The sequence below is a fragment of the Nicotiana tabacum genome, chromosome 2 (genome assembly GCF_000715075.1).
Source record: "Nicotiana tabacum cultivar K326 chromosome 2, ASM71507v2, whole genome shotgun sequence".
NCBI lineage: Eukaryota > Viridiplantae > Streptophyta > Magnoliopsida > Solanales > Solanaceae > Nicotiana > Nicotiana tabacum.
Genome location: NC_134081.1, coordinates 77,822,498 through 77,894,586, shown reverse-complemented (window position 1 = coordinate 77,894,586; position 72,089 = coordinate 77,822,498). Strand labels below are relative to the sequence as shown.

General features: G+C 38.9%; 2 protein-coding genes across 4 annotated transcripts; both read left to right on the top strand.

Annotated features, from left to right (window-relative positions):
- The first annotated feature begins 34,963 nt into the window (after positions 1 to 34,963).
- On the top strand, positions 34,964 to 42,323 carry LOC107795796 (uncharacterized). 3 transcript variants are annotated; one of them, XM_075234818.1, is made up of 7 exons: positions 34,964 to 35,577; positions 37,655 to 37,766; positions 37,870 to 38,041; positions 38,135 to 38,322; positions 39,214 to 39,292; positions 40,392 to 40,507; positions 41,714 to 42,323. In XM_075234818.1, exons 1-6 carry the CDS (start codon positions 35,105 to 35,107, stop codon positions 40,433 to 40,435), a joined length of 1,068 nt encoding a protein of 355 aa, XP_075090919.1. In that variant the 5' UTR covers positions 34,964 to 35,104; the 3' UTR covers positions 40,436 to 40,507; positions 41,714 to 42,323. The 3 variants fall into 3 exon arrangements, with proteins under 3 accessions (XP_075090919.1, XP_075090915.1, XP_016473973.1); XM_075234814.1 differs by having other exon boundaries at positions 39,214 to 39,365; XM_016618487.2 differs by having other exon boundaries at positions 34,983 to 35,577; positions 39,214 to 39,365; positions 40,392 to 42,323.
- Positions 41,875 to 42,180, top strand: LOC107795797 (putative lipid-transfer protein DIR1). The gene has a single exon (XM_016618488.2). It carries the CDS (start codon positions 41,875 to 41,877, stop codon positions 42,178 to 42,180), a length of 306 nt encoding a protein of 101 aa, XP_016473974.1.
- Positions 42,324 to 72,089: the final 29,766 nt, after the last annotated feature.

Here is a 72,089-nt window from a genome sequence, read left to right as displayed (position 1 = left end):
CACTGGGAGGTCAGGGGTTTGACAAGAGGCCTCATCATTCTGGTGAGTTCAGCGGTGCCTCATCTAGAGGCATGGGTACTTTTGGTAGGGGCCATCCTCCCAGGCCATTTCATTCAGCGCTTCAAGCATCCCAAAGTGCTTCAGGGAGTCGTGGTCCTTATGTGCCTCATTCTAGACAGCCAGCCCATAGTGCACCCTTAGCTCTTATCAATGCACCTCCTATTCAGAGTTATTACCGTGGTCATCCGGCCCGTCCAGTTCAGTCTCAGTTTCCACCGCCACGGTACCAAGATGGATGTTTCGAGTGTGGTGGTTATGGGCATATCAGGAGGACCAGCCCGAGATTATTGGGCGTCCCGCCACAACATCAAGGTTCTCGTGCCATGGTTCCAGTACCAGTTGCTGCACCACCTACTTAGCCAGCCAGAGGCAGGGGTCAGGCAGCCAAAGGTAGAGGCCAAATTGTTAGAGGTAAAGGTCAGGCCATTAGAGGTGGAAGTCATCCAGCTAGAGGTCGTCCCAGGGACGTAGTTTAGGGTGGTGGGGCCCAGCCCTGGTGTTATGCTTTTCCAGCTAGGCCTGAGGCTCAGTCATCTGATGCTGTTATTACAGGTACTGTTTCAGTTTGTAGTAGAGATGCTTCAGTTCTATTTGATTCGGGATCTACTTACTCCTATGTGTCATCCTATTTTGCTTCATATTTGGTTGTGCCTCGTGATTTTTTGAGTGCTCATGTGTATGTGTCCACACCTGTGGGAGATGCTATTATTGTAGATTGCATTTATCGTTCGTGTGTGGTCACCATTGGGAGTCTTGAGACTCGTGTAAATCTTCTACTTCTCGATATGGTTGATTTTGATGTCATTTTGGGTATGGATTGGTTGTCACCTTATCATGCTATATTAGATTGTCACACCATATGGTGACCTTAGCCTTGCCGGGATTGCCTCAATTAGAGTAGAGGGGGACTCCTGGCCATTCTACCTGCTTGTTTATCTCTTATATGAAGGTTCGACGTATGGTCGAGAAGGGGTGTCTAGCTTATCTGGCTTATGTTCGCGATTTTAGTGCGAAGATTCCTTCCATGGATTCAGTACCAGTTGTTCGTGAGTTTACAGAAGTATTTCCTGCAGACCTGCCGGGGATGCCACCCGACATGGATATTGATTTCTGCATTGTTTTGGCTCTAGGCACTCAACCCGTTTCCATTCCGCCATACCGCATGGCCTCATCAGAGTTGAAGGAATTAAAGGAATGGTTGCAAGATTTTCTTGATAAAGAGCTTCATTAGACCTAGTGTTTATCCCTGGGGTGCACCTGTGTTGTTTGTGAAGAAAAAATATGGATCAATGAGGATGTGTATAGATTATCGGCAGTTGAACAAAGTCACCATCAAGAACAAGTACCCATTGCCGAGGATTGATGATTTATTTGATCATATTCAGGGTGCCAAGGTATTTTCAAAGGTTGATTTGAGATATGGCTACCATCAATTGAGGATTAGGGCATCTGATGTCCCTAAGACAGCTTTTCGGACTCGTTACGGGCATTATGAGTTTCTGGTGATGTCCTTTGGGTTGACAAATGCCCCAGTAGCATTCATGGATTTGATGAACCGAGTGTTCAAGCCTTATTTGGACTCCTTTGTGATCGTGTTTATTGATGATATCTTGATCTACTCCCGTAGTCGAGAGGAGCATGAGTAGCATCTCAAGATTGTACTTTAGACTATGAGAGCCAGCCAGTTGTATGCTAAATATTCAAAGTGCAAGTTTTGGTTGGATTCAGTCGCTTTCTTGGGCCACGTTGTATCAACAGAGGGCATTCAGGTAGATCCTAAGAAGATTGAGGCAGTTCAGAACTGTCCTAGACCCATTTCAGCTATGGAGATCAGGATTTTCTTGGGTTTGGCGGGCTATTACCGTCGATTTGTAGAGGGGTTTACATCTTTAACAGCCTCGTTGACCAAGTAGAAAGGTGCCCCGTTCAGATGGTCAGACGAGTGTGAGGTGAGCTTTCAAAAGCTCAAGACTGCTTTGACTACAGCGTCGGTGTTGCCTACAGGTTCAGGATCTTTTACGGTATATTGTGATGCGTCTCGTGTAGGGATCGGTGTGGTATTGATGTAGGAGGGTAGGGTGATTGCATATGAGTCGCGGTAGTTGAAGGTTCATGAGAAGAATTACCCTCTCCATGACTTAGAGTTGGCAGCCATTGTTCAAGCGCTGAAGATTTGAAGGCACTATCTTTACGGCATGTCGTGTGAGGTATTCACGAATCATCGGAGTTTGCAGTACTTGTTCAAACAAAAGGATCTCAATATGAGGTAGAGAAGGTGGTTGGAGCTATTGAAAGACTATGATATCACCATCTTGTATCATCCTGGAAAGGCCAACGTGGTGGAAGATGCCTTAAGTAGGAAGTCAGTGAGTATGGGCAGCCTTGCGTATATTCCAGTAGGTGAGAGACCACTTGCATTACATGTTCAGGCTTTGGCCAATCAGTTCGTGTGGTTGGATGTTTCTGAGCCCAGCCGTGTTCTAGCTTGTATAGTTGCTCGGTCTTCGTTGTTTGAGCACATTAGGCAGATGCAGTATGATGACCCTCATTTGCTTGTCCTTAGGGACACGGTGCGACACGGTGATGCCAAGCAGGTTACTGTTGGAGATGATAGAGTTTTGAGGATGCAAGGTCGTATTTGTGTGCCTAATGTGGATGGACTTCGTGAGTTGATTCTAGAGGAGGCCTACAGTTCCCGGTATTCTATTCATCCGGGTGCCGCCAAGATCTATCAGGACTTGCGGCAGCATTATTGGTGGAGGAGAATGAAGAAGGATATAGTTGCATATGTAGCTCGGTGTCTAAATTGTCAGCAAGTAAAGTACGAGCATCAGAGACCTGGTGGTTTGCTTCAAAAGATAGAGATTCCTGAGTGGAAGCGAGAGCGTATCACTATGGATTTCGTTGTTGGACTCCCACAGACTCAGAGGAAGTTCGATGCCTTTTAGGTCATTGTGTACAGGCTAACTAAGTCAGCGTACTTCATTCTTGTGGCAGTTACATATTCTTCGCAGCGGTTGGTAGAGATTTACACCCGCAAGATCCTCCGTCTTCACGGTGTGCCCGTGTCTATCATTTCTGATCGAGGTACGCAGTTCACCTCGCACTTATGGAGGGCAGTACAACGTGAATTGGGCATGCAAGTTGAGTTGAGCACAGTGTTTCATCCCAGATGGATAGACAGTCCGAGCGCACTATCCAGATATTAGAGGATATGCTATGTGCATGTGTCATAGACTTCGGAGGATCGTGGGATCAGTTCTTGCCCCTTGCAGAGTTCGCCTACAACAATAGCTACCAATCGAGCATTCAAATGGCCCCATATAAGGCATTATACAATAGGCGGTGTCGGTCTTCAATTGGGTGGTTCGAGCCGGGGGATGCGTGATTTTTTAGTACAGATATAGTACATGATGCTTTGTATAAGGTCAATATTACACAAGATCAACTTCGCATAGCCCTGTCCAAGCAGAAGAGTTATGCCGAGCGTAGAGTTTGTGATATTGCATTCATGGTCGGGGAGAGAGTGTTGCTTCGGGTATCACCTATGAAGGGTGTAATGAGGTTCAGAAGAAGGGCAAGTTGAACCCTAGGTATATCGGACCTTTTGAGATTCTGGAGAGAGCAAGAGAGGTCACTTATAGGCTTGCGTTACCACCGAGGTTATCAAAAGTTCATCTAGTGTTCCATGTGTCCATGCTTCGGAAGTATCACTGAGATTTGTCCCATGTGTTAGACTTAAGATTTGTCCAATTGGGTAAGGATTTGACTTACGAGGAGGAGTCGATGGCTATTTTAGCCCGACAGGTTTGCCAGTTGAGATCAAAGAGTTATCCTTCAGTTCGAGTGTAGTGGAGAGGTCAACCCGTCGAGGCAGCTACTTGGGAGTCTGAGTCGCATGCGGAGTAGATATCCCCACCTATTCACCAGTCCAGGTATTTTTCTATGTCCGTTCGAGGATGAACGATTGTTTTAGATGTGGAGAATGTGATGACCCAATAGGTCATCTTATGATTTAAACCTAATTCTGTGATCCGAAACCTTTAAAATTCATATTTTAGCCTTCCTCAATTTGCATGCACAGTCCGTGCGTCTTTTCCGGAAAGCTTTTTTGCTAAAAACTAATAAAAATAAGAAATTTTGCCTAAAAATCCTCATTTGAGTTGACTTCGGTCAATATTTTTGGTAACAGACCCGAATGCGTACTTTGACGGTCCCGGTAGGTCCGTATCGTAATTTGGGACTTGGGCGTATGCCCGAAATCAAAATCGGAAGTCCTTAGCCCGAGATATCGGACTATGTCGGAATTTGAAAGTTGAAAGCTTAATAAAATTGAAGTGGTTGACCAAAGTTTGACTTTTTGGATAACGGTCTATATGTTGGTTACGGAACTTGTCTGTGAGATTTGATGAAAAACAGAGTTGAATTTACATCGTTCGGACGTCCAGTTGTGAAAATAGGAATTCAAAGTTTTCTTGAAAATTTTATTGGATTTGGTATTCAATTCATAGTTCTAGGTGTTCTTTTGGCGATTTGATTGAGAGAGAAAGTTCATATGATATTTTTATACTTGTGTGTGTGTTTGGTTTGGAGCCCCGAGGGCTCGGGTGAGTTTCAGATAAGCTACGGAGTGAAAATTGGACTTAGAATATAGCTGGTGTTGCAATATCTGGTGCAGGCCTCTGATCTCGCATTTGCGAGATCGGCCATCGCAATTGCGACCCCTGCAGGTTCCGCATTTGCGAGCTATTTTTCGTATTTGCGAAGAATAGCTGGCCTTATAGATTTCGCATTTGCGAACTAGGAAGGGGGAGGCAGTGATCGCATTTGCGATCACATGGTCGCAATTGCGAAAGGGTCAGGCTCGCATTTGCGAGGTTTTCTTTTCATTTGTGAAGATAGCAGGTAAGGGGAGACCTTCGCATTTGCGATATGTTTTTCTCATTTGTGGGGCTCGCATTTACGAACCCCATGTCACAAATGCGACTCCTGCAACTGATCAAAATGATTTTTGGACGGGATTTTGGTTTATTTTCCAAATTTTCAAAACCTAAAACCTTAGAGGCGATTTTTCCAAGACCATTTCTTCCCCAAAACATTGATAAGTGATCCTAACACACTTTCTACCCATCACATTTCATGATTTTTCAACCTAAAATCTAGGATTTTCATGGTGGAATTTGAGGGTTTGGGTAGTAGAATTAGGAATTTTGGGAAAATTGGGATTTAGACCTCAAATGGAGGTCGAATTTCAAAACTAATTGCATAATTGGGCTAGGGGTGAATGGGGTTTGGTCCGAACCTCGAGTTTTGACCAAGCGGGTCCGGGGTCGATTTTTGACTTTTGGGGGGAAAGTTTGGGAAATCAAAATTTATGTATTGTAATTGACTCCTTTAGATTATTTGATGTTATTGAGTTGATTGTGGCAAGGTACGAGTGGTTTGAAGGTGGATTCTAGAGGGAAAGTTGTAATTGAGCATTGAGTTGCCTGTGGAGCGAGGTAAGTATTGTGTTTAACCTTGACTTGAGAGATTAGGAACCCTTGACTTATTTCCTATATGAAATTCATGTGAGCGGCGTATATGTGAGGTGATGAGTACTTATACGCCGCCAATTTGTCCGTTCTGCCTGTTTCTTTTCCGTTCCTCTTATATGGTCTCATTACATGCCTAACTGTCACATGCTTTACTTGTATTTTTATGTCTAATTCCTACTTGTTAGACATTGTTTCCCTCTGTTAATAGTAGTTGTTGTTCCATAGCTTCGTTATCTCATATTATTTGTTTAAGCTGGTTTATCGGTACTTTGTGGTATATTCTGAATTTGGTCCCGCTGAATAATATTACTTGTGTTAATTTTCATAGTGTATAAGCTTCCTAATTGTTTCGGTTTGAAGTTAAGCTCTGTGAAGGGTTATGTGATTTGAATTGTGAAATTTCTCTACTTACTGAGTAATTGATATTAATATGGTGGGATCGGGTTGCGCGCCGCAACAGGTGGAATAAGGGTGATATATTGAGGAGGAATAAGGGTGAATTAATATTATACGGTGGGATCGGGTTGCACGCCGCAACATGTGTAATAAGGGTGGAATGTTTGGTGAAATAAGGGTGAACTGTGATTGTGATTATTGTGATATGATGGGATCGGGTTGCACGTCCCAACACTTTTATTTATATTATGTTGTTTATGCTATTATGAGGAAATATGGGAGGAATGTCATATGTAAGGTGGGATCGTGTTGCGCGCTGCAACAACTTATATGTTTCCATTTCGTGAGTTGTGTTGGTTTACTCGTTGGTATTTGTATCTGAATTATTAAAGATTGGTGATTCTGGACGACACTGGTTTATTCTTGAGGCTGTGGTTATGACTTTCAGTTGGTTGTTTAATTCTGTTCAGTATTCCCATTTTTCTGTCATTATTATATACTGCGTTCAGGTTGTAGTGTAGGTGACCCGCCTTAGCATCGTCACTACTTCGTCGAGGTTAGGCTCTGCACTTACCAGTACATGGGGTCGGTTGTACTGATACTACACTCTGCACACTATGCAAATTTTGGAGACGGTCCTAGCGGCAACTAATGGAGAGCTCGGATTGGACAGCTTGCGGAGACTTGAGGTACAACTGTTTTGCGCTCGCAACTCCTAAAGTCCCCGTCTTTATTTTATTTAGCTGTGTATTTTCATTCAGACAACTTTGTATTTATTTCAGACCCTTGTATGTATTACTCTAGAAGCTCGTGCACTTGTGACACCGGGTTCAGAGATTTGTAGCAAATGTTGTTTTTACGGTTTTAGCTTCCGCATATATATTTGAATTATTGCAGTTACATGAGTTCTTCTTCATTAATTAAATTTAAACTGTTAAAAAGTATAAATTATTCTAACATTGGCTTGCCTAGCAAGTAAAATACTAGGCGCCATCACGGTCCCGATGGTGGGAATTTCGGGTTGTGACAGTTGGTATCAGAGCACTAGGTTACATAGGTCTCACGAGTCACGAGCAAACTTAGTAGAGTCTAAAGGATTGGTACGGAGACATCTGTACTTATCTTCTGGAGGCTATGGAGTTAGGAACAGTTTCACTTCTATGCTTCTCTGTCGTGCGATTTTATTCTATCATTGCTGATTGGAACCTTCTATTATGTTCTCTAGAAGATGGTGAGAACGCGTACCGCATCTTCAGCTGAGTAGCAGCCAGAGCCCCCAGTGGCAGCTCCTACGAGGGGTAGAGGTAGAGGTCGAGGTCGTGCCAGAAGCCGAGGTAGGGGCAGAGCTCATCCCAGAGCTCGAGCAGCAGCACCAGCTGTGGAGCTTCAGGTAGAGTTTGATGTGGAGGTTCCATCCCAGGATGTGCCTGTCGGACCAGCTTAGGTCCCGTAGGGGTTCATTGCCACCCCAGTTCTTCAGGATGCTTTGGTCCGTTTGGTGGGCCTTATGGAGAGTGTGGCCCAGATTGGCGCATTTCCCATGGCAGTAGTCGTCTCTCATGCTGGAGGAAGATCCTAGACTCCTGCTACTCACACTCCGAAGCAGATGGCTCCCCAGTACCAGAATCCAATAGCTCTTCCACTCGGAATAGTTCAGCTGGTTGTTGCGACACAGACCGGTGATGGGTCAGCGATGTCTTCTGAGGCTTTATGGAGATTGGACAGGTTTACCAAGCTCTTTCCAGTTCACTTTAGTGGTGCACCTTCAGAGGATCCCCAGGAGTATCTTGACAGTTGTCATGAGATGTTACGGAACATGGGTATAGTGGAGACTAATGGGGTCGATTTTGCTGCATTTTAGATGTCAGGTTCCGCCAAGAAATGGCAAAGAGATTATTTGTTGACCAGACCAGCTAGATCGCGTGCTCTTACCTAGGACCAGTTCTCTCAGCTCTTCCTAAAGAAGTTTTTGGTTCCGGAACCCGGTATAGGTCCAATACCATATTTATGACTTGTCTTTGAGATTTGATGAAAAACGGTGTTGATTTAACATGGTTCGGACGTCCGGTTGTGAAAATAAGAATTTTAAAGTTTTCTTGAAAATTAAATTTGATTTGGTGTTCAATTCGCAGTTCTAGGTCTTATTTTTGCGATTTGGTCGCGCGAACAAACTCATATGATGTTTTTAGACTTGTGTGTGTGTGTGTGTTTGGAGTCCTGAGGGCTTCGGTGAGTTTCGGATAGGCTACGGAGTGAAAATTGGACTTAGAATATAGCTAGTGTTGCAATATCTTGTTCAGGACTCTAATCTCGCATTTGCGAGACTAGGCATCACAATTGCGACCCCTGCAGGTTCCGCATTTGCGAAGAATAGCTGGACTTATAGTTTTCGCATTTGCGAACAAGTTATTCACATTTGCGAACTGGGAAGGGAGGAGGCAGTGATCGTATTTGCGATCACATGGTCGCATTTGCGAAAGGGTCAGGCTCGCATTTGCGAGGGTTTCTTCGCATTTGCGAAGATAACAGGAATGGGGAGACCTTTGCATTTGCGATATATTTTTTGCATTTGCAAATCACGGGTCACAAATGCGACAGCTACAACTGATCATAATGATTGTTGGACGGGATTTTGGTTCATTTTCCAAATGTTCAAAACCTAAAACCTTAGGGGCAATTTTTCCAAGACCATTTCTTCCCTAAAACATTGGTAAGTGATCTTAACCCACTTTATTTCAATTACCCATCACATTTTATGAATTTGAAACCTAAAATCTAGGATTTGCATGGTGGAAATTGGGCGTTTGGGTAGTAGAATGAGGGATTTTTGGGAAATTGGGAGTTAGACCTCAAATTGAGGTCGAATTTCAAAACTAATTACATAATCGGGCTCGAGGGTGAATGGGTGAATTGGTTTTGATCTGAACCTCGAGTTATGCCCAAGCGAGCCCAGGGTCGATTTTTAATCTTTGGGGGGAAAGTTTGGGAAATCAAAATTTATGTATTGTAATTGACTCCTTTAGCAATATTTGATGTTATTGAGCTAATTGTTGCTATATACGAGTGGTTTGAAGGTGGATTCTAGAGGGAAAGCTGTAATTGAGCATTGAGTGGCCTGTGGAGCGAGGTAAGTATTGTGTCTAACCTTGACTTGAGGGATTAGGAGCCCTTGACTTATGTGCTATATGGAATTCATGTGAGCGGTGTATATGTGAGGTGACGAGTACTTATGCGCCGCAAATTTGTCTGTTTTGCCTGTTTCTTTTCCGATCCTCTTATATGGTCTCATTACATGCCAAACTGTTACATGCTTTAATTGTATTTTTTTATTTCTAATTGCTACTTGTTAGACATTGTTTCCCTCTGTTAATAGTAATAGTTGTTCCATAGCTTCGTTATCTCCTATTATTTGCTTAAGCTGGTTTATCAGTACTTTTATGGTATATTCTGGATTTGGTCTCGCTGAGTAGTATTACTTGTGTGAATTTTCAAAGTGTACAAGCTTCCTAATTGTTTCGTTTTGAAGTTAAGCTTTGTGAATGGTTATGTGATTTGAATTGTGAAATTTCTGTACTTACTGAGTAATTGATATTGACATGGTGGGATCGGGTTACGCGCCGCAACATGTGGAATAAGGGTGATATATTGAGGAGGAATAAGGGTGAATTGATATTGTACGGTGGGATCGGGTTGCACACAATAACACTTTTATTTATATTATGTTGTTTATGCTATTATGAGGAAATAGGGTAGGAAAGTGATATGTACGGTGGGATCGAGTTGCGCGTCGCAACAACTTCTATGTTTCTATTTCGTGAGATATGTTGGTTTACTCTTTGGTATTTGTATCTAAATTATTAAAGATTGGTGATTCTAGACGACACTGGTTTATTCTTGAGGTTGTGGTTATGACTTTCAGTTGGCTGTTTAATTCTGTTCAGTATTCCCATTTTTCTGTCATTATTATATACTGCATTCAGGTTGTAGTGTAGGTGACCCGCCTTAGCCTCGTCACTACTTCATCGAGGTTAGGCACGACACTTATCAGTACATGGAGTCAGTTGTACTGATACTACACTCTGCACACTGTGCAGATTTTGGAGACGGTCCCAGCGACGGCTACTAGAAAGCTCGGATTGGACAGCCTGCGGAGACTTGAGGTACAACTATTCTGCGCCCGCATCTCCTAAAGTCCCCGTCTTTATTTTATTTAGCTATGTATTTTCATTCAGACAGCTTTGTATTTATTTTAGACCCTTGTATGTATTACTCTAGAACTTCGTGCACTTGTGATACCGGGTTCAGGTTTTTGTAGAAGATATTTGCTTTACGGTTTTATCTTCTGCATTTATATTTGAATTATTGCAGTTACATTAGTTCTTCTTCATTAATTAAATTTAAATTGTTAAAAGGGATAAATTATTCTAACGTTGTCTTGCATAACAAGTGAAATATTAGGCGCCATCACGGTCCAGATGGTGGAATTTCGGGTCGTGACAGTTGGTATTCGAGCACTAGGTTACATAGGTCTCACGAGTCACGAGCAAACTTAGTAGAGTCTAGAGGATCGGTACGGAGACGTCTGTACTTATCATCTGGAGGCTATGGAGTTATAAACAGTTTCACTTCTATTCTTCTCTGTCATATGATTTTATTCTATCATTGCTGATTGGACCCTTCTATTCTGTTCTCTCGCAGATGGCGAGAACGCGTACCGCATCTTCAGCTGAGTAGCAGCCAAAGCCCCCAGTGGCATCTCCTACGAGGGGTAGAGGTCGAGGCTGAGGTTGTGCCAAAGGCCGAGGCAGAGTTCAGCCTAGAGCTCGAGCACCAACACCAGCGGTGGAGCTTCAGGTAGAGTTTGATGTGGAGGTTCCATCCCAGGCTGTGCCTGTCAGACCAGCTCAGGTCCCGGAGGGGTTCATTGCCACCCTAGTTCTTTATGATGCTTTGGTCCGTTTGGTGGACCTTATGGAGAGTATGGCCCAAACTGGCGCATTTCCCATGGCACCAGTCGTCTCTCATACTGGAGGAGGAGCCCAAACTCTTGCTACTCACACTCAGGAGCAGATGGCTCCCCACTTCCAGACTCCAACAGTTCTTCCAGTCGGAATAGTTCAGCGGGTTGTTGCGGCACAGACCCAGGGTCAGCTATGTCTTCTGAGGCTTTGTGGAGATTGGACAGGTTTACCAAGCTCTTTCCAGTTCAATTCTGTGGTGCACCTTCAGAGGATCCTCAGGAGTATCTTGACAGCTGTCATGAGGTGTTACGGAACATGGGTATAGTGGAGACTAATGGGGTCGATTTTGCTGTATTTTAGATGTTAGGTTCCGCCAAGAAATGGTAGAGAGATTATTTGTTGACCAGACCAGCTCGATCGCCTGCTCTTACTTGGGACCAGTTCTCTCAACTCTTCCTAGAGAAATTTTTGATTCTAGAACCCGGTATAGGTCCAATACCATATTTATGAATTGTCTATGAGATTTGATGAAAAACGGAGTTGATTTGATGTGGTTCGGACGTTCGGTTGTGAAAATAGGAATTTCAAAGTTTTCTTGAAAATTACATTCGATTTGGTATTCAATTCGTAGTTCTAGGTGTTATTTTGGCGATTTGATCACGCGAGTAAGCTAATATGATGTTTTTAGACTTGTGTGTGTGTTTGGAGCCCCGAGGGCTCCGGTGAGTTTCAGATAGGCTACGGAGTGAAAATTGGACTTAGAATATAGCTGGTGTTGCAATATCTTGTGCATGACTCTGATCTCGCATTTGCGAGACTAGGCATCACAATTGTGACCCCTGCAAGTTCCGCATTTGCGAAGAATAGTTGGCATTATAGTTTTCGCATTTGCGAACTAGGAAGGGGGAGGCAGTGATCGCATTTGCGATCACACGGTTGCATTTGCGAAAGGGTCAGACTCGCATTTGATAGGTTTTCTTCGCATTTGTGAAGATAGCAGGAATGAGGAGACCTTCGCATTTATGATATATTTTTTGCATTTGCGGGGCAACTGATCATAATGATGGTTGGACGGGATTTTGGTTCATTTTCCAAATTTTCAAAACCTAAAACCTTAAAGGCGATTTTTCCAAGACCATTTCTTCCCCAAAACATTGGTAAGTGATACTAACCCACTTTCTTTCAATTACCCATCACATTTAATGGATTTTCAACCTAAAATCTAGGATTTTTATGGTGGAAATTAGGGGTTTGGGTAGAATTAAGGATTTTTGGAAAATTGGGATTTAGACCTCAAATTGAGGTCGAATTTCAAAAATAATTGCACAATCGGGCTTGAGGGTGAATGGGTGAATGAGTTTTGGTCTGAACCTCGAGTTTTGACCAAGCGAGCCCGGGGTCGATTTTTGACTTTTTGGGGGAAAGTTTGGGAAATCAAAATTTATGTATTATAATTGACTCCTTTAGCAATATTTGATGTTATTGAGTTAATTGTGGCAAGGTACGAGTGGTTTGAAGCTGGATTCTAGAGGGAAAGTTGTAATTGAGAATTGAGTGGCTTGTGGAGCGAGGTAAGTGTTGTGTCTAACCTTGACTTGAGGGATTAGGAACCCTTGACTTATTTGCTATATGAAATTCATGTGAGCGGCGTATATGTGAGGTAACGAGTACTTATGCGCCGCCAATTTGTCTGTTTTGCCTGTTTCTTTTCCGTTCCTATTATATGGTCTCATTACATGCCTAACTGTAGTGTAGGTGACCCGTCTTAGCCTCGTCACTACTTCGTCGAGGTTAGGCTCGGCATTTACCAGTACATGGGGTCGGTTGCACTGATACTACACTCTGCACACTGTGCAGGTTTTGGAGACGGTCCCAGCGACGGCTACTAGAGATCTCGGATTGGACAGCCTGCGGAGACTTGAGGTACAGCTGTTCTGCACCCGCATCTCCTAAAGTCCCCATCTTTATTTTATTTAGCTGTGTATTTTCATTCAGACAACTTTGTATTTATTTCAGACCTTTGTATGTATTACTCTAGAAGCTCGTGCACTTGTGACATCGGGTTCAGGTTTTTGTAGAAGATGTTTACTTTACGATTTTAGCTTCCGCATTTATATTTGAATTATTACAGTTATATCAGTTCTTCTTCATTAATTAAATTTAAATTGTTAAAAAGGATAAATTATTCTAACGTTGGCTTGTCTAGCAAGTGAAATGTTAGACGTCATCACGATCCCGATGGTGGGAATTTCGGATCGTGACAGTTGGTATTAGAGCACTAGGTTACTTAGGTCTCACGAGTCACGAGCAAACTTAGTAGAGTCTAGAGGATCGGTACGAATACATCTGTACTTATCTTCCGGAGGCTATGGAGTTAGGAACAATTTCACTTCTATTCTTCTCTGTCGTGCGATATCATTCTATCATTGTTGATTGGACCCTTCTATTCTGTTCTCTAGCAGATGGCGAGAACGCGTACCGCATCTTCAGCTGAGCAGTAGCCATAGCCCTCAGTGGCAGCTCCTACAAAGGGTAGAGATCGAGGCCGAGGTCGTGCCACAGGCCGAAGCAGGGGCAGAGCTCAGCCTAGAGCTCGAGTAGCAGCACCAGCGGTGGAGCCTCAGGTAGAGTTTGATGTGGAGGTTCCATCCCAGGTTGTGCCTGTCGGACCAGCTCTGGTCCCGGAGGGGTTCATTGCCACCCAGTGCTTCGGGATGCTTTGGTTCGTTTGGTGGGCCTTATGGAGAGTGTGGCCCATACTGGCGCATATCCCTTAGCCCCAACCGCCTCTCATGTTGGAGGAGGAGCCCGGACTCCTGCTACTCACACTCCGGAGCAGATGGCTCCCCAGTACCAGACTCCAGCAGCTCTTCCAATCGGAATAGTTCAGCCGGTTGTTGAGGCATAGAACGGTGATGGGTCAGCGATGCCTTCTGAGGCTTTGTGGAGATTGGACAGGTTTACCATGCTCTTTCCAGTTCACTTCAGTGGTGCACCTTCCGAGGATCCCCGGAAGTATCTTGACAGCATTCATGAGGTGTTATGGAACATGGGTATAGTGGAGACCAATGGGGTCGATTTTGCTACATTTCAGATGTCAGGTTCCGCCAAGAAATGGTAGAGAGATTATTTGTTAACCAGACCATCTAGATCGCCTGCTCTAACTTGGGACTAGTCCTCTCAGCTCTTCATAGAGAAGTTTTTGCCGGAACCCGGTATTAGTCCAATTCCATATTTATGACTTGTCTGTGAGATTTGATGAAAAACGGAGTTGATTTGACGTGCTTCGGACGTCCGGTTGTGAAAATAGGAATTTCAATATTTTGTTGAAAATTATATTCGATTTGGTGTTCAATTCGTAGTTCTAAGTGTTATTTTGGCGATTTAATCGCGCGAGCAAACTCATATGATATTTCTAGACTTGTGTGTGCTTGGAGCCCCGAGGGCTCCGGTGAGTTTCGGATAGGCTACAGAGTGAAAATTGGACTTAGAATATAGCTGGTGTTGCAATATCTTGTGCAGGCCTCTGATCTCGCATTTGCGAGACTAGGCATCATAATTGCGACCCCTGGAGGTTCCGCATTTGCGAGTTATTTCTCGCATTTGCGAAGAATAGCTGGCCTTATAGTTTTCGCATTTGCGAACAAGTTTTTGCATTTTCGAACTAGGAAGGGGGGAGGCAGTGATCGCATTTGCGATCACATGGTCGTATTTGCAAAAGGGTTAGGCTCGCATTTGCGAGGTTTTCTTCACATTTGCGAAGTTAGCAAGAATGGGGAGACCTTTGCATTTGCTATATATTTTTCGCATTTGCGAACCCCAGGTCGTAAATGCGACACCTGCAACTGATCATAATGATTTTTGGATGGGATTTTGGTTCATTTTTCAAATTTTCAAAACCTAAAATCTTAGAAGCGATTTTTCGAAGACCATTTCTTCCCTCAAAACATTGGTAAGTGATCATAACCCATTTCCTTTCAATTACCCATCACATTTCATGAATTTTTAAACTAAAATCTAGGATTTTCATGGTGGAATTTGGGAGTTTGGGTAAAATTAGGAAATTTTGGAAAATTGGGATTTAGACCTCAAATTGAGGTCGGATTTCAAAACTAACTGCATAATTGGGCTCGAGGGTGAATGGGTTTTGGTTCGAACCTCGCGGGCTCGGGGTCGATTTTTAACTTTTTGAGAAAAAGTTTGGGAAATCAAAATTTATGTATTGTAATTGACTCCTTTAGCAATATTTGATGTTATTGAGTTGATTGTGGCAAGGTACGAGTGGTTTGAAGGTGGATTCTAGAGGGAAAGTTGTAATTGAGCATTGAGTTACCTGTGGAGCGAGGTAAGTGTTGTGTTTAATCTTGACTTGAGAGATTAGGAACCCTTGACTTATTTCCTATATGAAATTCATGTGAGCGGCGTATATGTGAGGTGATGAGTACTTATACGCCGCCAATTTGTCTGTTCTGCCTGTTTCTTTTCCGTTCCTCTTATATGATCTCATTACATGCCTAACTGTTACATGCTTTACTTGTATTTTTATATCTAACTCCTACTTGTTAGACATTGTTTCCCTCTGTTAATAGTAGTTGTTGTTCCATAGCTTCGTTATCTCATATTATTTGTTTAAGCTGGTTTATCGGTACTTTGTGGTATATTCTGAATTTGGTCCCGCTGAATAATATTACTTGTGTTAATTTTCATAGTGTATAAGCTTCCTAATTGTTTCGGTTTGAAGTTAAGCTCTGTGAAGGGTTATGTGATTTGAATTGTGAAATTTCTCTACTTACTGAGTAATTGATATTAATATGGTGGGATCGGGTTGCGCGCCGCAACAGGTGGAATAAGGGTGATATATTGAGGAGGAATAAGGGTGAATTAATATTGTACGGTGGGATCGGGTTGCACGCCGCAACATGTGTAATAAGGGTGGAATGTTTGGTAAAATAAGGGTGAACTGTGATTGTGATTATTGTGATATGTTGGGATCGGGTTGCACGTCCCAACATTTTTTATTTATATTATGTTGTTTATGCTATTATGAGGAAATATGGGAGGAATGTCATATGTAAGGTGGGATCGTGTTGCGCGCTGCAACAACTTATATGTTTCCATTTCGTGAGCTGTGTTGGTTTACTCGTTGGTATTTGTATCTGAATTATTAAAGATTGGTGATTCTGGACGACACTGGTTTATTCTTGACGCTGTGGTTATGACTTTCAGTTGGCTGTTTAATTCTGTTCAGTATTCCCATTTTTCTGTCATTATTATATACTGCGTTCAGGTTGTAGTGTAGGTGACCCGCCTTAGCATCGTCACTACTTCGTCGAAGTTAGGCTCTGCACTTACCAGTACATGGGGTCGGTTGTACTGATACTACACTCTGCACACTATGCAGATTTTGGAGACGGACCTAGCGGCGGCTAATGGAGAGCTCGGATTGGACAGCTTGCGGAGACTTGAGGTACAACTGTTTTGCGCTCGCAACTCCTAAAGTCCCCGTCTTTATTTTATTTAGCTGTGTATTTTTATTCAGATAACTTTGTATTTATTTCAGACCCTTGTATGTATTACTCTAGAAGCTCGTGCACTTGTGACACCGGGTTCAGGGATTTGTAGCAGATGTTGTTTTTACGGTTTTAGCTTCCGCATATATATTTGAATTATTGCAGTTACATGAGTTCTTCTTCATTAATTAAATTTAAATTGTTAAAAAGAATAAATTATTCTAACGTTGGCTTGCCTAGCAAGTGAAATATTAGACACCATCACGGTCCCGATGGTGAGAATTTTGGATCGTGACACAGGGTAAGGGTAATATGTGCGTACACACTAACCTTCCTAGACCCCACTAGTGGGATTATACTGGGTTGTTGTTGTTGTCATATGTTTTGTCTGATCCAATAAGTCATGTGGCTCAGTTACATTCTACAAACACATTAAAAAGGGGACCATAGAAATTTTCATTAGTCACGTGGACAATTTTAAAACAGAAGATAACATTGTATGTATTTTCAAACCAATAGATAGATGAAGGGTAAAAGTAAATTATTTATCAAACGATAGGGGTGTTTTTAATCCTTTTTCATTTTATTTTTTATGTGAAACTTTGTTTATACACTCAACACATCTTGTATTTAGAAAATGATGAATTAAACAGTTAACATTTGTAAACATAATGTACCCCGATTGTTATGCATCCGTATTACGTATGTAAGTGGCATACCTATCCTCGGCCCAGGGGCAACTCAACACATTTTGGTGGCCTATAGGCCTTTAATTATATAAAATAAATTAAGCACGCCCTCGCACGCATACTTTCACACACGCGCGCGCGCGCACACACATATATATATATATATACACCTTTTGAGATGCAAAGTTATTATTATTTTTTAAATAATCAATTCCTTCTTATAATTTCTCTTCTATTTATAATATACAGTCAATCCATTTAATATTCTTGAGACATTATTGATACTAGATAAGAAATATTTAAAACTCAGTTTATACTTTTAAAGTATAAATATAAAAATAATAATTTTAAGATTGAAAAAAGACAATAGAAAATTATAATGATAATCTTGAATTTGATAACTTTATATCAAAATATTTCACTACTTAAATTTGCTCGCCGCAATGCTAGATAACAAAAAACATGCCATTTGTAAGAAGGGAAAATGACGAGCATAATCTGGAATTCTGGATCATCTACTCTAATGTTAAATGTAAATGACGCGACAAGATTTATAGGAGTATTAGGTAAGGTAAGGATCTATATGAGTTATTTTTGTGTCGGAGATATAAATTGAATGCACCGAAAAAGCAATAAGGATCTAAATGAGTTATTTTCGTTATCTAATTTTTTTTCAACGGTAACATTAGTTACAATTCCAAAAGTTATCTTTCATTTTTTATACTTTTACACTATAATATTCAATATACTATTTAAAGAAAAAAGTAGCATATACACATACATATTGAGAAATGGAGCCCCACAAAATTTGGGGACTAAAGTCTTGGCCTTAGTGGCCTCCCCCTCCTGTCGACCATGATATTGAGTTTGTTAATTTTTTCTTGCTCAATAACACCAGGAAGCTGATACACTGTTTTTCCATTCTAGCCAACCTATATAATGATGAAAAATGATAAATTGATACACTTTGTTTATAGTGTGAATATTGATGTTGTAACTATTTCTTTTTTAAAATAATAAAAATTAGGTGAAAAAATAACTTGATAAAATTAGGACACTAATAAAATTGACATATTCTGTAAAATAGTTTAATTTTCATATCAATTAAGCCATGGACTTTAATAATTCTATTGCTCCCATCGGTCCATATTATTTGGTATTTTTGCCTTTTTATTTTACGGGTCGGAGGATGTCACGACCCCAAATTCCCTCTGTAGGATATCGTGATGGCACCTAGTCTCTAAGACTAGGTAAGCCTATCAATGCGGAATAATAATAAATATCTGAAATAAATAAACTACAATTCAAATAATTTCAACTCCCAAAACCCGGTAGAAATAAGTCACAAGCTTCTAAGAATTTATTCTCAATGTCTCTATATGTCAAGGTCTAAATAAAATATAAGGAAGCAACATAAAATGATAGAAGGGGACTCCGGAGTCTGCGGACGCTGGCAGATATACCTCAAAGTCTCCGTGCGCAAGTAACTCACTGACGTCTAGGCTGGTAAAATATACTTGGATCTGCACAAAAAGATGTGCAGAAGCGTAGTATGAGTACACCACAGCGGTACCCAGTAAGTGCCATGCCTAATCTCGGTAGAGTAGTGACGAGGTCAGGTGAGGCCCTACTGGAATATAATAATGGCATGGTAAAATGTTTATCAATCTAGTAAAATAAAATGACATTGGAAATGAATCAAATAGTATGTCACATCTAATGACATCAAATAATTACAAATAATATCTCGTGCAATCAAAACAGAATTTTCTTCAACTTTATGAAAATCACAACAATTAATCAAAAGCAACTATGGCCATAAATCAATATCAACAAGGGCACTCCCGAGGTACCGCCTCGTAGTCCCAAATCATAATTAAATTCACAACATCTCATTTCCTTATATCACCGCGGGAGCCTTCACAATTTATTTAAAGAAAATATTTTTTCCGAAATAGCATCCCGCGTTTTAGCCACCCTTATCACACCGCATGACTTCTAGTAGTCACCCCTACTAGCCACGCGTATCAAGCCACCCTTATCTCACCGCATGGCTTTCAACACCCAGACCTTATACCACCGCATGCGTATCAATATCACAATATATCACAATTTGCACCTCAAGTGCTCAAATAATTTAACTTGCCAAAATAATTCAACAACAATATTTTTTCACAATAAAGAGCTCACGGCTCATGCCAAAATAAATCATCAATAATAGTTTTTCACAATAAAGAACTCACAGCTCATGTCAAAATAATTCATCAATAATATTTTTCCATAATAAAGAGCTCACGGCTCATGTCAAAATAATTCAACAATAATATTTTTCCACAATAAAGAGCTCACGGCTCCCTCACAATGAGTATAAAAATATTCAGGAGTAAATAATTTAGGAAAATAATATTTCAAAATCTTTACTACGTTGCTTCAATATCAAGTTTAAAAATGTCAAATACTTCATATTAATAATATTTAATTATAAAAAAATCAACATTCAAATAATGCACAGAATAAAAGAAACCAAGTTTCAACTAAACAGGTAAAACAATTAGTAAGAAAAGATCAAACAAATTTGAAGTATATATCTCAGATCAATGATGAAGAATATAACAAGATAAAATAATTTAATAAATGCGCAACAGTGATCTACACAATTTAAAAATATAATCTTTCACAATTTAGTCCGTGTACACACTCGTCACCTCGTGCACACAATTTTCAACACATTTCAATAATCACATCAATACCAATCCTAGGGAAATTTTCCCCCCCACAAGGTTAGACAAGTCACTTACCTCGACTTGCTCCAATTTAACCAAGTATTATGCTTTTTCCTCGATTTTTCGACTTCGATCGACTCGTATCTAGTCATAATTAATTCGATACAGTCAACAAAAATTATAGTAATCAATTTCATAAGAAAATATTACATTTTCATTAAAATCCGAAATTAGCTCAAACTTTGCCCGTGGGGCCCACATCTCGGAATCCGGCAAAACTTATAAAATCCGACAACCCATTCAATTATGAGTCCACCCATACCAATTTTACCAAAATCCGATAACAACTCGACCTCCAAATCTTAAATTTTCATTTTTGGAAGATTTTGCAAAAATCTTGATTTTTCTTCCATAAGTTCACGGATTCATGATGTAAATGAGTATGGAATCATGAAATATAATCAATATAGGATAAGGAACACTCACCCCAATGTTTTTCCGTAAAAATCGCCCAAAAATCGCCTAAGAACCGTGCTCCAAAAATCCAAAACGAAACGAATGAAATGAGCATTTTTGGTCCTTAAGTTTCTGTCAATCCGTCACTAAAAGTCCATTTTTCGTCACTAAAAGTCTACCAGAAATAGCTCTACCAGTCTTATTTCAATTGATCATAACTTTATGTACAAATATCCAAATGATAAATGGTTTAACTTTCTGGAAACTAGAATCCACCGACTACAACTTTCGTGTTTTGCAATTATTCTGATTCCTTATGCATTGCGAGATATAAGCTCCCAAAGTCGGCTGCATGCATCAGAATTTCTGGCGAAATTTCTGGCGAAACTGCTCTACCAGCCTTCATTCAATCCGTCATAACTTTCTGTACAAATGTCCAACTAATGCATAGTTTAAGTTTCTGGAACCTATAATCATACGACTACAACTTTCATGTTTTGCACATTTTCTGATTCCTTATGAATTGCGAGATATAAGCTTCCAAAGTTGGCTCCACGCATCGAATTTCTGCAACAGAAATTTCCAGCACTCTTTGTCCGAAATCTATTCCGTTTACCTTTCGAAATCCACCCGAGACCCTCGGGACCTTAACCAATTATTCCAACATGTCCCAAAATACCATACGAACTTAGTCGAGCCTTCAAACTACATCAAACAACATCAAAACGACGAATCGCACCTCAAATCAAAATCAATGAATTTTGAACTTTTAAATTCTATATCTTGTGTCGAAACACATCAAATCAATTCGGAATGACTTCAAATTTTGCACACAAGTCATAAATTACATAACTGAGTTATAAAAATTTTCAGAATCGGATTTTGACCCCGATATCAAAAAGTCAACCCCTCGGTCAAACTTCCCAAAAATTCAACTTTCGGCATTTCAAGCCTAATTCTACTACGGACTTCCAAATAAAATTCCGATCACGCTCCTAAGTCCAAAATTACCATACGGAGCTGTTGGAATCATCAAAATTCTATTCCGGGATCGTTTGCACATAATTTGACATCCGATCACTATTTAAACTTAAACTTTTAATTTTTCATCAAAATTCCATATCTCGGGCTAGGGACCTCGGAATTTGATTCCGGGCATACTCCTAAGTCCCAAATCACGATACAGACCTACCAAAATTGTCAAAACACTGATCCGGGTCTGTTTGCTAAAAATGTTGACCAAAGTCAACTCAGTTGAGTTTTAAAGCTCTAATTCACATTTTAATTCATTTTTTCACCTGAAAACTTTCCGAAAAATTTTTACGGACTGCACACTCAAGTCGAGTAATGGTAAATAGTGCTTAGATTACATAATTAATCATTAAATTTAAAGATGACATTTTAGGTCATCACATTCTCCACCTCTGAAACAAACGTTCGTCCTCGAACGGAGTTAGAAAAAGTACCTAAGCTGGTGAATAAGTGTGGATAACATATGCGCATATCATGCTCGGTCTCCCAAGTTGCCTCCTCGACCGAATGACCCCTCCACTGAACCTTCCCGGAAGCAATGTTCTTTGACCTCAGCTTTCGAACAAGCCTATCCAAAATATCCATTGGTTCCTCAACATAAGATAGATTCTTGTCCAACTGAACCGAACTGAAGTCTAGCACATGAGACGGATCCCCGTGATATTTTCGAAGCATAGATACATGGAATACCGGATGACCGGTAAAGAGACTAGGTGGTAGTGCAAGTTTGTAAGCCACCTCTCCAAATCTCTCAAGAATCTCAAAAGGCCCAATATACCTAGGGCTCAAATTGCCCTTCTTCCCGAACCTCATCTCACCCTTCATAGGCGAAATCCGGAGCAATACCCGCTCACTAACCATGAATGCAACATCACGAACCTTCCGATTCGCATAACTCTTCTGTCTAGATTGGGCTGTACGAAGTTAATCCTGAATCAACTTAACCTTTTCCAAGGCATCCTGGACCAAGTCTGTACCTAATAGCCTAGCCTCGCCCGGTTCTAACCAATCCACTGGGGACTGGCACCACCTACCATACAAGGCCTTATACGGAGCCATCTGAATGCTTGACTGACAACTGTTGTTGTAAGCAAGCTACGCAAGTGGTAAGAACTGATCCCAAGCACCCCCAAAATCTATCACACATGCACGAAGCATATCCTCTAGTATTTGAATAGTGCGTTCGGACTGCCCGTCCGTCTGAGGGTGAAATTTTGTACTTAACTCCACACGAGTACCTAACCCTCTATGTAAAGCCCTCCAAAACCGTGAGGTAAACTGTGTACCCCGGTCAGAGATGATGGATACCAGTACACCGTGAAGTCTGACAATCTCGCGAATATATACCTGAGCCAGCTGCTCTGAAGAGTAAGTAGTAATCACAGGAATAAAATGAGCTGACTTAGTCAATCTATCCACAATCACCCAAACTGCATTAAACTTCCTCCGAGTCCATAGGAGCCCAACAACGAAATCCATAGTGATTTGCTCCCATTTCCATTCTGGAATTTCCAACTTCTGAAGCAATCTACCCGGTCGTTGATGCTCATATTTCACCTGCTGACAATATACTTGTTGACAATTTAGACACCGAGCTACATACTCCACTATGTCTTTCTTCATCTTCCTCCACCAATAATGTTGCCTCAAGTCCTGCTACATCTTCGCAGCACCCGGATATATGGAGTACCGCGAACTTGTGAGCCTCATGGAGAATCAATTCACGAAAACCATCTACATTAGGCACACATAGCCTGCCCTGCATCCATAATACATCGTCATCTCCAATTGCGAATTCTTTGGCATCACCGCGCTGAATTGTATCCTTAAGGACAAGCAAATGGGGGTCATCATACTGACGTTCCCTGATACAATCATAAAGTGAAGACTGGAAAACCACGCAAGCCAAAATCCGACTCGGCTCGAAAACATCCAATCTAACAAACTGGTTGGCCAAGGCCTGAACATCCATGGCTAAAGGCCTCTCTGCTACCGGTAAATATATTAAGCTACCCAAACTCTCCGCCTTACGACTCAAGGCATCGGCCACCACATTGGCCTTCCCCGGATGATAGAGAATGGTGATATCATAAACCTTAAGCAACTCTAACCATCTCCGTTGCCGCAAATTAAGATCCTTCTGTTTAAACAGATGTTGTAGACTCCGGTGATCAGTGTAGATTTCACAATGGACACCGTACAAATAATGCCGCCAAATTTTTAAGGCATGAACAATAGCTGCTAACTCCAGGTCATGTACAGGATAATTCTTTTCATGCACCTTTAACTGTCTGGACGCGTAAGCAATCACCCTACTGTCTCGCATCAACACTGCGCCGAAACCAATACGTGACACGTCACAATACACAGTATAAGATCCTGTACCTATAGGTAATACCAATACTGGGGCTGTAGTCAAAGCTGTCTTGAGCTTTTGGAAGCTTTCCTCACATTCCTCGGTCCATCTGAATGGAGCACCCTTCTGGGTCAATCTGGTCTTAATAGTTGTTCATAATCAATTACCGAATCATCAATTAACTTCATGTTAACGAAAATCTCATTTCAAACTTTCACAATACTGATAACGAGACACGAGGCATGAAGACCTCAAACTTATTTACCCAAATTAACGAGTCACATTTAACGCCACCTAGGCGGGCACCTACCTCGTAGGTTAAAAATTAATAATTACCACACGAATTTGACAACTATGCACAGAGAATTTCATATAAGAATTTTCAAATAAGCCTAACAGGCATGACTCCCTATTAGTATTATAGTACAAATTTAATTTCACAAGAGAGAACTTAAACACAAGAATTTTCCTCACAAGGATCTCGTCCTTTTATAACTTCCACCGCAGCTCGTAGCCCGGTTTAAACGTATCAATTTATATAAAAATGTGAGGATCTCGTCCTCAGTTCTGAATCACAAGTAATATGCACATCGTGCCAATTGCAAATTTCTATTTTCTCCTTTTAAATAATTTCGGTTACACCAAATCACAACACATAATGAACCCCACATCGGTAGGGCATATAATTCATAATTTGCAATTAATTATTCAGAATTTACATCAAAATTTACCGAAATGAGTAACAAAAAGCCACATTTAGCCTCGCAGCTCTTATTAGTGACCAACACGAAATGATAGGCGTAGTTATCTCTATAAAATCTCCCAACAGGGGTAAACACATAAGTAAATTATAGAATTATGAAGCTCACTCATAATTGGAGCACAATAGGAAGACTCATTTCGATATTGAGAACCGAATCAACTTAAGGAAATTATTCCTTTATATTAAATCGAGGTCGTACCTGTAACGACACCATCTGATGTAGCGACCTCCGCCATACCGTAAAATAAATATATCAACGGCTGGGTCTCCACCTCTAGGACGCCTTTTACCCGTATGTCCTCCACCCTTAACTGGTCGTGTGGGTGGTGTAGTAACTGCAATAGGGCACGTAGCCTGAGTGCTTTGATGAAATATGCCTCTCCCAAGTTTGAAATAATTTTCTCATGATGTGCCTAGTATCACCGTATTCATAACAACCCTTTTACGGTTTAGGCTGCTCATATTGAGTCTGTGCAGATAACTGGAATAACCATTGTAGGAACTCATGTCGGTGGTGCATTAAAAGAACTTACTGGAGCACCCCGAGTAATCCGATGTGCGGAATAGGCTGGCCGACTGCCCGAGCCCCCGCCATAATAATTTATACTTGCAGAGTAAAATCCACTGAATCCCCCAGAACCTCGAGACGTCTTGGTCTCCTTAGTTTCCTTTTTCCTTACCCCGAACACGTTCTAATATTTTGGCAATTTGTACAACTAGCATAAATGAAGTATCAGCTTATAGCTCCCGAGTCGTACAAAATTTTACGATTATAATTAAGTCCTTTAATGAGTCTGTGGACTCGCCCTCTGGCTGTAGGAAGCAAAGTAGGAGTATGACGGGCTAACTTATTAAACTTGATGTTATATTCTGACATCGTCAATGGTGACATGACGCAACCGTTCAAACCCTATGCACCACGCATTACGGAGAGTCCGGGAAACAAACTCTTTCAAAAGCATTTCTGAGAACTAAGCCAAGTGGGCGGTGTTGCATTGGCTGGCCTGCCCTCTTCATAGGCTTACCACGAACACCGGCGGTGAATTATCTCTCCCAAGGCAAATTTCTTCTTTTGTTATGCTGACTTAACATTGTTGAGCTGACCCATTTCTTAACATACTCTTCGACTCTTCTTTGGGGTAACCCTTACCCCTATTTATACACAACGATCACAAAAGTAGAGCTCCTTACAGACAAATCTTGTCACGAACCACATAGTCCAGACTCTCGTCAACAAGTGTACTTACTCCGAAGCACCCCAAAATCCGCAACAGTGACATCCATGTTGAGTTGACCTTCTACAAATTTAGAGTTGTTTCTATAACTCCTTTGATATTAAAGTATAGGATTATTAAGGAGGCGTACATACTGCAAGTCCTAACCTTATCCTCTACAAAATCTCAGGTTTTAAATATGTGTAAATTTTAGGGAACTTTTCAGTACCACATATATATATTTCAGGCCAAAACTGATATAATACATGACCCCGCAATCCACCCATTGGTAGTGGACTTCCCCCACTCGGCGCGAAGTCATAGGTCACAACGTCCAATGATCCTCAATAATAACCTTCACAGCTTGTATAAATCAACCAGACGCCAACGTCCGTTGCACCCCCACATGATTCACTAGGTGATCTCTCAATGCGTCCGCATCTTCAGTCGGAACCACACGTTGAGGCAATGTTTGAGCATCTCTGGCTCCCTCATAGTCCATATACGACATTACAACCGTCGATGCATAACTGATACCGAGTGCGCAATGTCATACACGAGTGGATACAAAGGAATATAAGATATATGTTTCAAGCTAAATCAATACCGCACGATAAGGAGTCAAAGAAGTGAATATTTCCTAACAGTTCCATAGCCTCTCGAAGATAAGTACAGACGTCTCCGTACCGATCCGCAAGACTCTACTAAACTTGTTTGTGACTCATAACACCTATGAACCTAGTGCTCTGATACCAACTTGTCACGACCCCAAATTCCCTCCGTAGGATGTCGTGATGGCACCTAGTCTCTAAGACTAGGTAAGCCTATCAATGCGGAATAATAATAAATATCTGAAATAAATAAACTACAATTCAAACAATTTCAACTCCCAAAACCCGGTAGAAATAAGTCACAAGCTTCTAAGAATTTATTCTCAATGTCTCTATATGTCAAGGTCTAAATAAAATATAAGGAAGCAACATAAAATGATAGAAGGGGACTCCGGAGTCTGCGGACGCTGGCAGATATACCTCGAAGTCTCCGTGCGCAAGTAACTCACTGACGTCTAGGCTGGTAAAATGTACCTGGATCTGCACAAAAAGATGTGCAGAAGCGTAGTATGAGTACACCACAGCGGTACCCAGTAAGTGCCAAGCCTAACCTCGGTAGAGTAGTGACGAGGTCAGGTGAGGCCCTACTGGAATATAATAATGGCATGGTAAAATGTTTATCAATCTAGTAAAATAAAATGACATTGGAAATGAATCAAATAGTATGTCACATCTAATGACATCAAATAATTACAAATAATATCTCGTGGAATCAAAACAGAATTTTCTTCAACTTTATGAAAATCACAACAATTAATCAAAAGCAACTATGGCCATAAATCAATATCAACAAGGGCACTCCCGAGGTACCGCCTCGTAGTCCCAAATCATAATTAAATTCACAACATCTCATTTCCTTATATCACCGCGGGAGCCTTCACAATTTATTTAAAGAAAATATTTTTTCCGAAATAGCATCCCGCGTTTTAGCCACCCTTATCACACCGTATGACTTCTAGTAGTCACCCCTACTAGCCATGCATATCAAGCCACCCTTATCTCATCGCATGCGTTTCAACACCCAGACCTTATACCACCGCATGCGTATCAATATCACAATATATCACAATTTGCACCTCAAGTGCTCAAATAATTTAACTTGCCAAAATAATTCAACAACAATATTTTTCCACAATAAAGAGCTCACGGCTCATGCCAAAATAAATCATCAATAATAGTTTTCCACAATAAAGAGCTCACGGCTCATGTCAAAATAATTCATCAATTATATTTTTCCATAATATAGAGCTCACGGCTCATGTCAAAATAATTCAACAATAATATTTTTCCACAATAAAGAGCTCACGGCTCCCTCACAATGAGTATAAAAATATTCAGGAGTAAATAATTTAGGAAAATAATATTTCAAAATCTTTACTATGTTGCTTCAATATCAAGTTTAAAAATGTCAAATACTTCATATTAATAATATTTAATTATAAAAAAATCAACCTTCAAATAATGCACAGAATAAAAGAAACCAAGTTTCAACTAAACAGGTAAAATAATTAGTAAGAAAAGATCAAACAAATTTGAAGTATATATCTCAGATCAATGATGAAGAATATAACAAGATAAAATAATTTAATAAATGCGCAACAGTGATCTACACAATTTAAAAATATAATCTTTCACAATTTAGTCCGTATACACACTCGTCACCTCGTGCACACGATTTTTAACACATTTCAATAATAATCACATCAATACCAATCCTAGGGGAAATTTCCCCCACACAAGGTTAGACAAGTCACTTACCTCGACTTGCTCCAATTTAACCAAGTATTATGCTTTTTCCTCGATTTTTCGACTCCGATCGACTCGTATCTAGTCATAATTAATTCGATACAGTCAACAAAAATTATAGTAATCAATTTCATAAGAAAATATTACATTTTCATTAAAATTCGAAATTAACTCAAAATGTGCCCGTGGGGCCCACATCTCGGAATCCGGCAAAACTTATAAAATCCGACAACCCATTCAATTACGATTCCACCCATACCAATTTTATCAAAATCCGATAACAACTCGACCTCCAAATCTTAAATTTTCGTTTTTGGAAGATTTTGCAAAAATCTTGATTTTTCTTCCATAAGTTCACGGATTCGTGATGTAAATGAGCATGGAATCATGAAATATAATCAATATAGGATAAGGAACACTTACCCCAATATTTTTCCATGAAAATCGCCCAAAAATCGCCCAAGAACCGTGCTCCAAAAATCCAAAACGAAATGAATGAAATGAGCATTTTTGGTCCTTAAGTTTCTGCCAATCCGTCACTAAAAGTCTATTTTTCGTCACTAAAAGTCTACCAGAAATAGCTCTACCAGTCTTATTTCAATTGATCATAACTTTACGTACAAATGTCCAAATGATAAATGGTTTAACTTTCTGAAAACTAGAATCCACCGAATACAACTTTCGTATTTTGCAATTATTCTGATTCCTTATGCATTGCGAGATATAAGCTCCCAAAGTCGGCTGCATGCATCAGAATTTCTGGCGAAATTGCTCTACCAGCCTTCATTCAATCCATCATAACTTTCTGTACAAATGTCCAAATAATGCATAGTTTAATTTTCTGGAACCTATAATCATACGACTACAACTTTCATGTTTTGCACATTTTCTGATTCATTATGAATTGCGAGATATAAGCTTTCAAAGTTGGCTCCACGCACCGAATTTCTGCAACAGAAATTTCCAGCACTCTTTGTCCGAAATCCATTCCGTTTACCTTCCGAAATCCACCCGAGATCCTCGGGACCTTAACCAATTATTCCAACATGTCCCAAAATACCATACGAACTTAGTCGAGCCTTCAAACTACATCAAACAACATCAAAATGACGAATCGCACCTCAAATCAAAATCAATGAACTTTGAACTTTTAAATTCTATATCTTGTGTCGAAACACAACAAATCAATTCGGAATGACTTCAAATTTTGCACACAAGTCATAAATGACATAACTAAGTTATGAAAATTTTCAGAATCGGATTTTGACCCCGATATCAAAAAGTCAACCCCTCGGTTAAACTTCCCAAAAATTCAACTTTCGGCATTTCAAACCTAATTCTACTACGGACTTCTAAATAAAATTCTGATCACGCTCCTAAGTTCAAAATCACCATACGGAGCTGTTGGAATCATCAAAATTCTATTCCGGGATCGTTTGCACATAATTTGACATCCGATCACTATTTAAACTTAAACTTTTAATTTTTTATCAAAATTCCATATCTCGGGCTAGGGACCTCTGAATTTGATTTCGGGCATACGCCTAAGTCCCAAATCACGATACAGACTACCAAAATTATCAAAATACTGATCCGGGTCTGTTTGCTAAAAATGTTGACCAAAATCAACTCAGTTGAGTTTTAAAGCTCTAATTCACATTTTAATTTATTTTTTTACCTAAAAACTTTCCGAAAAATTTTTACGGACTGCACACTCAAGTAGAGTAATGGTAAATAGTGCTTAGATCATATAATTAATTATTAAATTTAAAGATAACATTTTAGATTATCACAGAGGAGTAATACACAATTTTGTAATAGAGTTTACTTACCGAAAAAGAGAATATTCATCAAAATTGTTCATCCCTTTAATCATCCTATTGCTTTATAATTTGTTAGATTAAAGACGTCTGGAGTACCTAGGACAAACTCCAAAATAGTTTGACCTACAGTCCAAGAGTCATATCTATTTAAAGAAGGAAAAATACATCATTAGTTAATGTAAGCAATACTAATGATTAAAAACAATAAAAATCAAAGGAGTAAACTTACTTTGTGGAGAGTTGATATCTAACCCAACGTCTATCCACAATTGCCTCAGGGGACATTGAAAATCGATATTGCTCAACATTTAAGAGATAAAAAATAAAAGTTATTTGTCAATATATTTATACTCACACAACTTCACTCATTTTAATTTATTTTAACTTATAAATACTTTGTGAGTCCACATTTTTCATACATGAACCTTTAGCATATTTATCAATAGCATTACGAAAGTCAATCAACCTCCTGTAAATAAGAAGATAAGTAACATGTAGTTTTCTCGAAGACGACCACTAAAATTTGTAGGTTAAGATCAAATTTTAATAATAGGCTTTTTATTGCCATAAATTAATATATCGAGATTGTCCATATGTAAGTGATATTTAGATTCACTCTGAAGTTGTTCGCTTCCGTAGTTCCACGAAGAGTTCCAAAGGCAATTTTGAGTTCTTATTTATAATATATTCACCATAGTTAATCACACGGGCAGAGGCATTTGCATCTATACCCGTTTTTTGGGATACATTTTAACTTGTGCCTGTTTTGCAAAACAAATTACAAGCATACCCACTTTTTTGCGTAACTTCAGCATAATTTAACTCAAACTTCTAAAATAATTTTACTATTAAAAAACAAACAACAGAAATACAACTTATTTTCACAAACTATAACTTATTTTCACATTTTTCACCTTTAGTATTGCTTAGCAAATAAAAATATAAGATTCTCGTTACTATCTAAATTAAAATTGCTTTAGAACCACAATATTCTTATGCTTTTTACAGTACCTCTCGAGAGCCTTTAGACGTCAACAGGTCAGAGGGGTTGCTCTGATGGTAAGCAACCTCCACTTTCAACCAAGAGGTTGTGAGTTCGAGTCACCCCAAGAGCAAGGTGGGGAGTTCTTGGAGGGAAGGATGCCGGAGGTCTATTGGAAACAGCCTCTCTACCTCATGGTAGGGGTAAGGTCTGCGTACACACTACCCTCCCCATACCCCCACTAGTGGGATTATACTGGGTTGTTTGTTATTGTTGTTGTTATTGTTGATTCAACATTCAATAGCCTAAAGTATTCACATTTCATAGCAGTATGTTTAAAAAATATTCCTAGTATATTTCTTGCTTAATGCCTTGGACATAGTTGCTTTATTAATATCACAGTGCAAGAGAACAGTTAACATCGCTTGTGACCATAATTTATATCTAGCAATATTTTTATTTATTTTTTTGTCATTCTGTCTTTTCACCTACAACTATTAGATCAATAGCCTCACATTGCCACTGTGGAATGAGCAATATACATCTATCTTTAGAATCCTCTAAAAGCTCATTCACCTAGGTGAAAATCTAGCAAGATGTTGGCTTGCGAATTGTTATCATTTCTGCTAGTTATCTAACATCCATCACAATATCTTTCCAACACTGAAGAAAATCTTTTATAAAATAACAAAAAAATTGTCTTTATTAAGGTAACCAAGAATTCTTACGACATTTTTCAATAACAATTACTCAATTATGAGTATGTATTTATAATTTAAAATTGCATTGGCAACTCTACTTTAGTACGGTTCACCACATACATTAAAGTTTCATCTGTAATGACATATTTAATTGAGTTTATTACTCAAATGGTTAATTAACTATTCGTAATTACCAACTAAAGTCATTTTTCTTTCGTTTGCAATAGCAAAGTCACTTAACTATGTCTATAGCATTCAGAAGGTCAGATTTTACAAATTTTTGATTGCCAAATACCTATTTTACCCTCTAAATGATTAACTTTTGTCTTCTTTTCATTTTTTTTATCTTTTTAATATTACATTTTTTCTCTTTTTAATTTATTATGGACTTATTATAGAACAAATAAATTTTATTTATAAATAAATAATAAAAATAGTATTTAAGCGTATATAATATTGAAATAATAAAATATTGAGCATAGTAAAAAAAAATTAATTAGAATAATTTGTTCGGAATAATAATTTTGATATTAACAACAAAAACTCAAAACTTTATTTACACAATTGAGAATAAAAGTTTTAAAATATATTCTAGCACGTACTATAAAAATTAATTATTTAAAATAAACGTATTTTTATAATATGCATTATATATTCTTGAAAATTATACTCAATTATATTATTGTTTCGATATTATATATGCTATAAAACTAAATTTTTATTTTTATTTTATAAGTAAAATTTATTTGTTCTATAGATAAGTCCATAATGTTGATTAAAAAGAGAAATAATAATAATATTATTAAAAAAGAAGAAGATAAAAGTTGATAATTTAGAGGGTAAAATATGTATTTGACAATCAAAAGTTTGAGAAATCTGGTTGAGTGATTTTGGCGTTATAGACATAGATAAATGAGTTTTCTGTTACAAATAAAAAAAGATGACTTTAATAGATAATTTCAATGACCATTTAAGTAATAGGCTCTTCTAATTTGGATAACTGAATATATCCATTTGTATGTTGGAGTTTTAAAGGTAAATACCACATAATTTAGTGACGTTAAAGATATAAATTAATAAAAAATATAGTATAGAATTAAATTGAACAATCAATATAAATATATAAAGCTGGACATAGTAGAGGTGATGTGGCACCTCTCTATAACCAGCATTCCTATTTTTCTTTTATCTCCCTTTTTTGATATTTTTCGTCTCATCTGGTCCAAAATTCTCTTTTTGTTATCGATAGACTTTACATATTCCCACTACTTTCAGCAATTGATATGGTCTTTATTTGTCTTAATAATCAGTTGAAGCATCTATTAATTAGAATGTCATTCCCACTACGTTTCAGCAATTGAGAGGCATTTATTTGCCTTAAAGTTTAATAACAGTGCTGGATTTATAAGTTATATATATCGAAACATTATTTAGAATGTCAAAAATATAAAGTGATAATCTCATTATAATTTCATAGACGGTCAAGCTTTTGTTCAATATTCTTTGTTTTCATTCCTTTTATTTTTTAAACTGCTTTTTATTCCTCCTTTCACTCCCCTTTTGAATTTCACACACCGTTAAACATGACAAGATCAAGTTCTCCACTTATCCCCCTTCTCTCTTTTTTAATATAATATATTCTATCTTTAATTTAATATTTTTCCTTTGAATTCTATATCGAATCATGATTCATGTTGGGGATATTTAGTTAGTTAAAATGTTTATTATCATTATTATGGATGTCTTTTATTTTTGATGATTTCCTTGAGCTTTTAATGATAGTGGTACTGTGTAGAATCATAAGAGTCATTTGCAGGCATTAATATGGTGGGCAAACAAATATGAATGGCAAGAAATTTATAGGTAGAGGTTTCTAAGTATTTTTTTTTGAGTTCTTTCTTTCATGTGATGTATAACTAGGGGTAGAAGTATCTCGAGTTAAGAATTTCAATATATTAATGTGCAATGAGTTTATGTTAAACTTGAGTAAAATATTCAATGTGTTTGTAGGAATATCATTTGGGTTGCATACAAATGGATTGTATTTGCAAGAATGAGAGGGAAGTGTTACGTGAAGAGAGATTCTTCGGAATCAAAATATGATGTTTTATGATAAAGAACAAAAATATAACAAAAGCTAAAAAAACTACTTATATATAAATACTCATAATAACCCTAGAACTTCTTTGATAATAGTCAGAAACAAGTGCATATAGATTTTATGTCTATTCTAAAATCGCAAGCTCTTTAATTTAATCGAGGGAGAGATACGGGCTTTTCTTGTTGTGCATTTTAAGTATTCCTTTCTAAAGTTTCCAATTTTTATTATTAGGAGTTTGCATGTTCCTTTTGTAGATTATCTTTTTGAAAAAAAAAAATACCAAAAAATTATTCTTCTCTTTATTTTACTGATGGTATTAGTTTATTTGGTTTATTTTACTGAAAATATTTATTTTATTATAATTTACTATAATGTTAGAAGTTTTTCTTTTCAATTGAGCATTATTGTTTGATAATACTTTCAAAATTATATTATGTTGCTTATGCATCATACATAGAAACTTGTATTTGTTAATTATGGTTAGGATTATTGTGTTTATTGTCTTTTAAATTTATTTTAAAGGTATTTCGGGTATTTTTCTTGCTTCCATATTATAAATAGAAACTTATATAGTTATACTCCTATTTATTCATCATGATTGGGATTATTCTTTCCATAATCTACAATGAAGAATGTTATATTTGAGAGTTGGGATATTGAGTGCATTTAATTTTTTTTGAGTCCTTTAGCTTTCGTGAGCTTTTCAAAGTTGTTTTGTTTACGGGTCAAAATCATGAGAAACTTTTAAAATGATTGTCTATATGTAATTACCAGAGGTATTTACTTTGGAATTCTTTGTAAAACCTCCTAATCACTATAATCATATGTAATTTTTACAATTTCTTATGCATCTAGTGGTTTCTTTTGCTTTTTTTTGATCCCCAATATGAGCTAAATAATGTTGATAGGCTTAATGTATTAAATTTGCGAAAAATAGAATATGATTTTAATTTTGAGTTAGCACATCATTACAGATGAGTGATTGTGATAATTAAATTTTACAAGATATAAAATTCTATCATTGTAGGAAAAAAAGAATAGGATGATTAGGTTACGCATGATTTTTATAGATAAGAAGGAAACACAAGTATTTTCATATTTGGTCTTTGTTTACGTCTATAAATTTATAATACCATTTAACAAATTTATAGATATTTTTTAATCCCGCAGACAAATTTACTTATATAGCACGGGGTAAATTTGAACATGCATTCAAGTTTCATGGACTGTTCAAACCCCGAAAATGTCATCCTATCCATTCTTTCCAAATGGCAATTCGGTCATTCAATAATCAAATGAAAACGAAAACCAGCATGATTTTGAGAGAGAGAGAGGTGAGTGAAGAGAGAAAATAAAGATCTGCTAGTGAGAGACAGAAAGAAACCGTTAATTTCAGTTAGGGAGAAACAGTGACAGTTAGCAACTGAGGAAATAATACTACTCATGAGCGAGAGAGGGACAACAATGGCGGTTTCCGATGAGGACATAGCTCGAGCATTGGAGTCTCTCTTCTGTGAACCAAACCCTAACCCTAACCCAACATTCACCGGCATTCTTCAGCAGCTTCAGTCCAAGCTTGGCGGATATGACCTCTCTCACAAGGTTGATTTCATTCGTGCTCACATCCAAGACCTCTTCAACCGCCACCACGCTCAGCCTCAGCCTCAGCCTCAGCCTCAGCCTCCTCTCCTCCGTCAAAATCACCACTTTGCCCTCCATACCCACCGCCCCAATATCCAACCCTACCCTCCTGATTCTGGTGGGTCCCATCATCCCTACGGTTACTCCTTCAGTCCACCTCCACCTCCACCCCATCACCACCTGCCACAATCGGTTTCCAAGCCTGAGCCTTTTCCCACCACACATGCCGCGGCGGCTCCTGCAGTGTCAGCTGCTTCTGAACCTCCAAAAGAGAGGTTAGTGGGTACTCTTTCTTTTTAAAATAATAAAGTAAATTCTAGTACTCCGGCAGTCCTAAATTTCTGTGACTGTGATGGTGTTTGATTGGATATGGAATTTAATGAAGGAAAGAAATACTTTTGGAACTTGGTTTTAAATATATTATAACATTTGTGAGTCTCGTCGGAGGTAAAATGAGAATTTTAAAGTTGAATTATTTTTAAATGAATAAATGTGTCATTTTTTTTGGATATTGACTAAAAGGGAAAGAGTGCTACATAAATTGGAAAGCTTCTTAGTTTGGTGAGAAAGTGGAACTTCTTTTTCCTGTTAGACAAAGTTCCCCTCATCTTCTCGCCAACTAAATTTCAGCTTTAGTTGATTTCTATGTCTCTTCTAAAGAACCACGTTAGATTGAAGCCTTGGTTGAATTATGTTGGGCATTAACTGCTTGCATTTAAGAGGATTACTTTACTATTTTATGATATTTTTACCCGTTTGAGATTGTAAGGTAGAACTTAGGAAAAGCTCAATTTTTTTCCAGTCAATGCAATTTAAGAATGTAATGGCCCTTACTGTACCCAATGCATGGAAGGTAATATAGGAACAAAGTTTGTGGGGATTTTGTTGGTTTGGAGTTGAGTGTATGCATCAGTTTAGGCCATCTTGAATGGGTGCTAACTTAAATATCGGCCGTGTTATTGATGATTTTAATAGCTTTAATATATTACTTCAGTGAAAAATCTGACAACACTTGTAACATATGAAAGAAGTTTCTTATAGTGAGTAAATTTATTGTCCACGGTATCTCACGTCACACAAAATATGGCATCTTAAATGAACTGATTTTTTTTATCGGTAAAGGATAAGTTTATTGATTACCAACATCAAGTGAGTAAACAACAACGACCCAGTAGAATCCCACAAGTGGGGTTTGGGGAGAGTAGAGTGTACGCAGACCTTACCACTACCCCAGAGGGATAGAGAGCATGTTTCCGAAAGACCCTCGGCTCAAGAAGAAGAAAATAAACAATAGACAACAGATCAGTGACAGCAACAGAAGCCAGAAAAATAGTATCAACATCGTAAGAAACAGAAAAATAGATGTAAAAGCAATAACAGTAACCAGCAATAACGCCATATAAAATAGTGTGGAAACTACATAAACCACTAACAACCCACATCAAAGCATTATCAGCCCAGCCCTGCCCCCGGAACAACATAGAAAAACGCTCGACTCCCTCCTAAACCTACCACCCTAATGCTCGACCTCCACACCTTCCTATCAAGAGCCATGTCCTCGGAGATTTAAAGTAAATGAACTGAAATTCAATGCTACTATACTGTAAATGAACTGAAATTTCAATGCTACTATACTGTAAAATTTCATTTGGCCGACTTAAACAGATATATTTTTTTGGTAGGTCAGTTAAACAGATAGATTTGATGAAAGCATGAGTTTTGACTTTTGTTTTTCCTTAAGCTGCTATAACACGTAGGTAGTCTATCTGCTGACAAAATACAGAGGCCCTATCTTACCGGCGGTGTCAATATTGGGAAGACCAAACTAATTTAAAGTATTTTTTTCTTTTGCAGTCAGCTAAAATTCTTTTTGTTTGTAATTCTTTACTCGTGATCTTTGAGTTGAATAAGTTATTATCAATAATCACGGATAAAATACTGAAAAGGGCTTGTTTCCAAAAGATTTATTCTCCATGTTTTCTTTTTCTCCCTTTTCTTTTCTTTTTCTTTTTCTGCCGTTGGCGTGGGGTGGGGGAGTGGTGGTGGAGATATAGGCCGTTACCAGTAAGATAGTAAGGTTCTAATAATTGAAGTCTTGATGAATAAATGAAGAAAACTGGTGATGTGAAACAGTATCATTATCTTGTGGTATGCATACCACTTTCATGGAAAATGCTTATAATGGAAGCTTCTTTTTGCACCCTCCTGACCTTATAGCTTGTAACAAAAAATTCTGGTGCAACTTCACTGTGTAGCATTTGTCTGCTGCTGCATTATGTGGGAATAATTAATATTTTATTCTGAGAGTTTACTGCTGATAGGTTTAATGAGGGATTTTGTCTTGTACTTTAGTGGTCAAAGTGGAAAGAAAAGAAGAGGTGGCCCTGGTGGATTAAACAAACTCTGTGGTGTCTCTCCTGAACTGCAAACCATTGTTGGCCAGGCAACCTTGCCAGGAACTGAGGTTTCGATGTTTAGATTGAAACCTTTCCTTTCTTCTTGTTGATTCTTTTTTTGTTAAAGATGGTTTCTAATTTTTCTGCTTAAACTTTTCCTTTCCAACTCAGATAGTCAAGCAGCTGTGGGCATACATAAGGAAACATAATCTTCAAGATCCAAATAACAAAAGGAAGATTATCTGCAACGATGAGCTGCGTTTGGTATTTGAGACAGATTGTACCGATATGTTCAAGATGAATAGACTGCTAGCTAAACATATAGTCACTCTCGAACCTTCAAGTATGATTCCACCAGCAATTGTTTTCTCTCTGTTTTTTGTCCGGGCGATTCTGACTCTTAAATAGAACTGTCAATTGGTTATGACATGTACAGAGCAGACTGCTCAGAACCCTAAAAGAGCAAAAACTGATGAGGAATCTGGTAGTAAATGCGAGGAAGCTGTTCCAGTTGTGATAATATCAGAAGCACTTGCAAACTTTTTGGGTATTTCAGAAAGGGAGATGTCACAAGCAGAGGTTCTGAGGCAGGTCTGGGAGTATATAAAGGTGAACCAGCTTGAGGTGGGTGGCCAAGTGAGCATTTCCGGTCGATATTAGTTTGTCCAATAGTCTGCCTTTTTACAGCAATTTCATGATTAGTTTCAGTTTACATGTATTATGAGAACTCAGCTAACTTTAAGAAGAGTAGTTCCCTATTTACGTTTTAACTCACATTGCTCTCAGCAAAACTAGCCAAGTAAACATTTCATGATTAGTTTCAGTTTACACATATTATGAGAACTCAGCTAAATTTAAGAAAGTATTGCCCTCAAGTATGTCCCTGCTGTCTTACTTCATCTGCACATGTAATTCGTCAGACAAGCATTTATGATTACAGACATTCATAATCTGCATTAAGAGAGTAGGTTCAATGTTAATCATTAGGAAGTGCCCTAATAAAAATTTGGGCAAAAGCTAAGCGTATACTGTTTCCCCTGCATATGTCAACTGTAGATATTTTTGAATTTGTGGTTGTGTTTATCTGGTGAAATATATGCCTCCATGTTAATAATTGCAGGTCTATAGCATGTGATGAATGATTTCCATGCGTTATTTTCATCTTTTCATCAATATATGCACCAATACTTCTATTGCAAATGTTACTTGGCATGAAAAGCTATGTGACTATATTGAATTACCCAATTGTATGTTGGAAATATTCAACTATTGGTGTTGGATTCCCATTGTATCATGTTAATTCTCTTTGAGTTGTAAGATCAAATGATAGATCAATTGTCCACGCACAACTACTACTTTCTTGAGCAGATCATTAGTTGTCAATCTATTGTTCTTGTTTTTTTCCTTTTGTGTAATTCATGAGATTATTTTGCGACCTGCTTCTTGCTTCTTCAACTTCCTTTACAGTATATGTTTGAGAATTTCATTATTGTAATCTATTTTCCAAACTTCCAGGACCCTTTGAATTCGATGGTCATACGGTGTGACGCAAAATTGCAAGAGCTTCTAGGATGTGAAAGTATTTCTGTACTTGGTATACCGGAGATGTTGGCAAGACATCACCTTTTTAAGATATCTTGACCACTGATCTGACTGGTTAACACGGCGTATGTAGTTTTAGTTCATGATCCTTTTTATTACTCGATATTGAGCAATTTGTTTTTAAAGTGGTTCCATTTTCTTTAAAGATTTTGTGATTATATATCAAACTACTAATAATTGAAGCAAGTTTTACGTAGTGTCGTGAGGCTTTTTTTGTTAAGCGCAGTCTCACTATGTATTCCAAACCTTTCAAGGTGACAAAAAGAATAAGCTGAATCAGATAAAGATCGATGGAAATTTTATTTTAAAAAAAGGCAATGGAGTTGATACAAGGTCTACAAAAGACAATTAAAGAGTACTATTTCAAATTTACAATACAAAAGGTCGTACGTGTCTATCACAATGGCTTACAGAATCATAATCTGAAAAACCAAAAAAAAAAAAAAATGTATTCTGAAATTCATCTTGTGAATATTGCACCACTTTTGGGGTATCATGTTTGTAGTGTATAAAGACTGTAAAGAACTTCAACACCTGTAGCTGCAAAAATGCGTATCTTGAATATGTAAATTTTTGAGCTTCCTTGTATTATGTCTTATTGTATCTTCTTTCTCTATGCATATCTCTTTTGTCACTTCTATATTAGCAAATTCTTTTTATTGATCACCTACAATCTTTCAAGATCATGATACGATTAGAAATTTCCTCATAATTAATGCCTAATTGGTTGAGCGCATAATGACATAATGGGCAGAGTGAGCAACTGTAATTTGACAATGTAAAGGCTATATCCAGGAAAGTTGGGTTTAGGTTCTTCTCATGCTCGCCTTTTGTTTTTTATTATTCGATTTCATATTGTTCTGTTTAGCTGAACTTGATGCTGTTAGTTTTTAAAATTATTGGGCTTGTCATATGTAGTTTATATTTCATAATAGTGTTCATTTTTCTCGGCTATAATTATGTTATCCAGTACTATCAATTTTTCTTTTGTTATTTGTGGTTGCTCTCATGTGATTTGTGATGTAAACTTGTAGATCCACTTGCATGAGATTATCTACGGCAGAGTATTAAGAAACCATTTCTATTTGCAGGTAAAGGTGCTGATGCTAACTTGTTTTGTCTTAACATGATTTAGCCCAATTCCTGGAGGAAAGTTCAGCTGCGTTCTGCTTCACTTGTTTTCGTCTTGGAAGCTTTGCTCAAGAAGGTAAGTTATTGGTAGAATTTGTTCTATGGGTTGTTTGCAAAGTTCTAATTTGTAGCTTAATATGCCTTTTGAGATAGGGTTGGTGTTCATAGGCAGTACTAACTCAAGTAAAGAAGCAGACCATAGAATGAATGAGAAATGTAAATATGATTATCAACCTGCCATACTATGTTTTGTTGGGTTGTATTATGTTCTATATATATAAAAGCCTCAGGTTATGCTTGCATATGATGTATCTTAAGATTTGAGTTCATCAAACGAGGTGAAGCTCATGAAGCTTGTTAGTGTTGCCCATTTATGGTTTTTGTGTATGCTTCCAAAACCTTTCTGTGGTAGAAAGTACCCTAGTGGTTTTAAAAGACTAAATAGTATTTTGGTATCTCGTTTATGGGCTAGTCGATTTTTATCCAACATTTTTGAAATAGGTTACTTATTATTATCTTTTGTAAAAGGTGGCGAAATAACCTTATTTTAACATTGTTAGTTTTCAAATGAAGAAAAGTCATATATCTTGTAGAGCCATTTCTTAATCTTTCTGAGGATTGAAACCTGTTTTCAGTTATAAATCATTATTAAGCAGGGTAAACCTATCAATTGCCTCTGAAATTTAACTATAAACTCTAGTAGATACTCAAATTTAGACGGTCTTAATCCTATAATAATAAATGATTGTCCTTTAACTTGACAATATTCACTACAGTACTCTTAATATTAGTGACAGATAGCTCCCAGCACCATTTATACCTACTATCTTCTTTTTTTTCTTCCTTCTGTATGAGGTTTAAGAGGAGGTTTTCACTGAAAATGATCCACTCTTCCTCCTAATCACTGTTAGAGGTGGATCTAGGATTTTTATAACATGGGTGCACCACTAAAGAAAGTATTAAGTGGGAATTGATCTCTGCTCTTCTAGGTAAAAAACTGAGCACTCAACCAAGTGCACCATTTAGCTTCTTTAGAGCATGAGTGCCAACAGATAATATTAGATCAATTCTAGCAAATATATACATAAAATATCTAGTTTGGTGAAGAGACCATGGGTTCGTGTGCCCCATAAGATAGGTTATAAACCCACCCCTGATCACTGTCCATATATTTTTCCAGAGTGGTATGCACATGGATCAATGTCAAAATTATTCTCAAAGTTTGATGAAAACACTGACATTGGTTTATTAAATTGTCAATGTTCTGTTTTCTGTGGAAAAGGTCCAAGGTCCGTGACCCTGAAATCACATGCTGGATTCACATGACATACAGTCACCGAAAGTAAGAATAAACAGCCACAGATCTTGTCACATTCCAATCCTTTGTTACTTGTATAAAAACCATTGCCTAATAACAAGCCTAGCAAACTGCACTTAGCAAAAATGGCCAAAGCTTGGTGCGTGACCTTGTTGCTTTTTGCACTGATGACAGTGTACATTGAAATGGCGAATGCTGGAACGCCAAAAACTATTTGCAGGGTCACAATTAATGAGCTTGCGGAATGTCTACCGGCAGTCATGGGCCAGAAACCTCCGCCACCAACAGCGGATTGTTGTGCAGCTCTGCGCAAGGCCGATTTGCGTTGTATGTGCAACAAGAAATCTGAACTCGGCCAACTTGGGATCAATCCTGCAGCTGCTATGAAACTGCCAAAGCAATGTAAAATTAATGTTCCTCATGGATGTTAAAGGCTCAAGTCTTGAAATTAATTAAAAGACATGTATTTTAGCATGACTTGTTTCTCTTCCTTGTGAAGTTGACATACTCCATGGTTGTTTGCATTTCTATTCCGTCAGAATTTGAATAAACTTTCTTTCCAGTTATTGTTCTACATTTCAGAATTGACCAATATTTAGCTTCATCTAACCTCCCCCCTCTCAAACCCCATGCCCACCAGCTACAATAACTATGCCTCAATCCTAACAGGGGCGGCTCAAGTCTAAAGCCAAATTTAATATGATGCCTAAATTTTTAAAAGAAAGTTATACGATATATTTTTATTTAAAGTCTATTTTTAGCTTTTTGAGATACAAAGTTGTTAATAATCCTTTTTATAATCGATTTTCCTTAATAATTTATTTTCAATTGATAATATAGCCAACTTATTTAATTTTTCTTGCGATATTGTTAATTTTAGACAATATTTTATATAACAATAGAAGTATAGAACTATTGGAAGCTTAAATTTCTTGGAGAAAAAAAGTGAGTAAGAATATTAAAGAGAAAGACAGAAAATATGTAGGGTTTTCTTAAATATGAAGAGATCGGGAAAATAAAGATTGACTTGGACAAATTAAGAAAGAGAGAGTAAATTTTTTACACGTTGTCTAATGAAAGAGTAAGAAGTGAAAAATTGAAACGTTGGTAAAACTATTCATCTACTCATATTTAAGTAAGTCAAATTATTACTTTATCTATGTATCTAAAGAGCTTTCTTTCCTTTTATATTAAAAATACTACGTTTGTATTAAAAGTACTAAATATTACTATTTTTTAAATACCTATAAACCTATTATTTTTAAAAAATGGGCCCCCAAAATTTGGAGGCCTAAGGCACAAGTCTTAAATCCTAAGCAAGTTGGAATCGAATGTATGAATTCTCAAATATCTATTTCGCTTATGTTATAAAACAATAATAGAAAAGGAAGAGTATTGAAGAAAAAAGTAGAAAGAGAGAATTCTTATTGATTTGGGATGAATTACAATGGAATAGAACCCCTCTATTTATAGGGGAAGAGTGACTTAACTACAAAGTAACAAATCCTAAAATCTCTCTAAACTATAGACATTTACCTTAAATACAATTCTATTTGTAAGACTCCCCCTTGAATGTCTATTCAACATATAATGTATCTCGTTAAAACCTTGACTAAAATAAAACCCAGTAGAAAAAATATACCTTTTGGTTGTCTCGTTAAAAACCTTGTAAGAAAACCCAGTGGGACAAAACCTTGTAAAGAAAAAAGAGTACAACGTGTATTAACTCACCCTGATGAGACAATCAATTCACATATTTGACCTTCACATTCCAATCTTGTGCACAATCTTCAAAAGATGGTTGGTAGAGATTTGATAATCAAATCAGCCATATTAACTTGAATGAATATATTTCACCTTGAAATCATCATTCTTGATAGATATGTAATGTCTTTATAAAATGTCGTGGAATGACTTTTTCAATATCTCCGTTGAGGTAAAAATTTCTGCTATCACATGATCATACTTATAGTTATAACAAAGTACATCTGTGCACAAATTACACTTAGGATGTGGTACTTCAGGACCAAGAATTGTATATGATTTAAGCGATTTAAATCCTTCAGTGATTATCATATAAGTTAAGTCATATAAGTCATATAAATAGACTTTAGATGCATATCAAGTTTTCATGTCATGCTAGACATATAAGATAGATAAAAGTGATTGCGCACACCATTGATTTTATACTTTTAGGTGTTTGATCTGCATGGCAAAAACTACATGTCTTTCATATGAAACCAATTCTACTTAAATTGTTTCTCCAGACTTAAGATCCTCTCATATATTCAGCGTTATCATAAATGTAGTCGACGAACATTTTATATCGATTCCATCCTCATTTTTTCATAAAGATATAATATAGAAATCTCTTAATTCATATTTTCAGGTACCTTAACCTCTCCTAAGATTTTATGAAGTATTATGTCATGTGATCTTCTAGATCATTTGCCTATTTATTATGATCATTCGATCATTTGCTCATCTTCTTTATCAAGAATTTTATTTGAAACCCGTTTGTCTATACGCTTTAAGCGTACCATAGATTTTGTCCTTCTAGGACTTATTCTAATATGAGCATTTGTAGTGAGAATATAATTACTTTCTTTGGGTCCGCAAATGCGTCTGGCATGCTTTGCAATATATTGCTGATGAATTATCTTTTATGATTTTCAAGTTCATATGATCTTATTCGAGGATCTAGATGTAGAAATGATAATTCATTCCACATAACTTTTTCTCAACTGTTTATCTTGTCTCCCCCTCATGTTAGAAAAACTAACTTGCTTCCACAACTTTGAAAATCCACCTTTGTGCGTTATGGTGTTAATCAAAATATACACCGCACATCAATAATAATAAAATTATTTGGTTCCTGACCGTGAACCACTTGTGAGGGGAGAATGTAATATACTTTTGTGTATAACGTATATCAAACTGATACAGACAACTTCTTTTTTTCTCATAAGCAATAGTTTAGCTATTAAGGGGAGGCACTCAATAAATTATTTTTCTAAATCAATTGTGTTATAAACCAACTTATCAAGATAAACTGTCTTGAATAGAAAATGTGGAGATTATGCTTGAAATTAAATTATTGAGCAAGTTATCTCGCAAACAACAGGTTGCGGATTAATAATAATCGCACATGTAACCATCTCATAGATACACCTTATGTGGTATACATGGTAGGTGAATGAGACCATATTCACCTTTTATATTTCCAATGTTCATGGGATTCGATCACAATTGTAGTTGGTCTATTATTTAATGAGAACAAATAACATAAGAGAATTCGTACAGAACTTTCTAGTTCTTTAATATTTACCCTTGTGAATTCTCTTTTATTTTTTTTGCACATCATACTTAAATTAACATGGCTAAACCAATTATGCCAACTGAATAAATTATCAATATTGATAAACTTTAGGTTTACACCATGACGTGTGCAATTATCAATAAACTCCAAGTTTATTATGATATGAGTTTTTATATCAATAAACATCTACTTTATTGTGGTATTCTTTTATTTGTGTTGTACAAACTGGAGAATAAAGTGGGTAACTTTTCACATAAATATTATCCCGCTACAAGTTATAGTAATAGAAGATATTAAATTTTTTCTTTATTTGTAGTGTCAATATAACCAACCGCTTTCACGAATACTTTAGAAACTCAATAAGTTTCTTTGAGACTTACTGCGACACAATACCTTATTGATAATCAATTTTATTTCTCCAAAATAGTATAATTGGCTCTTCCAAAGCTTCCAATTAATTTTGTACTATCACATATTCATCAACATCCATGTGGTGAATATCTCTTTAAGGAGAAAGTTATAGCATTATAATCATGGTCAAAATCATTATAGGCAAGATATGTTGCTTCTATTACTTTTGCCCTGTAATAATCACATTACCATAATATTTTGGCATACAATAGGTACGTGACCAATGATCATTCATGCCATAATAATGACATTATTTTCTTATTTCCTCTCAAAGCTCCTTCTCGAGGTGAGTGTGATATATTCACTACCACTAACACATTTATAATCTTTCAAGAATGAATATATATTCATAATGATTATCACATTGTCTCCACATTCACTTCACGAATGAAACATAATAATCTATACGTGCTTTATAAAATCTCATGTTAAATCAATGGCAAATATTACTTTCACGGAGTGAAGGATTATTTTGAAAATCCTTATTATTCTCATTACCACAATGATGACAATTATAATTTCGTCTATTGCCACGGTCAGATCCATTTATACATTTACGGTAATAATTTTGTCTTCTTTCAGACGTATTACATATTGCTATCACATTCTCTTAAGGGAATGAGAATGAAGCAAAGTCAATGGGACGAGTTTCCACTTATTGTGCTCACAATCATACATAAATTTGATCATGGCATTATAATTTCTTACAAACTCTATTAGAGTTATAATCAAAATTTATTGTCTTTGCTTGTATTTAAATTAAATTATAGAATTTCAAGAATTTAAAAAGGAAAAATAAGATAAAATACTTACCGTAAATCCAAAATTTATTCTTGTAGGAAGTTAATGTAACAATTGGCAATCACTATGCTCAATATTATGTACAAGTTGAGCATCATGCATGTATCCCAAAGCCTCTACTCAATTGGTTGGAGTCTCGTGCTGATAACGTGTTATAAAACAATAATAGAAGAAGAGTATTGCAGAGAAAAGTAGAGAGAAAATTCTTATTGGTTTGGAATGAATTACAATGGAATATAACTCCTCTATTTATATGGGAAAAGTGACTTAACCACAAAGTAATTAACAAACCCTAAAATCTCTCTAAAATATTCATCTTAAATACAATTCTATATATAACAGCTTCATTTAATCTCGTTTTGATTCCAATATTACAATGTTTTCTGTATAGTGAGGATTCATTGTAAATTAACTAATTTTATGCCGGTTGTCAAATTATCTCAAATATCCTCCTTTAGCCGGGATTAAGACTGATAATATGAACAAATTCACATGAGTGGAGTTCGCACCTACCACTTCTGGGTTAAAAAAAAAAACTGAACAAAGTTAGTGACAACTTTCTAATTAGAGTTTCTTTTGATTTATATTGGAATACATAGCATAATCTTTAGCTAGAGGCAACTCGGCGGAATGTAGAGGCTGGCGAATCATATGAGACAATGCTAGAGTCAGCTCGGCCAAACTAGCACACAAAAGGATGACTTAAAGATTACTTTTAGCCCGTGATCGAAATTATTTATATTCAGTAGTGTTTTAAATAGCGTTTTCGGGGCGAGCCCTAGGGCGAGACACACCAAAAACGACTTGAGGCGATGATGTGGGGTGAAAGCCTCAAGAGGCGTACGCTCGGGTGTTTGAGGCGCATTTTTTTAGTAAGATGTAAACTTCAGATACTTTTTTCAAATTAAAACAAAATTTGTTGAATAAGTCCTTTATATAATACCCAAATTCTCAAAAGTCAGCTGGGTAATTACTCAAGTTTTAAAAAGGAACTGAAATGTATTCAATTTAAAATTCAAGACTTTTTTTATTGATTGAATCCCTAATTCATGGTCTTTTTCAATTCTTTATCATGTCCGCCGTTCTGCTAATATCTCCTAAAAGCAATGAATATTCAATTTTTTTACAAATACAAAGAGAACTACACTATCCTTCGTAGCGGCAAATTCAAAATTCAAATTACAGGTTATTCTTTTTGTGGGGATAGAGCGCGCGCGCGCGTAACGTATAATAGATTGTTTTGATTAGTTTTTTGTGGGGACTAAGCACACATATATATAGTTTTCTTCAATTTTTATGTAATTTTACATGTTTATAAATATTTACTATCATTATATTATTTTAAAAAATATTAAAAATTAAATACATATGGAGCTTACGCCTCGCTGATGCATATGCAAAACGCCTCGCCTTACGCCCACGCCTTTTAAAACACTGATATTCAGTAGCCGTAAAAGTGTATAAAATTTGTATACTTTTTGTATATAACATACATAAATGTATATATACAAAAAAAAATCCAGCTATTATTTTAAGAATGTCTATACAATTTAGATCCTAATTACCATATATAACTATAATTTTCCTAATTACCATTTGTAACTACTGTTCAATTGCTACCAGCTTGTATCACTTGTATTCAGACGCGCAATGAATACAACACGTGTCAACTGTATTCGTTAGCGCAACGAATACAACATGTATCAACTGTATTAGTTCGCGCAACAAATACTACCTATATCAACTTTAAGACCTTCTCTTACTAAGCGAGTTCTATAACTAACTAAGCTGCGAGAGTTGTTGCTCTTTTGTTTCAATTCAAAACAATTGATCTCTTGTTCCATTACTACACGTGCATTTGTTACAATTTTTAAATATAGCTACGAATGATAGTTTTCTAAAACGTATATCTACGAATGCTAAATAGAATATATATATTCGCTGTGTCGCGTAAATTTTTCATGTTTCCAAAGCATTGTGAACTACCAGAATCCAAGTAACATGACTACTTGTGTGTTGGGCATGACATTGAATTGTTATTCAAATGAAAGCCCACCTCATCTTGGCCCAATGGACTTGATGTTGAGTTGTCTCTGAAATTTTACTATCCAGAAGCAGCATAGGTTGAGAACCCACGTTGAAAATTGATAAAACTACAAGAACATATATTATTTATGAAGTAATTTTCATAAAGCACCAGAGTTTAGAGCCTAGTAACTATAGTTTGACTAATTAACATTCATAATTATTGTCCAATTCTTACTAATTTGTATCACTTGTATTCAAGCGCGCAACGAATATAACTTGTGTCAACTGTAATCGTCCGCGTAACGGATACAACATGTATCAATTGTAACCAAGGCGAAATACAAAGGTGTATACAATAGATATAACTTGTATCGTCTATATACTAGGGTATATAGTGGGGTCCGGGTAGGGTAGGATGTACGCAACCTTACCCCTACCCTAGAAGCGCAGAGAGACTGTTTCTGGTAGACCCTCGGCTAAAGAAAAGATGGAAGAAGCACTGGTAGCAAGTAACAACAATACGAGATATTTAGAAAACTAAATCCTAGATAACAAAAAAAAAAAGATGAAAGAAGTATTGATATCAAGTAATAGCAGTGCAATATATGTAGTGATAGCAAACTAAGAGAGTAATGATGGCAAGTAATAACAGTTCGAGATATATGGTAATAGCAAACTAAGGATAAAAGGGATATCACACTAACACTAATACAACTAAGGCGAAATACAGAAAAATAAAATATTCTTGTTGAGAGTTGAACTCGCTCTAACCAATTGAGCTACAAAAGCTTGTTACTCTTTTATTTCAGCTCAAAACAATTAATCATTTATTTTATGAATTTGCTATAAAATTCAAATATGACTACGATAAATTTGCTAAATATATATCTACGGATAATAAATACAAGGTAATGTGTCTCGTAATTTTTCCATACATTTAAAGATTGACGGCTTTCTCGAGCAAATAGAAATATAAGTCGCCTTTTTTTGTTCTTCCATTGAAGCCTAAAAGTAGTTATGCTAATCCAAAGTATGTAACAAACAAAAAGCATATTTGATTTTAATCTTTCTATCCGGTCTTCGAATTCTTTATGCATCTTATGTTCAAATATAATAAAAACAAACAATAAAAAAACTTTGCAATGTCCCAAAATTTAATTAGGGAAACTTCGGAGATGTCAAAACTTCTTTAATTATGCGTTTTGAACATATTTGTGATAAACACAACGTGCATTTCAAAATCAAGAAGTCAAGTCTTCGTTCGTATGTGGTATTTCATATTGATTTCAGCATCATATAGCTCTTTTTATCTAAGTAGTGAATATGATCTGACAAAGGGAAAAAACACAGGGAGTGGACTGGGGAGAGAGCGCAACAACAACAACCCAGCATAATCCCAATAGTGGGGTCTGGAGAGAGTAGTGTGTACGCAGATCTTACCCCTACTCTGGGGTAGAGAGGCTGTTTTCGATAGACCCCCGGCTCCCTCCCTCCAAGAACTATCCACCTTGCTCTTGAGATGACTCGAACTCACAACATCTTGGTTGGAAGTGGAGAGTGCTTACCACTAGAGTAACTCACTCTTATCGGACTGGGGAGAGAGAAAAACAATAATACTTTGGAAGTAATTGACAAAATATCAAAAAGTTGGAAAGTTGGAAGCTCAAATTGAATGCGTAATAAATTACATCATCGTGCAAACAATTATAGCGTCCTTTTCTGTTGAACAATTCTTAAGGCCACAAACCGCGTATTCGAGTGCGCTCCATATAATTTATCCTAATATCCGACTGCCCTTGTAGCAAAACGTCATTGTTCAAAATTTGTGGGCCTTTTTTTTGTATTTTTGTTTTTTATTTTTCTCGAGGATTGAAATGGTCAAAATGGGGATTGGATTTAGTTACACGCTTCTTGAATTCTTTCTTAGTTTTTCTTTCAGGTTCCGACTTCTTTATATCGATTCTTTATGTATCAAGGTTTTTCTTTTCCCAAATAGTATTTTCATCTTTTATTTATCGAGATTTGTCAAAAAGTAACAACTTTCATTCAAGAATTTTCCTTCGTATTAGATTTTTAACAGTAGTCCAAGAAACCTCCAATTTCTAATATTCCATTGTACGCAAATAGGTCTCACTGACTCTAGTTGAGAATTGTTGAATCCAAGCTCGGAACGAAAAATTGGCGGCATGCTTCACACATTCAATTCAAACTATATTTTTAATAAATCTCATTAGCTCTTAAAAGTTTCATATATAAGAAATGAATATCTGACTTCAATGGAATGTACATTCATCGTTTAATACTATGCTAGTTTCTTAACTATTTGCCGTTCAAGGAAAATAAGTTAGTTGACTATTCGAGTACAGCTTAATATTGGATTTGTGATAAGAGTACACTAGTCGTGCTAAAATTTAAACAATAGGATAAATCAAGCCCTAGGACGCCCTAGGACCCAACCAAAATAAAATCACATATTAACGTGAATTATTGGAGAGCCGTCCCTCCCAATTTGCTAACTCGTAGCGCCATGTGCGGCCATATGCCAATCTAACTCCCATGTAGGAGTAGGAACTTTCTTATACAATGATTTGGTGACATTTTTATATTCTGATATTATGGGCTTGAACCTGAAGTGTAATATGATATAATCTCTTGCATCATATTGCATAAGCACTTCACAGATATTGTAATACTTTTAATATAAACAAATAAACACCTTTTGTCTTAATTTTGCCATTTGAATGTGCTTAATTTCACTTCCAATGATCTCCTAATGAGAACTGTTTTTCTAATTAATAAATCATATGTTCCTCAATTCTGAAATAACTATCCCTTCAACATCCAGCAAAAAATAAGTTCATGTGTTCCATGGCTATTAAGGTGTAAGACAACGCTAAAATAATGATCTTAGAGTTTGTATACGGTCGAAATAGATTTCGGCCCTACTACGCTCGATCGAGTTCGAATGGCAAGCAACCGGAGTGGGATTTTGGGATGAGTTCCGAAGACAGTACAAACGAGCCTTGAGTCCGAAGGCTGATCGAGGAGTTGGCTCGATAAAAGTATCGAGTCCGTGACCAAATCGATCTGCAAGGCATTGCTTCGAGGTCGAAAATGCGCTACGCCCACCCCAAAGGTCGAACTCAAGCCAAAACCGAGGGCTCGACCCAATAACGAGTTCGAGCCAGTATCGAGCTCACAGACAAGAGCCGTTATAACCGCACTAAGGGAGAGAATCTTGGCAGAAATTGTGGAAAAGCTAACTTATCATGGGTCTCCCACTGGATGTTTATTTTATTATGCTTAGAGCAAAGTCCCTCCACTATAAAAGGGCATGGTTACCATTTCTGTAAGGACAAGTTTTTTGGCTTACATTGTAATTCAAGCACCATATTCTCCTATATTCAAGAGTTATTCTTTAAAACTTTATTAATTGATTCATCTTGCTTATTTTAGGAATCATCTTCTTCCTAACCTTGTTTATTTTGCATTCTTTACAATCCATATTTGATATTTCTATTTATCCTTACGATTTGTATTAAGCTATACCACATATCCTTAGAACTACGTATAAATTCAATTCTATCCGTTTTTCGAGTAAATAGTTTGGCGCCCACCGTGGGGCTAAGGGTAACTGTGGTTGTTTGATACAAATCTGCAATACACACCAGTTTACCACTTCAGATCAACAATGATAAACCCTCGATTGATGGCTTTACCTATCGACCATGAAGCCGGTCTTCAAGATGAAACCAACAACTTGACACCCAGGGCCGGAAGGCGAATTAACGTTGTCACCGAAGCTCAAGTCGAAGTACCGCTAGATGTCAATTCACAAGTAGCTCTTGAGGCGTATCAACGTTCCGAACCGAAAAAAAACATTCAGGGCGGTACTCGATCCGTAGCTCGAGACATCCATAACGTGGAGGAGATCGGAGTCAGCTTACGGATGATCTTCGAGATGTTGCAAGCCCAGCAAATAGCGATAGCTCAGTTGCAAAGCCAAACTCAGGTACAAATCAGGCCGGAGCCCAATCCACTTCGAGAAATCACCCACAGAACGGAACCAGCCATAGTGAAGTCAAATGAGCAAGAATCGGGGACTACTCCCGAAATTACTAAATTGCTCGAGGAACTCACAAAACGAGTCGAAACCAACGATAAAAAAGTAGAAACATATAATTCCAGGGGCGATCAGATCCCCGGAGCTCCACCAATGATAAAAGGCCTAGATTCGGAAAAATTCATTCAAAAGCCTTTTTCCTCGAGTGCAGCCCCAAAACCAATCCCCAAAAAATTTCGCATGCCCGAAATACCCAAATATAACGGAATGACCGACCCCAACGAGCATGTCACTTCTTACACATGTGCCATCAAGGGCAATGATTTGGAAAATGATGAGATCGAATCTGTATTATTGAAAAAATTCGGTGAAACCCTGTCGAAGGGGGCAATGGTATGGTATTATAATTTACCATCTAACTCTATTGATTCTTTTGCTATACTTGTAGATTGCTTCATAAAAGCGCATGCCGGAGCCATAAAGATCGAAACTAGAAAGTCAGGCCTGTTCAAGGTAATGCAAAAGGATAACGAGATGCTAAGAGAATTCGTATCTTGTTTCTAAATGGAACGGATGGATCTACCTCCAGTCATAGATGATTGGGCTGTTCAAGCTTTCACTTAAGGACTAAACGAACGAAGCTCGGCGGCTTCACTGCGGCTGAAGCATAACCTGATCGAGTACCCAGCTATTACTTGGGCCGATACGCATAATCGGTATCAATCCAAAATAAGAATCAAAGATGATCAGTTGGGTTCTGGGTCCGCTATTAAAAGGGTTGCCAACCGAGAATAGAGATCGATCAAAAATCGATACCGCCCTTATAATGGAAATCCTACGAGTTCGGTGTGATAAACGGCTAAAATGATACTACCACCAAGGTACGACCCTCCCCCTCCCCCCCCCCCCGTTCAATTATATTTCGAAAACTAACCAATGCAGGTGTTCGACCAAAGACGAGGATTAATGAACTCGATCAGGAACAAAGATGGATTATTCAACACGAAGCCTTTAGTATTCGAGGCCTCCTTACAATCAACCTCGAATACTGGGGGGCATACCATCGTCATCAAACATATCAATGACAATTATCAAGTACGATGCAAAGGAAGTTACTTCGTTATTTCATGACAAACAGTGTCTCGACAGGAAACATTGTAAGAGCCAAATGGTCAAAACGCACCATGCTCATGTAATTGGCCCGAGCCTTGACGTAAAACATGAACACATGTATAATGACTTGCAAAAAAAGCCCTTTTCTTTACCGATATCCTATATGCAAGATTTATTGTGCAAACAGGATCGAGTTCGAGCAAGCACTCATTCGATCACTAAGCCTATGGGCTACTTTTATTTCGAGTTCGAGCAAGCACTCACTCGACCATTGCGCCTACGGGCTACATTGCATCACTTGACTGTTAAGCCTGCGGGCTACTTTTATTTCGAGTTCGAGCAAGCACTCACTCGACCATTAAACCTACGGGTTACTTCAACCGTTACACCTACGGACTACATTGCATCGAGTTCGAATCATTCACTTGACTGCTAAGCCTACGGGCTACTTTTATATCGAGTTCGAGCAAGCACTGACTCGACCATTAAGCCTACGGGCTACTTCGACCATTACGCCTACGGGCTACATTGCATCGAGTTCGAATCATTCACTTGACTGCTAAGCCTACAGGCTACTTTTATTTCGAGTTCGAGCAAGCACTCACTCGACCATTAAGCCTACCGGGTTACTTCGACCGTTACGCCTACGGGCTACATTGCATCGAGTTCGAATCATTCACTTGACTGCTAAGCCTACGGGCTACTTTTTTTAGTTCGAGCAAGCACTCACTCGACCATTAAGCCTACGGGACCATTAGCCTATGGGCTACATTACATCGAGTTAGATTCATTCACTTGACTACTAAGCCTACGGGCTACTTTTATTTCGAGTTCGAGCAAGCACTCACTCGACCATTAAGCCTACGGGCTACTTCGACCATTACGCCTACGGGCTACATTGCATCGAGTTTGAATCATTCACTTGACTGCTAAGCCTACGGGCTACTTTTATTTCGAGTTCGAGCAAGCACTCACTCGACCATTAAGCCTACGGGCTACTTCGACCATTATGCCTACGGGCTACATTACATCGAGTTCGAATCATTCACTTGACTGCTAAGCCTACGGGCTACTTTTATTTCGAGTTCGAGCAAGCACTCACTCGACCATTAAGCCTACGGGTTACTTCGACCGTTACACCTAAGGGCTACATTACATCGAGTTTGAATAATTCACTTGACTGCTAAGCCTACTGGCTACTTTTTTGAGTTCGAGCAAGCACTCACTCGACCATTAAACCTACGGGACCATTACGCCTATGGGCTACATTGCATCGAGTTCGAATCATTCACTTGACTGCTAAGCCTACGGGCTACTTTTATATTGAGTTCGAGCAAGCACTCACTCGACCATTAAGCCTACAAGCTACTTCGACCATTACGCCTACGGGCTACATTGCATCGAGTTCGAATCATTCACTTGACTGTTAAGCCTACGGGCTACTTTTATTTCGAGTTCGAGCAAGCACTCACTCGACGATTAAGCCTACGGGTTACTTCGACCGTTACGCCTACGGGCTACATTGCATCGAGTTCGAATCATTCACTTGACTGCTAAGCCTACATGCTACTTTTATTTCGAGTTCGAGAAAGCGTTCACTCGACCATTAAGCCTACGGGCTACTTTGACCATTATGCCTACGGACCATATTGCATCAAATTCAAATTATTCACTTGACTTCTAAGCCTACGGGCTACTTTTATTTCGAGTTCGAGCAAGCACTCACTCGACCATTAAACCTACGGGTTACTTAGACTGTTACGCCTATGGGCTACATTGCATCGAGTTCGAATCATTCACTTGACTGCTAAGCCTACGAGCTACTTTTATTTCGAGTTCGAGCAAGCACTCATTCGACCATTAAGCCTACGGGCTACTTCGACCATTCCACCTACGGGCTACATTGCATCGAGTTCGAATCATTCACTTGAGTACTAAGCCTACGGACTACTTTTATTTCGAGTTCGAGCAAGCACTCACTCGACCATTAAGCCTACTGGCTACTTTGACCATTACGCCTATGGGCTACATTGCATCGAGTTTGAATCATTCACTTGAATCCTAAGCCTACGGGCTTTTTTTATTTCGAGTTCAAGCAAGCACTCATTCAACCATTAATCATACGGGCTATATTATTTTGAGTTCGAATCATTCACTCGACTACTAAGCATTCACTCGACCATTACGCCTACGGGCTACTTTTATTTCGAGTTCGAGAAAGCATTCACTCGACCATTATGCCTACGGGCTATATTATTTCGAGTTCGAATTATTCACTCGACTACTAAGCCTACGGGCTACTTTTATTTTGAGTTCGAGTAAACATTCACTCGACCATTATGCCTACAGGCTACATCACTCGACCATTACGCCTACGGGCTACATTACTTCGAGTTCGAATCATTCACTCGACTACAAAGGCTACGATGTCCAAAATTTAATTAAGTTGTTTAAATCCTTGTGAAGACATTCATAAGGCATGTATAAAGACTTCGCAAAATGGAAGCAAATCGGCAAAATTGTCTATATACAAAATTGTCTACATGATTGATTACAAATTAAGGACTAAGCTTCCTGGTCATCCTCAGGAGCGGTCTCTTCTCTATCGGGCTCCCCCCGTTCTCAGATCCACTCTTACTCCCATCATCATTGCCATCATCATCGTCATCGAAAACAAGGGCTTCAACATCGGCTTCGAGTTCTTTGGCCCTTTTTATCTCTTTGGCAAGGTCGAAACCTCGAACATGGATCTCCTCGAAGGTCTTCCTCCGAGACTGACACTTATCAAGTTCGGCAACCCAATGTGCTCGAGTGTCGGCAGTATCCGCTGCCTCTCTTGCCTCTATTTGAGCAGCCTCAGCATCAGCCCGATACATGGCAATGGACTTGACCGCCATGACTTTCGACGACTCAACCTCCACCTTGGCCTCAACAAGCCGTGTTTCAAGCTCCTCGATCCTTTTGGACTGGGCCAAACCCTTTTGCTTGGCGCTTTGAAGCTGAACTTTGGCCGATAATAATTTGGCCAAGATGGTTTCTTTTTCTGCAGCCAGGCGGTTGATAGTCTCCTTCCACCGGTTTCATTCGGCTTTGATTTGATCAACTTCTTCCCGAAGCAATCCGATCTTTTCAACCTTTTGTTGCAGCTGAGACAACGAAAGGTTTTCTTCCAAAGTCAGGTCAAACCCATACTCTAACAGAACAAGGCTTACCTGCTTATCTAGTTCGGCCTCTTCTTCTCGAGCCTTGGCTAAATCTGCTTGGAGGTCCTTTATAACCTCATCCTTTTGGCCGCAGAGAAGTCTCAGAGCATCTCTCTTCCTCGAGACTTTCTGAAGCTCGACCTCACATTGACTGAGGTCAGCTTAAAACTTGCTAATGGCCTACACAGAAAAAAAAATGAGTTAGGTTTAGAAAAGAACGAAGAAACCAAGCTCAGTAAGGTCATTACCCGAGAAATAAAACGTTGGGCCTCTTCTAGGAAAGAGAGGCGTCGCCAATATTGGAGGCATCATCGACTCCAGCGAAGCAATCCTAAAAAGGATCCCCTGCACTAGAGCCTCCGCCCATATCGGGGGTCTTCAATTCTCGAGCTTCTTTTAACGCCTCCTCAGAGAAGGTCGGAAGGGAAGGCAAACAACCCACTATCATGGTACCGAGCGAATTGCTCGGGGCACTCTGATCGAGACTCGAGGTATTGGAACCGGCCGCGACCGGTGTGACTATCATCGGCTCAGAAGGCCTGGCGATCTCGATAGCTTTCGCAGATCGAACCACCAAAGCCGAAGCATCATCTTCTTCTTCTTCTTCTCTCAGTCGTTGGACCGAGTCCATCGAAAGCGTGATTGCTTTCCTCTTCACTCTTCGAGTTTTGGGCTAGGGGTCCTCAGACCGAGAGACAGCCTTTTGCTTTTTATCTTTCCCCAGTTTCGGGACCGGGGACTTGGTTCCTTCCTCACCATTCGGAGGCCTCAAAACGGCATCCTTGGTTACTCCTGCAATAAAGGAAGTCAGTAACGAATGGAGCATAAAAGGCATTTCGAAAAACATAAGAAGAGACCCTTACCGTGATTCTTGGCCTCCCACCTGCCTTTCGCCAAATCACGCCAAGCGCGTTCGGCATAAGAGAAAGTCGAAGCTAACTTCCGAACCCAATCCTCGAGGTCGGGTACCGCTTGTGGCATCTAAGGGGCGGCTGTATATCGAAGAAAAATATCAGGTAAAATCAAAGAAAGATACAAAAGCAACGCCTTATGAAAATCACTTATGATCGAAGTTCCACTCCTCGGAGAACGTTAACTTCTCTTCTGGGATAAGGTCGCGGGTCCTCACCCAAATATAACGGCCCATCCAACCCCGATCCTTGTCTTTGTCAATGCTCGACATTAAAGCTTTCGATGCCCGACGGTGGAGCCTGATTAAACCTCGAAAGATTTGAGGCCGATACAGTCGTATAAGGTGATTTAAGGTAAAATCTAGCCCTCCGGCCTTGTTGGAGAAGAAGCGAAGTAAGATTACTATGCGCCATAGAGAAGGATGAATTTGACCGATGGTGACCTGATATCTTTTACAAAAATCGATGATCACTGGGTCAGCGGGACCTAACGTGAAGGGGTAAGTATAAACACTTAAAAAGCCCTCCATATGAGTCGTGATGCTCTCTTCGGAAGAGGGAATTTGCAACACAACCTCGGGACCCCAGTTGTAATCTCTCCTCACAGCCTCGAGATGGCCCTCTGATATTGAGCACATATACATTGACACATGCTCACATCGACCCGGCACCGACGAAGGATTTTCGACCCTAAAATTGATCTTTAGGGTACACAGGCCAGGAACATACTCGTGGGGAGGCGGCTCTACTAGCGCCTTGTCGCCGGACGACCGTGATGAGGAAGCCTTCTCCTTCTGAGGTATAGTTTTCGAAGTTTTGGCCATTAATATAAGAGAAAGAAAGGCAAAGGATGACGAAAGGTTAATGATGCCATACACTGGTCTAGATGGTTCTACAAGCGGCGAAATAGAGAGAGAAAGAGTAAGAAAGTTTGGAAGAGTGAAGATGTAAAAGTAGTAAAAGATAAGTGAATGGGTTATTTATAGGCTTGCATCGTGGCGGCTTAGTATCAGCGATGGCCGACCACCATCTGACATGTATTAAATACCTTGAGAGACTAAGTTGATGGGACAGCTATCACGTACGTCATAATCGATCCCTGTGAAAACGTCAGCTCATAACCCGATCGAGCCGTCGAAAATCATATCGATTCTCATCACATCCTTTCTGAGTAACGAGGGGACTATCTGTATATGGTCGAAATAGATTTCGGCCCTACTACGCTCGATCGAGTTCGAATAGCAAGCAACCGGAATGGGATTTTGGGATGAGTTCCGAAGATAGTATAAACGAGCCTCGAGTCTGAAGGCTGATCGAGGAGTCGGCTCGATACTTTTATCGAGCCTGTGACCAAATCGATCTGCAAGGCATTGCTTCGAGGACGGAAATGCGCTATGCCCACCCCAAAGGTCAAACTCAAGCCAAAATCGAGGGCTCAACCCAATAACGAGTTCGAGCCAGTATCGAGCTCACAGACAAGAGCCGTTACAACCGCACTAAGGGAGATAATCTTGGCAGAAATTGTGGAAAAGATGACTTATCATGGGTCTCCCACTGAATGTTTATTTTATTATGCTTAGAATAAAGTCCCTCCACTATAAAAGGGCATGGTTACCATTTCTGTAAGGGCAAGTCTTTTGGCTTACATTGTAATTCAAGCACCATATTATCCTATATTCAAGAGTTATTCTTTAAAGCTTCATTAATTGATTCATCTTGCTTATTTTAGGAATCATCTTCTTCCCAACCCTGTTTATTTTGTATTTTTTACAATCCATATTTGATATTTTTATTTATCCTTACGATTTGTATTAAGCTATACCACATATCCTTAGAACTACATACAAATTCAACTCTATCCGTTTTTCGGGTAAACAGAGTTATTTTCTTATGCTGAACATCTTTGATTCTTGAGGTGAGAAGAAAGAAAAAAATATAAAAAAATTGAAAAAAAGGATCGTTCTTTTAGAAGGCCTTTCGATAAGCGGAATATATGATAACTTAATTAAATAAAAATACAAGTTGCAATTATTTATTATTCTTTTGATATAGTGTTTACCCTAAAAATTGAGTAACAATTAAACTTATATTGTGGTTCTAAATGTATGTGATTTAAACCAGTACCAATTGATAAGTAACGAATTAAATAGATAAATTAGACAATAAAATAAATCAAACCGGTCTGCAAACAATGCCTCGACCTCGATTTGAGATAGTCTCGAGGTTAGTTAATAAGAATAGTAGAGGATGAACAAACAGTGATGAACAGTAAGTAAAACAAAGAAAGCAGCGTATATGTATATTCTTATCAGTGAATAAGGATTATTTTTTATACAAGTGAATGTGATCCCTCTTTATATAATAGAAGAATCCTAAATTAGGTACAACTCTAATAACGGAAGTAGATCGCATGACTGCACTAATAACCTCTTTGACTTGATCTGTTCCAGAATTTTCGCAGTGATCTTCGACCGGTTACTGATATCTCACAATTCTGTTATTACGCCTTACTCCACGTCAGTCATGCTTGATTTCGATTGTTGCTGGCCTCGATCTCAATGAATACTTCGATCTCCGGGCTTGATGTTCTATCTTCGAGCTCGAGCCCGATCTATTATAAGGTTACCCTCGGGGAAACTCCCGTGCCAACAAAATCGGGTATGCCCGATTTCAACTGTATATAGATAGTCCCCTCGTGTTTGGAGTGTAACGAGAAGAAATGAATTTGAGACTTCGATTTAATACCTCGATCAATTATGACGTCAACATCGTGATGTAAGCGACAGAAGCGATTGAAGCGTCGCGTCTACACAGTTCCCAAGGTCATTAATTAACTCCAGTTGATGGTCGACCACTAGTGCTTTCAAACCATCAAAGTGGCTATTATAAATAGACCGCCTTCATAATCTTCTCAAACTTTACTTTCAAACTTCTTCTAATCTTTAAAAGCTCTTCTATTCTCTTCAAGTTTATCAACTTTGCCGGTTTCCATTTGCCAATCTCTTATTAAAACACAAATTCCGCCTTCTTCTTCCTTAAACCTCATATAGCAATGGCAAAAACATCAAAGACCATTCCTTAAGAGGAAAAGGCCTCCTCATCTCGGCCAGCCGGTGACAGAACACCGGTGGAGCCACGTATCGAAGAGTGCATCCCCGGGCCATGTGAACTTACTTCCGGCTTTAAAGTCGAAAAACCCTCTTCGGTTCCTGGCCGATGTGAACCCATGTCTAGATACATCTATTCGATATCCAAAGGCGATCTCGAGCAGGTGAAAAAAGACTGTCGCTGGGAGAATAAAGAGGTAGTGATTCCTACCCTCGAGGAGGACATCAGCACTCATGTGAAAGGGTTCTTAAGTGTGTATACTTATCCTTTCACATTGGGTTCTGTCGATCCTGTTATAATCGACTTCTGCCACCAATATCGGGTAACCCTAGGTCAGATCTACCCCTCTTTTTGGTGCATTATCATTTTGCTCAGATTCTTCTCGAGCAAGGTCGAGGGGATGTCTTTCACCCTCAATCATCTCATTAGGCTATACAGCCCCCGTCTTTATCGGGGCGGACTGATAAGGCTTCAGCGCCGGGCCACGAAGGTGTTGTTCTCAAGCATAGACGAAGACAAGGACCGAGGATGGATGGGCCTGTTTGTCCGAATCAGGACCTCCGACTTAATCCTCGCCGAGAAAATGCCATTCCCCGAAGAATGGAATATGAAGCGTAAGTAGAACCTCACCGATAACGCTTGATTACTTGTTATGTTTCCTTTACCTTTTTTCATATATATTTTTCTTTTTGGTGCAGCTTCCCCCTGGTTTCCTGGTGCAGTCCCGGATCTTGCAGGTTGGGTTTGACAACTGGTTTTAACCTCTTCGTATGTTGAGCGCTCGTGGCGCGATTTGGCTAAAGGTCGATGGGAGGCCAAAAATCACGGTAAGTTCCCATGTCTGTGTTTGATGCTTTCCTGTGAAATACTTTTTTTTAACTTGATTTCTTCTCATACAGGTCTTGGTGATAATGTCATCATAAGGTCGCCTCCCCCCCCCCCTCCCGGGGAAGGGGAGGTCCCGAAACCGACCAAAGACAAGAAAAGAAGAAGGGACTCGTCTCCAAATACCCCAAAGCCCAAGAAAAGCAGGGCTCGAAAGTCGAAGACTGATCCCGTCATTCTGTCTGCCGATGTAGTTCAAAAGCTACGAGATGAAGACGAGGAGGGAGAAGATACTGACTGCCTGCTGGTGGCTCGAAAGAGGGAAGGCATCGAAGCTTCAAGAACTGCTGAGCCGGTGACGGTCGAAGAGGTTCAGCCGCAGACCGAGGTGATCTCGGAGGAAGGTCCGAGTAGAGTCCTCGAGTCATCGGGAGTTGATTATGCTTCATGTCGTGATGAGCAACCGGCGGACGTGCCCGAAGGGTCTAGTTCTGAGGCCCTTCAAAGAGAATAGAATTCCCCAAGTGACTCTCTCGGGGCAATTAACATCCCCACGTTCACTGAGGTGCAGTTTCGGGATGCCCGGTCCATGGGGACCCCTGATTTGGGGACGGCCCCTGAAGGGGATGATATATTTCGCGACTGCTTCGCGGGGGTCGATGATGTTCCCGACCTGGATGCATCGCTCATTTTTTATGAGGCTTAGCGGCTTCTGAACCAAGTGAGTATTAGCCCATGTTACCATGCTTGTGTTTGTTCTTATTTCTCTAAGTCTGATTTCCTTCCTTTCCGTACAGGCTACGGCGTTCCATCGAGAAGCATCCTCCAAATACCGAGCCGAGCTGGCCCGATATGAGGCTGATCTCAAAAAGCTTATGGAGGAGAGAGACGCCCTCAAACTCGTCTATGTGCAAAAAGAAGAGGAGATCATGAGTATTCGAGCCGAGCTGACAAGAGCTCATCAAGATCAGACCGAGCTTATTGAACGGGTAATGTAAAGTTTTGGGAGCTTGCTATGTATTAACTTGATATTGGCAACTAACACTTTGATCTTGTAGGTTCAGCAGAAAGCCGAATTGGTTGAGCAGCTTCGTGAGGAGGCCAAGATGAAAGAGGCAGAGACTTTGGGGTGGAAGCAGAACATGGACTGTCTCGCCTCGGAGAAAGATGTGGTTCAGGCCCAAATGTCTTTGGTTGAGCATCAACTCTAAAGTGTGAAGGAGGAGAACTTGGCCCGAGCACGGAAGGTTGAAGAGCTCGAGACTCGGTTGGCCGCTGAGCTTGCAAGGGCCACATCCAAGGCAGAGGCGTTCGTGGCCTCCTACCGAGCCTATGCTGGAGCAGCTAATATTCGGGCAAAGGAAATTTCTGACGATGCTGAGGTTAGATTGTCCCGTGTTGCCGAGTATGCTAGGCTCCAGTCTCGAAGAAAGACTCTTGAGAAGGTACATACTCGTGGATTTGACCTCACGACTGATATCAAGAGTGTGAAGGTTTTGGAGGACGAGGCTAAAGCTTTGCTTTCCGATGATGAAGACTCTGTGAGTGGATCCGAGAGCAGAGGAGATAAAGATGAAGCTCCCGAAGATGCGGGTACTTATGATTTTTTCTCCTTTTGTTTTTTGTGTAAGACCTTGTGTGGTCTTTGTAAATACTTTGCTTCTATGAAACATTCCTTTTCTTTTCGTTTCATCTCTGATTTCTGATTTCTGATAAATTTTGTTTTGCCTTTGCCTTGTGAAAACATTGTTGCAATCGGGTTGTTGTGGCCTCTATAATCAAGTGAGCGATAGCTCGAACTTGGAGTAGAACAAACCCTTAGGTTTTTTAGTTAAGCGAGGGCGAGTCCCCGAGCTCAATAATATGTTCGGGATTTTAATTTCGGGTGGCTTGATCGAAGCCTTAATTGTACTATTTTTATAGCCGAGTTCGAGTAAGTTTCGAACTCACAGTAACAGACCCCTTAAGGTTTTATATCAAATAATGATGAATCCTCGAGCTATATTCAAGTCAGTTTTATTTGAGCTCGGAATAGTGGAACCTTTAGGTTTGACTTGAGTAAGAACAAAATCTCGGACTCTAAGTTTATTGGCCCTTAGGCTCTTTAGATTGGTCCAATATGGCCTCTAAAAGATGGCTATTTTTTCCCTTTTTTGGCTTAGAAGACTTAGTAAAAAATTCTTTTATGCCTTAACAAGTATTCTTTACCTATTGGGTTTTTTGAGGGTTCGATGTCGATTGAAACCCCTTTGCTTTTTGTGCCTTAGCACGTTTGTGTTAAGATAATTTGATACCTCTCAAGGTTTTTCGAGGGCTAATATCATCGAAGCCCTTTTGATTACTTGTCGAGGGTAGCCTTTTTTAACTGGTTTTTCAAAGAATTCAAAGGCCTATTTTTATTGCGGGATTCGGACGTCTCCGAGGCGCCTTAATTTGGTCGTAGCCTTTGGATATGCCTCTTGGGCTTATTTCCCAATAACACTTCAAAAGGGCTTGGCCTATAGATCGAGGGGTGCCTCTTCGAGGTCTTATGAATTTGAGTTTAGATTACTCGAATATGTCGATCAATGACGGTAGTCCCCGAGTGTACGAGGTATATTTGCACTTGGCCCTTGAGCCATTTTTCACAAAATCATAAGTATGGGGTAAAATTTTCTTTGAGACACAAGATGTTTGATATAGAAAGAATGCCTTTTTGTATAATTTATACATGCGTACATGTCTTTCCATCGGGACTCGACTAATCTATACAGACACAGTTCATTCGACCGTTTGGCCCATTGCAAAGTTTCTCTATCGAGACCCTTTGACACGAAGTATTTTTCTCGAAAGTGTAATATCCGAGGGTGATGCCCCCCAGTATTCGAGGTTGATTGTAAAGAAGCCTCAGATATTGTTGAATTGTCCGCAGGTAGCACATAATTGTTGCCTCGTTAAAAACCTCGTCGGAAAAACCCACTTGGTACAAAAACCGATCTAAGGAAAAAAGAGTGCAATGCGTGCTTTAAAACCTGAGGTCTCGATGTCTTCGATCGAACACCTGCAGTGAGTTAGTGTCGAATATATAAATGAAAAAGGGGATAAAGTCATATCTTAGCAATAATACCGTTTGAGAAGCGATATGTTCTAATTATTTGACAGTTGTTCGTCATTTATCGTGCCGAGCTTATAAGATCCTTTTTGATGATGTCGAGGACTTGGTAGGGTCCCTCCCACTTTATATCGGTCTTTCCTTCATTAGGATCTCGAATGTTGATGGTGACTTTCCTTAGGACTAGGTCCCGACTCTAAAGTGGCGAAGGTTGGTTCTACTATTGTAGTATCTTTCAATTCGTTGCTTGTGTGCATCCATTCGAACGAGTGCGGCTTCTCATTTTTCAACCAATAATTCGAAGCTAGTATTCATAGCCTCGTGATTTGACTCTTCTGTTGTATGTCAAAACCTGGCACTGGGTTCCCCGACTTCGACTGGAATCAAAGCTTCGGAGCCATATACTAAGGAGAACGGGGTTTCCCCCGTACTGAACTTTGATGTTGTTCGATATGCCCAAAGGACTTCGGGTAGAATTTCTCTCCATATCCCCTTAGCGTCGTTCAACCTTTTCTTTAGGTTTTGAATGAGTCTTTTTCGTCGATTCGGCCTGTCCGTTCCCACTAGGGTGATACAGTGTTGATAATATCCTTTTTATATTGTGGTCTTCGAGGAATTTTGTCACTTTGCTGCCGATAAATTATTTTCCATTGTTACACACTATTTCGGTGGGTATCCCAAATCGACATATGATGTGATCCCAGATAAAGTCTATAACCTTTTTCTCTCTCACTTTCTCGAACGCCTGTGCTTCAACCTATTTAGAGAAATAGTCAGTCATAAATAAAATGAACTTAGCTTTACCTGGGGCCAATGGGAGAGGGCCGACGATATCCATTCCCCATTTCATGAATGGCCATGGGGATAGGACTGAATGAAGTTGTTCTCCGGGCTGATGGATCATCGGTGCAAACCTTTGACATTTATTACATTTTCGGACAAACTCCTTAGTGTCTTTTTCCATGCTATCCCAGTAACATCCTGCTCTAATGATTTTGTGAATCAGTCACTCGGCGCCGGAGTGGTTCCCACAAGTGCCTTCATGGACCTCTCGTAGAACATAATCGGTGTCTCTTAGTCCTAAGCATACTGCCAATGGTCCATCGAATGTTCTTCTGTATAATGTTCCATCTTCAACCAATGTAAATCGAGCAGCTTTGGTTAGTAGGGCCCTCGACTCTTTAGGGTCCGATGAGAGCTTTCCGTTCTTCAAGTATTCAATATATTTATTCCTCCGATCCCAAGTTAAGCTTGTAGAGTTTATCTTGGTATGACCTTCCTCGATCACGGATCTCGAGAGGTTAACGACAGTCCCCGAGCTGATCTCATCTTTCTCGACCGATGACCCCAAATTTACAAGTGCATCGGCCTCACTGTTTTGTTCTCGAGGTACATGCTGTAAAGTTCATTCCTTAAAACGGTGCAAAGTTACCTGTAGTTTGTCCAAATACCTTTGCATTCTATCCTCTCGAACTTCGAAGGGTTTTTTTTACTTGGTTCACCACCAGTAAAGAGTCGCACTTGGCTTCAATGACTTCTGCTCCCATGCTTTTAGCTAGCTCGAGACCTGCAATCATGGCCTCGTACTCGGCCTCATTGTTAGTCAACCTAGAAGTTTTGATAGATTGCTTAATAGTGCTACCTGTGGGCGGCTTCAAAACGATGCCTATCCCGGACCCCTTCACATTCGAAGCACCATCTGTAAAGAGGGTCCATACTCCCGATGATGTACCCGATTTTAACAAGAGTTCCTTTTTAACTTCGGGTACGAGGGTTGGCGTGAAATCGGCCACGAAGTCCGCTAAAATTTGAGAGTTGATGGCCGTCCGGTGTTGATATTCGATATCGTACCCATTGAGTTGGACGACCCATTTGGCCAATCGGCCTGATAGTTCAGGCTTGTGCAAAATATTACGAAGTGGGTAAGTGGTTAATACGCATATGGGGTGACATTGAAAGTATGGTCTTAACTTTCTAGAGGCGTTTATCAGTGCAAGTGCCAATTTCTCCAAGTGTGGATATCTAGTTTCTGCTTCTCCTAAGGTTCGACTTACATAATAAACGAGAAATTGCGTACCTTGCTCTTCTCGAACTAGGACACCACTTACCGCGATTTTCGATACTGCCAAGTACAAGTAAAGTTTTTCATCTGCCTTTGGAGTGTGAAGCAGTGGTGGGATCGATAGGTATCGCTTCAATTCCTCTAATGCCTGTTGGCATTCTAGGGTTCAGGCGAAATCGTTCTTCTTCTTGAGTAGAGAGAAAAATATGTGGCTTCGATCCGACAACCTCGAAATGAATCGGCCTAAGGTAGTTATCCGTCCAGTTAGCCTCTGCACGGCTTTTACACTGTCCACGACGGTGATGTCTTCGATGGCCTTAAATTTTATCGGGGTTGATCTCGATCCCCCGATTCGATACCATGAAGCCAAGGAACTTGCCCGAACTGACCCCGAAAGCACATTTCTCGGGGTTGAGCTCCATATTGTATTTCCTTAAAATCTCGAATATTTCCTGCAAATGAGCCAAATGGTCCTCTGCGCGTAGGGACTTAACTAGCATATCATCAATATAAACTTCCATTGATTTACCTATTTGTTCTTCGAACATTTTATTTACTAGGCGTTGGTAAGTAGCTCCTGCATTTTTTAGCCGGAATGGCATTATATTATAACAATATGTTCCATACTTGGCGATAAATGAAGTCTTTTCTCGGTCCTCCGGGTTCATTTAGATTTGATTGTACCCGGAATAGGCATCGAGAAAAGTAAGGATCTAGTGGCCGACCGTGGCATCGATCATGCGATCGATGTTAGGCAGTGGAAAAGAATCTTTGGGGCACGCCTTATTTAAATCCTTATAATCTACACACATTCTAAGTTTGTTCCCCTTTTTAGGGACTACACCTACATTGGCTAACCATTCGGGATATTTCACCTTCCGAATGGACCCTATTTTGAGAAGTTTAGTTACCTCGTCCTTTATGAATGCGTGATTTACCTCGGACTGGGGTCTTCTCTTTTGCTTCACCGGTTTGAACCTAGGGTCCAGGCTTAGCCGATGCGTTGTTATCTCCGGTGGGATCCCTGTCATGTCTAAAAGGGACCAAGCAAAACAATCTATGTTATCAATAAGAAATTGAATAAGCTTTTTCCTGAGTTTGGGGGTTAATCACGTTTCCAGGTATACCTTTCGCTCGGGCAGGTACTCGATCAATATAACCTGTTCCAGCTCTTCGACCGTTGATTTGGTGGCGTCAGAATCTTCGAGAACAATAAAAGTTGGAGGGGTCAGAAAATCTTTCTCTTCTTCTTCTATCTCATGCTTCCCTGATTCGGTCGAGGCTGGTGGCTGTGATTGCTATTTGACTTCCTGTTTACCTTTGATGCTCGACCTTTCCGAGGTTGACAATGTCGATATCGATGTTACCTCATTGACCGCAAACATTTCCTTTGCTGCATACTGCTCCCCGTATTCTATTTTTACACCGTCCGACGTCAGGAATTTCATCATTTGGTGGAGAGTCGAAGGGACTACCCTCATATTGTGGATCCAAGGCCTTCCGAGCAGTGCATTATACCTCATGTCGCCCTCGATTACATGGAACTTGGTATCTTGAATGGTTCCAGCCACGTTCACCGGTAGAATAATCTCCCATTTAGTTGTTTCACTGGCCATATTGAAGTCGTTTAAGACCCGAGCTGCGGGCACAATTTGATTTTGTTGGCCGAGCTGCTCCACGACTCTCGATCGGATGATATTCGCCGAGCTACCTGGATCTACTAAAACACGCTTAACTTGAACTTTATTTAATAAGATAGAAATTACCAGAGTATCATTGTGGGGCTGAGAAATGCCTTCTGCTTCTTCGTTGTTGAATGATAAAGTGCCTTCGGGTACATAATCTCGGGTTCATTTTTCCCTAGTGATTGATACCTTCGTGCGTTTGAATATGGGTCCCTGTGGAATGTCAACCCCATCGACGATCATATGAATGATATGTTGGGGTTCCTCCTGTTCATTTTTCCTGTTGGCGTCCCTTTCTCTGAAATGATTCTTGGCTCGATCGCTGAGGAACTCTCGAAGGTGGCCCTCATTAAATAGACGGGCTACCTTCTCCCTTGATTGCCTACAATCCTCAATCCTCGGTCTTGTGACCATGATACTTGCACATCAAATTTGGGTTTCTTTGGGAAGGATCGGTTTGTATGGGTTTGGGCCACCTAGTATCTCTTATCCTTCTGATTGCCAATACAATGCCCGATACATCGATGATAAAGTTATATTCCGATAACTGAGGTGCCTCTGTGGGATCAACATACTTGTTAAAACCACTTTTGCTCATAAGTCCCCGAGAATTTGGTCCTCCATCACTTCTTCGATCGTTCCGGGCAGAATTGCATCCTGAACCATTGTTCCTTCGATCTGCGGTATATGGTTAATATCGGTCTCTGTTCGACCTTGGCTCTCTATCGATGTCCCTCTGGTTTTTAACTGCCGACCTGTTTGGATGTATTGAACCGGAAGGGGCTCCTAATTAGTCATCCTCGGCCCTGATCTTCGATTGATATCGATTGTGCACATTTGCTCAAGTTACAGCTGGATACTCGGTCAAATTTTGTTTCAACTAACATGATGCTATCGAACTCCGCTCGTTCAACCCTTGGGTGAAAGCTTGATCGGCCCAATCATCTGTGACCGGTGGCAACTCTATGCGTTCCATTTGAAATCAGGAAATGAACTCCCTCAATATTTCATTATCCCTTTGTCTTACCTTGAAAATATCTGATTTCCTCGTTGCGACCTTTATGGACTCGGCGTGTGCCTTTACGAAAGAATCTGCTAACATGGCAAATAAGTCGATGGAATTTGGTGGTAGGTTGTGATATCAAATCATTGCTCCCTTCGAAAGGGTCTCTCTGAATTTTTTCAACAGCACAGATTCGATTTCATCATCTTCTAAATCGTTACCCTTGATGGCGCATGTATATGAAGTAACATGCTCGTTGGGATCGGTGGTCCCATTATATTTGGGTATGTCTGGCATACGAAACTTCTTTGGAATAGGCTTCGGAGCCGCACTTGGAGGAAACGGCTTTTGTACAAACTTCTTCGAATCCATCCCTTTCAAGATTGGCGGTGCCCCCGGTATCTGATCAACTCTAGAGTTGTATGACTCCATTTTTTCATCGTTGGCTTCGATTCTTTTCTCCCCCGATTCAATTCTTTTGGTGAGCTCCTCGAGCATTTTCATTACTGCAGGATCAGTCCCCGATTCGTTACCATTCGACCTTTCCAGTACTGGCTCGGTACGACGAGTAATTTCCGGGTCGAACCTATTCGGTGCTCTATGTTGATTTTGTAACTGAGCAATAGCGGCTTGCTGAGCCTGAAGCATCTCGAATATCACTTGGAGACTGACTGCTTCGTCTCCTCTGTCCTGTGTTCCTTGGCCACTAGATCGACCTTCTCTGCGTACACTCTCATCGAGATATGAGCCTAGGTCCGTGTTTTAGAGCAACGTGCGAACTGACATCGACTGGGTTGGCAACCGGTGCTCCCCCGAGATTAACCTGTGGCACCTCGATTCCTGGAACAATCACATTTTCGTTTTCACCGTGGAATCCGAGGCCATTGTCACCGTGTGTTGATGCATTTTGTGAGTTTGACATGTTTTAACCTGAAAGCAAAGATACTTGACAAGTACAAGCGTAAAATAGTGTGTTTTACCTGAATCAGTACTGAACAATCACTATTATCATTAGCCCCACGATGGGCGCCAAACTATTTACCCTAAAAATTGAGTAACAATTAAACTTATATTATGATTTTAAGGATATGTGATTTAAACTAATACCAATTGATAAACAACGAATTAAATAGATAAATTAGACAATAAAATAAATCAAACCGGTATGCAAACAATGCCTCGACCTCGATTCGAGATAGTCTCGAGGTTAGTTAATAAGAACAGTAGAGGATGAATAAACATCGATGAACAGTAAGTAAAACAAAGAAAGCAGCGTATGTGTATATTCTTATCAGTGAATAATAATTTATTTTTTTTACAAGTGAATGGGATCCCTTTTTATATAATAGAGGAATCATAAATTAGGTACAACTCTAATAACGGAAGTAGATCCCATGATTGGCACTAATAACCGCTTTGACTTAATCTGTTTCGGGATTTCTGCTGTGATCTTCGACCGGTTACTGATATCTCGTCATTCCGTTATTAAGCCTTACTCGACGTCAGTCATGCTCGATCTCGATTGTTACTGGCCTCGATCTCAATGAACACTTCGATCTCCAAGCTTAATGTTCTATCTTCGAGCTCGAGCCCGATCTATTACGAGGTTACCCTCGGGAAAACTCCCCTGCCAATGAAATCGGATATGCCCGATTTCAATCGTATACATATAGTTATCATAAGTATGGAATAGAAATGCCTAATTATGTTATAATAGAAATAGAAAAGTCTATTTATTCACTTTGATTTAAACTCGTGAAACTATAATATTATAAGAAAAATAAGAAAAAAAAACTATTTACCACTGAGATATGCTATCCCATAGGAGACAATTGTTCTTGACTTTCTAAATCCATCAGAAAATGCAAAGCCTCAGCAAATGAGTCCGCAGATTGCATTTCATTGAAAATTTACATAAATCCGTTAGTTTTGTCTGTATCAGCAATTCACCAATTTATTTACCGTTGGCCACATGCAATGTTTGCAAATATTTTGTTTTGTACTAATATGTATAAATTATTAGAACTAAAATATCCTTTTCCTTGGACAAATTAACTGGACATGTCGATATTGGCGCATATCTATTATAAATATTTTGTTTTATATAATTTTTTGGGGAACTATTCCTTCGTTGGTGCCCACTATGTCATTTGAACAGAATACTAGGCACGTTTACATTACTAATTTATAGTATTTTCCATTTTACATCGCCGTAGTGCTTAATTGTATCTATTCAGGATAGCGGTTTATTTCTGTTGTCAAATACTCTACACCTTTATGCTTCATCCATTAATAATCTTATTTTTAAATTTTTTATTTTTATATACCTCTATGAATTGGACTAAAGTTGTGATTTCATGATATTCTGCAGACTCTACGTTTTTCCCCCCAATTATTCTGCCTTCTACTCACCAACCGTCGTAGCCGTTAAAAAATTGAGTCTTGTGACCGACCATTATTTTTCTATGATAAAATTTATTTGTGACTAGGAGATAAATTACATTACAATGAGCGTCCATATACAGTAATGTTGAATATTAATTAGTCAACTCATTTTTATTTTCCTTCTTTTTAAAAAAAAAACTTTGGACTTTGTAAAGAATTAGTCAATTGGATTAAAATGAAACGCTGGATAAATAGACTTTTTATTCGCATAAAACATGATATTACAGTTTGGAAAGGCATAGTAAACCTTTTTCCCTTTTAGAGTAGTGTAC

Coding starts and splice junctions, on each gene's coding strand:
- LOC107795796 (XM_075234814.1), top strand. CDS start 35,105: ATGAGCGAGAGAGGGACAACAATGGCGGTTTCCGATGAGGACATAGCT. Junction 35,578..37,654: donor TCTGAACCTCCAAAAGAGAG/GTTAGTGGGTAC, acceptor CTTGTACTTTAG/TGGTCAAAGTGGAAAGAAAA. Junction 38,323..39,213: donor TAAAGGTGAACCAGCTTGAG/GTGGGTGGCCAA, acceptor CCAAACTTCCAG/GACCCTTTGAATTCGATGGT.
- LOC107795797 (XM_016618488.2), top strand. CDS start 41,875: ATGGCCAAAGCTTGGTGCGTGACCTTGTTGCTTTTTGCACTGATGACA.